The 72,089-nt window shown below is 42.4% G+C and overlaps 1 long non-coding RNA gene across 2 annotated transcripts; it reads right to left on the reverse strand.

The window, feature by feature from the left end:
- Positions 1-1,003: 1,003 nt before the first annotated feature.
- On the reverse strand, positions 1,004-58,502 carry LOC135274237 (uncharacterized). 2 transcript variants are annotated; one of them, XR_010342040.1, is made up of 3 exons: positions 58,273-58,502; positions 26,802-26,926; positions 1,004-1,246 (listed from the first exon to the last, which is right to left on the reverse strand). It is a non-coding gene; the product is annotated as an uncharacterized LOC135274237 (long non-coding RNA). The 2 variants fall into 2 exon arrangements; XR_010342039.1 differs by lacking the exon at positions 58,273-58,502 and adding an exon at positions 35,732-35,827.
- Between the last annotated feature and the right edge of the window lie 13,587 nt (positions 58,503-72,089).

Below are 72,089 nucleotides of genomic sequence, written 5' to 3' on the forward strand. Positions count from 1 at the left end.
GTACTTGATTCTCTGGTTTCTCTTCAGATCCTATACATCTTTCATCTGTTACCAAAATAATTGTGCTTGAAAGGAGTCTATACTTTTAGCATATTTTGTATGCTTTTTGGAATATTTTAAAGACAGACATTTTTGAAATTGACTTTTAACGGTGTTAAAGATGTCTTCTGCCCTAAGTAACAGGCTGGCAAGGAGCACACATTCCTGGTTTCATCTTATCTCTTATCTTTTCTCTCTCCTTTTCCCATTCCCTCTGTGGAGCAACCTACAAAGCCATCTGCTTGGCTTCTGCAGATAGTCCACCCAAATCTGTACCCCTCAGCTGTCAGTGTTTACCCTCAATCAATTGTCAAAGAATTTTTTCAACAAAGAAACTCTATTTCTTAAGAGGATTTTTGGTGACTAAAGCCCTCTGCTTCCCATCATATACTGTACTTCTTGAGAATAATACTTGCAACTTCTTGTACATTGTGCTACACAACTTCTGAGAGCATTGTGGCATAGGTGTGGGTGGATTGGGAGGAGGGAGAGGGTGGGGGATAAGTTGAGATCAGAAGATAAAGCACAATACAGCTGTACTGTATTTTACTTAGGGCAGTTGGACCATCTACAGCTCACAGGCTAGTCCCAGTCGCCTAAAGGATTGCTGGAAATCTCTAAAGCTCCATTGGTGATCATATTTATTGGATTTCTGGGCCTAGTTAGGTATTAGATTGTTCCACACCTGACTCCTGCCCCACTTTTCCACTTCCCATGTGTTGGTTCAAATTCGGTAGCACTGAGATTCCAGAGTTACCTGGAAGCAGGCAGAACTCCCCCCACAGGGTTTTGATCATACTTCTTCATCCTTAGAGTCAAGACCAACCTTTCGACCCCACTGAATAGCCCTCTTGTAACCATCCAAAGGGTTCACCTTGGCCACTGCCCACACAGAGCTTATTTATCAAGACAGGGAAATTGCAGTAGCAAAGAGTTTAATTCACACAGAACTGGTTGTACGGGAAGCCAGAGTTTTATTATTACTCAAATCAGCCTCCCCGAGAATTCGGGGATCAGAGTTTTTAAGGATAATTTGGTTAGCGAGGAGGCAGTGAATCGGGAGTGCTGACTGGTTGGCTCAGAGATGAAATCATAGGGAGTCGAAGATGTCCTCTTATACTCAGTCATTTCGTGGGTGGAGGCCATAAGACCAGATGAGCCAGTTTATTGATCTGGGTGGTGCCAGCTGATCCGTCAAGTGTAGGGTCTGCAAAATATGTCAAGCACAGATAATAGGTTTTACAATAGTGATGCTATCCCAGGAACAATTTGAGGAGGTTCAGAATCTTGCTGCTTCCAGCTGCATGACTCTGAAACCATAATTTCTAATCCTGTAGCTAATTTATTAGTCATAAAAAAAAGCAGTCTAGTCCCCAGGCAGGAAGGGGGTTTATTTTGGGAAAGAGCTGTTATTGTCTTTGTTTCAAAGCTAAACTATAAACTAAGTTCCTCCCACAGTTTGTTGGGTCCACACCCAAGAACAAACAAGGACAACTTGGAGGTTTAAAAGCAAGATGGAGTCGATTAGGTCAGTCATAATTGTCTCAGTTATAATTTTTGCAAAGGTGTTTTCACTCTGACTCTTAAGACAAAGGTCGGAGCCAACCAAGGAGGGTGGGAGGAACTACTATAGTTTTTGCTTACGGAGTCAGGTGACCTTGACATTGTGACCCTCTCCTGTTTCTGGATCTTACTTTCTGGAGGCTGGTGATAGTGTTCTTCTCACAGAGTCTACTGAAAAAAAAAAAATGCCCTTCTTCACAAAAGCCAGCACAGACTAAACATTTCCTTTCTCAGTCCCCATCTACAAGTAGTGTTGTGGGCTTTAAATCTGTCTCCAGTGTCTGCTAGATTCTAGGTGTAAATATGTGAGATGATACTGATCTCTCCTGTGTAAGATCTGGCTTCCCAATTAGGTAAATACTTAGTAGGTATGATTTCTGTTTAAGGTTCTGGGCTTTTTTGTTGTGCTTTCTCACCCAAAGTAAGAACTTACTTATCTTATGATCAAGGGCTTTAGTAGTTAGAAATCTGAACGCAGGTGGCTAAAGGTAATCTTCCTCATTGCCAGCTCTGTATGGCTGGACTGCTGCCTTCACGTCTAACACTGAACTCTTTTTTTTTTCTCCTTTGAGACAAAGTCTCTCTCTGTCACCTAGGCTGCAGTGCAATAGTGTGATCTTGGCTCACTGCAACATCTGCCTCCCGGGTTCAAGCAATTCTCCTGCCTCAGCCTCCCAAATAGCTGGGACTACAGGTACATACCATCATGCCCAGCTAATTTTTGTATTTTTAGTAGAGACCAGGTTTCATCATGTTGGCCAGCTGCTCTTGAACTCCTGACCTCGTGATCCACCCACCTCGGCCTCCCAAAGTGCTTGGATTACAAGCATGAGCCACCGTGCCTGGCCTGAACAGTTCTCTTAATAGTCTCAGTCTTCTCTCTTCCTCCCCTCGAATGACTTCTTTAAGAATAGGAAGTGGGGAGGATATCTCAAGTTTTCATAGGAAGTTTTGAGCTTCTCCTGCAATGCTTTGCCTAAGTTCCTCCCATAGCAACTTGTTCCAACAAGCCTGATTGTTCCAAATGACTTCTCAACAGCAATGTAGAATGATTTGTTTTTAAAGCCTCTTAAATTTTTTTTTTTTTTTTTGAGACGGAGTCTTGCTCTGTTGCCAGGCTGGAGTGCAGTGATGCGATCTCTGCTCACAACAACCTCCGCCTCCTGGGTTCAAGCAATTCTCCTGCCTCAGCCTTATGAGTAGCTGGGATTACAGGCACCACACCCAGCTAATTTTTGTATTTTTAGTAGAGACGGGGTTTCACTATGTTGGCCAGGATGGTCTTGATCTCTTGACCTCGTGATCCGCCTGCCTCTGCCTCCCAAAGTGCTGGGATTACAGGCATAAGCCAATGCGCCTGGCCTTAAATGTTAACACATACGCAGAACAAAGGTTATTTCTCCTTCCAGCTTTTACATTGTCAGAAACTTTACTTACTAATCCAGGCAATTTATCACATTGCCAAGTATTGTTAAGCATTCAGTTACTCAGTGTACCCTAAGGGGTGTACTGACAGGTTTGCAATCAAATAAATTCCGAATTCTGGATCTGGCAAACATTCAATTAATTATTGTTCACACCCTTACTGACACCCCTGTAATATTAATATTTTAGGGGAACATAAAAATCTTCCTTTCTGCATTACCTAAAAATGTCTGTCTTTCTTGTGGCATAAAGCATTCACTAGTAGTCCTAATAGGCAGTTTCAAGTTTAGAGTCTAATCTATAAGGCTTATAGTGTAAGGGACCCTGTCTCAGTAAAAGAAGGAAGCATGATAGAAATCTTTAATCAGCCCTTTAATGAGCTGAAAACTGTCCTGTGTCCCTCAAAAAGATATGTTCTGGTCCTAACCCTGAGTAGCTTTGAATCTGGCTTTATTTGGATAAGAAACTTTGCAGATGTAATTAAGGATTTTCAGTGTGAAATCATCTGGGTTTTAGAATGAACCGTAAATCCAATGACTGGTGTCCTTACGAAGCAGGGTACTTCTCTGACCCCTTCACAGCAGAAACTGGAGTGCACAGGCACTAGAACTAGCCAGCCACTTTAGTACTGGCAGGGGCAGACTTCGCTAACTTGGTCCCTCCATGTTCTACCCCTTGAGGGAGGGAAAGCACAGATGAGGGGATTCAGGAGCTGAGGTGAGCATTTTTGGGCACTGGCAGGAGCAAAACTCCAAGCAGCCCATGTGGCAGTGGCTAGGGGGTTGCCCATGACCTACGAAGCTGCAGAAGGAGTGTTTCAGTGCCCTTTTAGCTTTGCAGTCTGTGGACAGCTTAAGTGTTAACAGCTCAGTGGAGGGTCAGTGTGACAGCCTTTTGCACCTGCACTCGTGGCACCCAAATTCTTGTCTGGCATCGAGAAGGAATGAGGTCACATGAATGACTTGAAGATGGTAGATGTGGAGGATTGTTGTTTTTTTTTTTGATGTGGAGTTTCGCTCTTGTTGCCCAGGCTGGAGTGCAATGGCGTGCTCTTGGCTCACCACAATCCCTGCCTCCTGGGTTCAAGTGATTCCCCCGCCTCAGCCTCCTGAATAGCTGGGATTACAGGCATGCGCCACCACGCCTGGCTAATTTTGTATTTTTAGTAGAGACGGGGTTTCTCCATGATGGTCAGGCTGGTCTTGAACTCCTGACCTCAGGTGATCCACGTACCTTGGCCTCCCAAAGTGCTGGGATTACAGGCGTGAGCCACTGTGCCCAGCCAGATGTGGGGGATTTTACTGCTGGCAAAAGTGGCTCTCAGTGGGAAGGGGAGCTGAAAAAGAGACAGAGCAGGAAGGTAGTCTTCTCCTGGAGTCCACTGTCCCTCGCGGGACTCCTCTCCAAAGCTGTGCCATCAAGCTGTCCCTCTGAAGTCAAGCCACTTCTCTCCATCCAATTGTAATCTCTGACATCCAGCTGCTTCTCCTCTGCCGGCTGAGTTCTGGGGATTTTATAGGCACAGGATGGGAGGTGGGGCAGACCATGGATGATTTTGGAAAAGGCAACATTTGAGTGCGAAAACAAGGATATATGTTCTCACTTTGGGCCATGGTGCCAGGCTTGAGGGTGGGGCCCTTGCTAGGGACCCACCCTCTTCTGTCGAGATTTTCCCTGCCTTCTGTCTCTATCACTTATAAGAACAGGAAAAGGAGACAAACAGGCACACAGAGAAGAAGGCCATGTGAAGACAGAGGCAGAGATTGGAGTTATGCTGCCACAAATCAAAGGAATTCTTGGGGCCACCAGAAGTTGAAGAGTCAATAAAGAATTCTTAGAGACTTCATAGGGAATATGGCCTTGCTAATGCCTAGTTCTAGATTTTAGCTTTCAGAACATGAGAGAATAAATTTGTTACTTTATTTTATTCTTTTCTTAAGACAGAGTCCTGCTCTATCACCCATGCTGGAGTACAGTAGTGCAATCATAGTACTGTAGCCTCAACGTTGGACCACACATAAAATATACTAAAAAAAAATTTGCAAGGCTCGGTGCGGTGGCTTATGTCTGTAATCCTAGCACTTTGGGAGGCTGAGGCAGGCAGATTGCTTGAAGTTAGGAGTTCGAGACCAGCATGGCTGACACAGCCCCATCTCTACTAAAAATACAAAAAATTAGCCGGGTATGGTGGCGAGCGCCTGTAATCCCAGCTACTCAGGAGGCTGAGGCAGGAGAATAGCTTGAACCTGGGAGGCAGAGGTTGCAGTGAGCCAAGGTGGTGCCACTGCACTTCAGCCTAGGTGACAAAACAAGACTCCATCTCAAAAAAAAAAGTAAATAAAAATAAAAATTGCAAAGAAATCTCAGAATGTTTTAAGAAGGTTTACAAATTTGTGTTGGGTCACATTCATAGCTGTTTTGGGGTATGGGTTGGACAAGTTTGTTGTAGATGTTTCTTATTAGACTTAGAAAGGTGTCATGCTCTTAGTTAATTGTCTCCTGGATCAGGGAAAAGACCTAGAAAAAGAAGTGGATTCTCTACAGAATGTAGATTTCCCCCATAAGAGACAGCTTTGTAGGATCATTTCAAAATACATCAAAGAAACATATTTGGGGATAAAATGCTTCTATTCCTTTCAGGGCCTACCATCTGTCATGTTGGCATCTGATTGCTACAGTCTGTTTTGTCAGTCTTAAGGTCTCTGTTTTAATGTTAACGCTGGTCAGCTGTACCTGAATTCCAAAGGGAGGAAAGTATAATGAGGCATGTTCAACTCCTGCTTCCTATCATGGCCTTAGCTAGTTTTGCAGGCTAACTTTGGAATGCTCTTGGCTGAGATGAGGGATCCATGGGAGGCTTAGAATTTTGTTTTTGGTTTATAATTCCCTCAACAAACATTTATTGAGCACTATCATGTGCCAGGCAGAGAAACAAGAAAATTCTTGTTCTTATTGAGCCTATAGTCTGATAGTGATGGTGGTGGGAAAGAGAAAATAAACAAGCAACAAGAAATAAGATAATTTCTGATGGTGAAAAGGACTACTCAGACAGGGTGATGTGAGAGAATACTGAAGTATGGTGGGCTTCTTTAGATTAAGTGGTCAGAGAGGAAGGTCTCTGAGGAGATGATATTTAAGCTGAAATCTGAATAAAAAGAAAAACCTGGTGACCTGAAGATCAATCAATGGGAAGAAAGTTACAGGCAGATGTAACAGCTGGTGCAAAGGCTCTCAGGATGGAATCACCTCAGGGAGGAACAGATAGAAGGCCAATGGGTGGCCAGGCACACCTATAATCCCAGCACTTTGGGAGGCCAAGGTGGGCGGATCACCTGAGGTCAGGAATTCAAAACCAGCCTGGCCAACATGGTGAAACCCCGTCTCTATAAAAATACAAAAAATAAATTAGCTGGGTATGATGGCAGGTGCCTGTAATCCCAACTACTCGGGAGGCTAAGGCAGGAGAATCGCTTGAACCCAGGAGGCAGAGGTTGCAGTGAACCGAGATTGCACCATTGCACTCCAGCCTGGGTGACAAAGCAAAACTCCATCTCAAAAAAAAAAAAAAAAAAAAAAAAAGTGGCCGGGCGCGGTGGCTCACGCCTGTAATCCAAGCACTTTGCAGGCCAAGGCAGGCGGATCACCTGCGGTTGGGAGTTCAAGACCGGCCTGACCAACATGGTGAAACCCCGTCTTTAAAAAAAAAAAAAAAAAAGAAAGAAACGAAAAAGGCCAATGGCTCAGGAATGGTGATCAAGGAGGAAGTAGTACAAAATGCAAAAAGCTCTGAGAAGTGGTAGGGGTCAGATCCTATGCAACCTTGTAAACTACAGTAAAGAGTTTGAATTTTATTCTAGATGCAATGGGAAGGATTTGGAAGACTTTGGGAAAGAAAAGTTGTCTGATTTATGTGTGTGTGTATATATATATATATTTTGTTTTTTTTAGAAACAGGGTCTTGCTCTGTTGTTCAGGCTAGAGTACAGTGGTGTGATTATAGCTCACTGCAGCCTCCAGCTTCTCAGCTCAGGTGATCCTCTTGCCTCTGCCTCTGAGTTTCTAAGACTATAGGCACATGCTGACACACATGGCTAGTTTTGAAATTTTTTGTAGAGATTGGGTTTTGATATGTGGCACAGGCTGGTTTTGAACTGCTGGCCTCAAGTGACCCTCCCGCCTTGGCCTCCCAGAGCTCTGAGATTACAGGCTTGAGTGATCATGTCCAGCCTGATTTGTATTTTTAAATGAATTCTGCTGCCATGTTGGAGTTAGTTGAAGGGGTGTGGAGGATTTGTATTGTGTCAGTTTAGCTAAACTGGGATTTTTTTTTTTTTTCCCCAAGAATTTCCTTTGCTACCTGACTCAGTCCTCATAGGAGGCATTTGCATGGTATTTGAAAAGTAAGAACAAAGCAGTAGCTTGTTTTTACACTTGAAATGTCTGAGCAGGGCGCAGGCACCCATCCCAGCTCACCCATGTTGTTGTAATCTGCTGACTCACCTTGCTGGCCTTGGGCAACATCCAGCCCACAGTTCCTTCAACTCCTGCCAGATGTTCTCCTTCAGCTTCTCTAAGACCTTGGCCAGAAACATAATTAGCTTCATGACTAAGGGCAGGGCATTAGCATATCTGTGGAGGTAGTGAGAGGTCTGTCCTTGCAGGTTCATATTTCTCTTTGCAGATGCTAGTTGATCCTTGTGTTCTCACTTTGCATTCATTATCCCTTCTAAATACCAGCCCCAAGCTCTGGCACCAGGCACATATAGTGTTTAATCAGTCCCCACAGTTGTCTAAGGTTAAAGCCCTATAATAAATGTACATATATCTTAATTTATTTATATTTTATATATTTATATATAATTTACAGTTAAAATTATATCAATATTTATATTTTAAATATATATGTAGAGAAATAGATTTTCTATAAAATGTTACATATTTAAATTTTTATGTATAAAACGTGATTTTTATATATTTGTTATAGATGTATGTATGTGTGTGTGTATGTATATATCTATCTCCATCATTGTGGTTTTCTGCTCTCATTGAACACTATTGAAGAAGAGGCAAAAATGAAAGCAGATGCTGGGAACTTAGTTCAGAACCAGAGATCCAGAGACGCTGTCATGGAGATGTATTGTTTGTTTCCTTTTTTTTTAATTTCTTTTTTCTTTTTTACTCTTTTTCTCTAAGTATGTTTGTTTCTTAAACAAACAATTTATGTTTTGGAGGTTGTATATATATATATGTATTTACAAAGGGAGAGAGAGAGAAGGGAAAGAAAGAGGGAGGGAGGGAGAGAACGGAAAGGAAGGAAGGAAGGGAAGGAAGAAAGGAAAAAAGAGAGGAAGGAAAGAAGGAAAGAAAGAAGTATTGGCCGGGTGCGGTGGCTCACGCCTATAATCCCAGCACTTTGGGAGGCCGAGGCGGGTGGATCACGAGGTCAAGAGATCGAGACCATCCTGGTCAACATTGTGAAACCCCGTCTCTACTAAAAATACAAAAATTAGCTGGGCATGGTGGCGCATGCCTGTAGTCCCAGCTACTCAGGAGGCTAAGGCAGGAGAATTGCTTGAACCCAGGAGGCGGAGGTTGCGGTGAGCCGAGATCGCGCCATTGCACTCCAGCCTGGGTAACAAGAGCGAAACTCCGTCTCAAAAAAAAAAAAAGAAAAAAAAAAAAGAAAGAAGTATTATAAGAAATTGGTCATGCAATTATGGAGGCCAAGAAGGCTGAAGATCTGCAGATCTGCAGTTGGCAAGCTGAAGACCAAGGATAGCTGATAGTGCAGTTCTAGTCTGAGTCGGAAGGCCTGAGAACCAGGACAGACGGTGAAAGTGCCAGTCTGAATGCCACTTGGCTCAATACTCAAGAAGAGCTGCTGTTTCAGTTTAAGTCTGCAAGTAGGAAAAGACTAATGACCTAACTCAGTCAGGCAGAAGGCGTTCCCTCTAATTCCCAGGAAGGTCAGCCTTTTGTTCTACTCAGGCCTTCAAATGATTGGATGGGACCAACGTTAGGGAAGATAATTTGATTTACTTTCTCTCTACCTAGTCCCATGTCAATCTCATCCAGAAACACTTTCACAGACACATCCAGAATATTTGATCAAATGTCTAGGCACATCATGTCCCAGTCAAGTGGACACACAAAATTTACCATCACAGAGGTAGAACTTGCAAGACATATCGGTATTTATTGGATGCAAGACTGCCTTCCTATGCAGTTGTACTGGGCCTCACACTTAGAAGGACCCCACATTTGGTTTAATGCTCTGCTATTGCTATCTCGAAATTCTATTTATTTATTTATTTATTTATTTTTGAGATGGAGTCTCGCTCTTGCCCAGGCTGGAGTGCAGTGGTGTGATCTTGGCTCACTGCAACCTCCGCCTCCCGGGTTTAAGCAACTCTCCTGCCTCAGCCTCCCCAGTAGCTGGGATTACAGGCACGCACCACCACGTCCGGCTAATTTTTGTATTTTTAGTACTGACAGGGTTTCACCATGTTGGCAAGGTTGGTATTAAACTCCTGACCTCAGGTGATTCACCCACCTAGACTTCTCAAAGTGCTGGGATTACAGGTGTAAGCCAGCACGCCTGGCTGTCTTGAAATTCTTAATAATTTTTTAACAAGGATCTCTGTGTTTTCATTTTTCACTGGATCTGCAAATTATGTAACTGGTCCAGATTGGATATGAGGAGCGAAGGAAAAGAGGCTGAAGCATTACACTTAAATTTTTGGCTTAAACAACTGGGTGGTTGGTGGGGCATTTTGAGGTACAATTTGGAAGATAAATGAAGAATTCTGATTTGAACATGTTAACTAAGAGCTGCCTCTTAGACACTGTGATATCTGTTAATGCCTTGCTCAGCATTTGTTTTTCTCTTCCTGATTCCTAACTAGACCTTGTTTTCCAGCCTCATGGCTAGGGTTTAATTGGCTCCAGTTCCAGTCATCCACAAGCTGTCCTGGCATGGCAGGCTCTGCCCTACAGGGGTGATGTATCAACTAAACATAGAAGACTAATTATTTTTGTAATTCTCTTTACCTCTAGATTAAAGAACAAGGAGGGCCAGGTGCAGTGGCTCACACCTGTAATCCCAGCACTTTGGGAGGCCAAGGCAGGCAGATGACCTGAGGTCAGGAGTTCAAGACCAGCCTGACCAATATGGAGAAACCCTGTCTCTACTAAAAATACAAAATTAGCCAGGCACGGTGGCATATGCCTGCAATCCCAGCTATTCAGGAGGCTGAGGCAGGAGAATCACTTGAGCCTGGGAGGCAGAGGTTGCAGTGAACCAATATCGCACCATTGCACTCCAGCCTGGGCAACAAGAGCAAAACTCTGTCTCAAAAAAAAAACAAAAAACAAGGAGAAGGCTGGTTATTTAAGAAGGCAAGGCAAAGGCTGCAGAAGTTAAGCCTAAAGGCTTATCAGATGGGACTGATAATTCTTTACTCTAGGGTTAAAAAAACTACTCATTTCCCCCAATATCCGTCTTTGCCATCTTCCTATCTAAGGAACCTTTTACTTCTTAGCTTTTCTGGTATAAGAACTATACTGCCCAGCCTTCCATTCAGGTAAGCTCTGCCATGTGACTATATTCTGTTTAATGTGCTATCTTAGGAAGTGGAGTATGCAATTTCCTACACATATCCATAAAGGATGGGGAAATTTCATTTATCCTCCCCCTTTCCTTTCAATTGGCTAGATTTGTATGCATTGACGGAAATCCCAGTAGTTTGCAGCAGAAAAGGATCCTGGTCCACTGATGTGGAGCCAGGCCCGTTCTGGACTGCCTATCTCTGGATTTTTACAAGAAAGATAAATACTATTTAATTTAAGCCACCACTATTTTGGATGTCTGTCACATATAGCCAATGCTAATCCTAAATGATACGATAGTCATATAATTAACACCTTTTCTTAAGGACATCTAAATGAGTTTCTACTTGCTAGAACCAAGAATCTAATTATAACATTTTTTTTTCTTATACAGGCCATGTACAATCTAGTTTTCATACAAACCACAGAACCTTACTAACCCATATTTTGCTTTGTCTATTTTTTAAGTCCTAAAAGAAATATAGACACTTTATTAAGATCTATTATTAAAAGACCACTATTTCCTCTAGGGAAGCAACAATTGATCCACGTTTTCCTGGCACCAGCTCACATTTCATAAATCCTTGCTCAAAATTAACCCAGATCATTAAACAACATAAAAGAATTCTTTTTAAATTACACAATAAAAGCTGCCTTCTGAGAGACTTTAAAAAAGTGAGTTTATGTGTAATCTCAGATAAGGTGACCAAATATTCAAAATTGGCTAAGACACTTCCAATTCCCAGGTTGCCAGCTGCTCTGGTTTCTGTCCCAGCACACATCTTATGGTCCCAGCCAGATGTCATCCAACTTTAGGACAGGAATTCCTGCCCCTACTCAGAAGAGCAAGCCACTGAAAATGGGAAGAAACAGTAAGAAAAATGGAAATGGCAAAAAAACTAAGATACATTTAAAATTTTAGTTAACAATTTGGTTCTTTAACAAAGTTTGGGAGCATTTGTCAATGAATATTATTTGGTTTTATGCATTCCACACACACTGCCCATGATGACCCGTATCTAGGGTGTGATTAATATATATATATAAATTTTTTTTTTTTTTGAAACAGAGTCTCACTCTGTCACCCAGGCTGGAGTGCAGTGGCGCCGTCTCAGCTCACTGCAACTTCTGCCTCCCGGGTTCAAGAGATTCTCCTGCCTCACCCTCTCCAGTAGCTGGGATAATAGGCGCCTACCACCTCACCAGGCTAATTTTTGTATTTTTAGTAAAGACGGGTTTCACCGTCTTGGCCAGGCTGGTCTTGAACTCCTGATCTTGTGATCCACCCACCTCGGCCTCCCAAAGTGCTGAGATTACAGGCGTGAGCCACAGTGCCTGGCCTCTCACACAAGTTTTTCAAGGCTGTTCCATTTACACATGCCCAGGACTATTGGATGGTGGGTTGTCTACAGAGGATTGGTCAGTGGTAATTCACCTTTGATGTTCACTGGACAGATGATGTTTAAAGGCTAAATAAAAGTTAGCCAGGTGGACAATAAAAGGAAAAACAATCCAGCTAGAGAGAACAGTGTATGTAAACAGAAGAAAAAGACAGTATAGTGTATGGATTCACATTATCTTATCTTTCATTCTGAAATCCCAAAAGTTCAAAAAGCTGAAAGCTTTTCTTAACCTGTTTGCCAGGAAAACCAGATCCGACTCAATTTGAACTCATGGGCGTACTGCATTTGTCAGGGACCCATCAGAAAACAGTGGCATTCTCAAATTGGGATCACTTGAAGAAGATTTAAGAAAGAGATTATGTATATAGGTGTAGGCGAGGTGCAGAAAAAACACGGGGAGGAGGGAGGGTGCTCATGCCTGTAATCCCAGCACTTTGGGAGGCTGAAGTGGGCAGATCACTTGAGATCAGGAGTTTGAGACCAGTCTGTCCAATGTGGTAAGACCCCCTATCTCTACTAAAAATACAAAAATTAGTTGGGCATGGTGGCGGGTGCCTTGGCTACCTGGGAGGCTGAGGCAGGAGAATCGCGTGAACCAGGGAGGTGGAGGTTGTAATGAGCCAAGATTTCGCCACAGCAGTCCAGCCTGGGTGACAGAGCAAGACTCTGTCTTAAAAAAAGAAGAGAATATTTGTAAAAAAAAATCATAGAGCCGGGCGCAGTGGCTCACGCCTATAATCCCAGCACTTTGGGAGGCCGAGGCAGGTGGATCACGACGTCAAGAGATCGAGACCTTCCTGGTCGACAAGGTGAAACCCCGTCTTTACTAAAAAATACAAAAATTAGCTGGGCATGGTAGCGCAGGCCTGTAGTCCCAGCTACTCAGGAGGCTGAGGCAGGAGAATTGCTTGAACCCAGGAGGCGGAGGTTGCTGTGAGCTAAGATCGCGCCATTGCACTCCAGCCTGGGTAACAAGAGCAAAACTCCGTCTCAAAACAACAACAACAAAAAACATAGAAGAAATTGATTAAGAAATGTAAGTACAGTGAAAATTATCTGGATTCTGGCTGGGCGTGGTGGCTCACGCCAGTAATCCCAGCACTTTGGGAGGCTGAGGTGGGTGGATCACTTGAGGTCAGGAGACCAGACTGACCAACATGGTGAAACCCCATCTCTGCTAAAAATCCAAAATTAGCCAGGCATGGTAGTGCACTCCTGTAATCCCAGCTACTCGGGAGGGTGAGGTAGGAGAATCGCTTGAACCCAAGAGGCACTACAGCCTGGGCATCAAGAGGAAACTCCATCTAAAAAAAAGAAAAAAGAAAAAAGAAATTGATTAAGAAACATAAATTCACGCCTGTAATCTCTCTGCACTTTGGGAGGCTGAGGCAGGCGGATCACGAGGTCAAGAGATCGAGACCATCCTGGCCAACATGGTGCAACCTGTTTCTACTAAAAATACAAAAATTAGCTGGGCATCATGGTGCACGCCTGTCTGTAGTCCCAGCTACTTGGAAGGCTGAGGTAGGAGAATTGCTTGAACCCAGGAGGCGGAGGTTGCAGTGAGCCGAGATCACGCCACTGCACTCCAGCCTGGCACCTGGTGACCAAGCGAGACTGTCTCAAAAAATAAAAAAATAAAAGAAACATAAATATAGTGAAAATTATCTGGATTCTGGCTGAGCGCGGTGGCCACCCCTGTAATCTCAGCACTTTGGGAGGCCAAGGTCAGCAGTTCAAGACCAGCCTAGGCAACATGGTGAAACAGTGTCTCTACTAAAAATACATAAATTAGCTGGGCATGGTGATGGGTGCCCATAATCCCAGCAACTTGGGAGTCTGAGACACGAGGATTCCTTGAACCCAGAAGGCAGAGGTTACAGTGAGCCGAGATCGCACCACTGCACTTCAGTCTGGGTGACAGAATGAGAGACTCCATCTCAAAAAAAACAAAAAAAGAAAGAAAATTATCTGGAATCTCAGGAAATGTTTGACTTTCTGAACATAAAAGGAAATTTTAGGAATTGAAAATAGAAAATTCACTGACAATATATATTTGTATCCTACATTTTCAAATGTTAGTATTATAACTGTCAGAAATAATGTCAAATTTTATTTATTGAAGAGCTGGTTATCCACATCTGAGATTTTACATATCTTTTGTTACTGTTTTCTTCCCACACCATTCCTGCAATCTTCTATATTTTCATCAATTACAAAGCATGTGGAGTCTGGTGTGAAATTTTTTTCTCTCAATATGATTAGACTTTCAAGGCAAACTGTAGGGTTCCTGACTTCCTCTAAAGGAGAATTAATGGATCACCCCTTCTGGGGGGCATCCATATTCTCTAGAGTATTTTGACTATAGCCTTGAATTAAACACATGGTTTGGTTGGCTACATCATGATTTAATTTCACAAGAAACTTGAATGTCTCATTTCCTCATATCATCACTAACAATATTTGAGGGCTTAACACTGGCTTTCAACCTCAGCTTCAGCACAGAATTCAAACTGTAGGACTTAGGGAGTATGTTATGGTCTAAATGTTTGTGCCACCCCCTCCCCCATTCATATGTTGAAATCCCAACCTTCAAGGTGATGGTGTTGGGAAGTGGAGCCTTTGGGAAGCTATTAGGACATGAGGGCAGAGCTTAGTGTCCTTATAAAAGAGGCCCAAGAGAGACAGTCCTTGCCTTTTCTACCTTGTAAAGACTTAGCCAGATGGCACCCTCTATGAATCAGAAAGCAGGCGCTCACCAGAAACAGAACCTGCTGGTACATTGATCTTGGACTTCTCCGCCTCTGGAACTGTGAGAAATACATTTCTTTTGTTTATAAGCCACTGAGTTTATGGTATTTTATTATAGCAGCCCAAACCAACTAAGATGGGGATTTTTGATGCTTAAAGAGGGAAGGAAAATTAGAATGCTGTGGGTAGCCACTGATGTACCCATGGAGAGTTGGCTTTCCAATTTTTAGAATATGATTAATATACTAAGAAAAGACACTACAGCAGATACAACTGTAGCCAACTTACAGTTGGGTATTTTATGTATTTGTTTCTTTTATTTCTCACCTTGTTTCAGAAAGTGAAGCAAAGCTATCTCATGATTTCTCTTCCAGGACAGTATCAGGAAAATATGAAGCTCTTGTTTCTTTTCTTTCTCCTTGGCCTGCAAAGGCTTGTGTTTAACTCCATAATAATTTCTTTTCAAACTTGAGTTGCTCAGGCAACTACACTCTTTGCTCTCTAACTTGACCCCATTTCCTGATGAATGGTCTTTTCATTTCTTTGCTAAGACCTAAAGGTTTTCACATTCTGCAATTTTCTCTGTTAAATAGCTCTAGGCATTACTGCTTATAAAATCATAGACAATCATAAAACCTTAGATTTGGAAGGAAACTTAGAGATCATTTAATCCCACCCCCTCATTTTACAGTTAAAGAAATTGAGTTCTTAAGAGGGTAAATAACTTGTTCAGTGTCATCCAGCTAATTTGTAGACCAGGTAGTATTTTTCCAAGCTAATTTTTGGACTTGAATAAAACTACAACTGAAACCATTTTAAAGGGCATATACTTTTCCATCTTGATCCTTTTGTAATATAATATTATAATTTACAGAATCAAATTTGCAAAATCACCACTGTTAATCCTGAAAAACACTGTGATGTAAGAAATGGCTGAGTGAGGTTTGTGATTTACATGCTTTTTAATAGACCATGTACTCTGGTCTCAGACTTACTAGTTAATTGAAGGTTGGCTAAGTCAGCCTTAAGGGATTGCTTTGCTTTACCTAATGACATTTATGGTGGAGGGCAGGGGCAGTTGAAAGAAAATGGGCCAACAAAGAGAGACATCAATGTCAGCATGGGAATGAGGTTAGGCTCAATAATCTATTGCCATTATTATTACTGTTAATATAACATCACACTTGTGTGCACAATATCATGACTCTAGCTTGGCAGTATGAAGTCCAGACAAGAAATTATAAATTACCTTTGTGGCCAGGTGCGGTGGCTCATGCCTGTAATCCCAGCACTTTGGGAGGCCGAGGCGGGTGGATCACAAGGTCAGGACCAGCCTGGAGTTCAACACCAGCCTGGCCAAGATGGTGAAACCCTGTCTCTACTAAAAATACACAAATGAGCCTAGTGTGGTGTCAGGTGGTTATAATTCCAGCTACATGGGAGACTGAGGCAGAGAACTGTTTGAACCCAGGAAGCAGAGGTTGCAGTGAGGTGAGATTGCGCCAGTGCACTGCAGCCCAGGCAACAAAGACTCTGTCTCAATAAATAAATAAATAAAATAAAATAAAATAAAAAATAAATTACCTTTGTGTCCAGAATTTTAATCTAGCTAGAGCCAAAGGTGAGCCATCCTCTTTTTACTGCCCACTCACTTCCGACAGATGTCCTCCTATATGGCCACAAATAACTCACAGAGTCTTTGAAGAGCCACTTTTCTTGACTGCTCTATGTCGCTCTTTGCAAAATTGTGTATCTCACAAGTAGGCCCATTCCTAACACTTGTGAGCTTAATGTACAAATTGATGTTTCTCACCCTGCTCCAATGGACCACCACCCTTCTGTCCATACTGACCTCACAGAGACTTTTAAGTATGTAGACTCTACCCGACACATCCAAGCTCTATCCACAACTCCAAACACCATACATAGCTGCCCTTTGACCAGACTTTGGGCAGTATAATTCACCCCTAAAAAGAGAAGAGAGGGGCAGAAGCCCAAACAATCCCTGGAAGCAGGTTTAGATTTCACAGCAAGGGAATTATGGGTTTCCTGAGTAATGGAACTTGATTTAGAAGAGGGAAGGAGGTTCCAGGTGGAACAATCCCCTTGGCTACACAGATGTATTACTCTGTGGGGAAGAGTGGGTACCAGGGGATCCAGAGTAAGGTCCTCTAAAGCACAGGATCCAGGAAAGAAGTCACAGTCAAGTTGACTGGATCAAAAGCAATGCTGCTGACGAGAAAATTGTAGGACGAGGCCCTCCTACAGGTGTTGTCTCTTGGGTTGGACCTATATAAGGAATGGAAGCAAAGATATTTGATGGACAGAAAGAAGCCACATTAAACAAGTTATTTTTTAAATTGGGAAGGTTCAGATATGTTCTAAAAGAGCATGTAAGGAACAAGTCTGTTTTAAAGTATTTCATGTCAGAACTAGACAGAATCTTCAAAATCCTCTAAGAAAGATGGAATGTGATCACAGAGACGAGCAAATTGTCCAAGGTCAGACTGAAGTTAGTAACAGAGCTCAGCCCCAAAACTTCAAACTTGGGCTTCTAGGTCCCAGGCCTGGGTCATTTCTTAACCTGGTGCTGTATTCCTTTGAAATATAACTTTAAGCAACATGAAAGAACGATGGTCACACGTTAGCTCTTATTCTGTAAGGTATTTTAGGCTGACTGACTGCGCCATGGACTGCATGGTAACCTCTGTGACCTGCACGTACACTTCCAGCTGAGTTCCTGGAAATAGAAAGTCTGAAGTAACTGGAAAACCACAAAAAGGAGAGAAATGACCAACCCCTGTGGCGCCTAGTTAATTTTGAGACATTCTTCTATTGTTCCTTATTCCTACCTCAATTGATAAGGCAATTGGACTTTGTAACCAATCTTGCTCAACTGATAGGTCAACCTTGTGACTCCAGACCCTATGAACCCCTCCCAGCTTGCAAAAACCACCCTGAACTGTAACTTCTGTAACTTTCCACTGCCTATCCCAAACCTATAAAACCAACTCCTATCCCACCGCCCTCTGCTGACTCTCTTTTCAGACTCAGCCCGCCCGCACCCAGATGAATAAACAGCCATGTTGCTCGCACAAAGTCTGTTTAGGGGGTCTCTTCATTCAGAGCATGCTTAACAGTGATCCACTGGCCTTGGCCTCCCAAAGTGCTGGGATTACAGCACTTTGGTGTGAGCCACTGCACCAAGACTTTAAAAGGAATTTTGATATATGCTTCTATAGACAACCTTTTTCTCAGTAAAGAATGGATGTGTTTGGGAGTGATTCCCTCCCAGTCATTAGCAGAACACAGTGCATGTGCCACCACTACCTCAGAACTATTTCTGCATGCTGAGCCTGGTGTTCAAGAAAAAGTCAAATTGACCTTCATCAGCCTACAACAACTTTATCCGTTCACTGGGAGGGATGACCAGCTCCTTGGGAAGATTTTTGTGCCTGAGGTGTGCCTGAGACAGGGGTGGGAAATGTTTAGACAGACTCCTTTTCCCATGGCTTCAATTTCAGCCCCTCTTCTCAGCAGGGAGTGACCACTATCTCATGGTCATTCTCCACGGAAGCTGCTGGTAAGATGGAAAATGGTTAAAATATAAGTTCTTGGGAAATAAAAGCAGAGGGCCAGTAGGGCTGCAGGTGGAGCTAGTTCCAGAATTGATCTTGGCATCCTGGGAAGGTAAGGTCAGGTAATATAGGGACTACTACTGTTACAGACTACACTGTCAAGTACTAGCTATTAATGATCTCATTTAACCCTTTAATAATATGAGGTTAGCCATGTTATTTCTTCCTCCCCCTCTCCTGCCCCACCCCTCTCCTCCTTCTCCTCCTCTTCCTTTTTAGCTGGGGTAACTGAAGCTCAGCCAAAACAAAACAAAATGAAACAAAAAACCACTTGCCAAGATCTCACAGGTAAATGCTGGAGCCAGAGTTTGAATTGAAGTTTTACTGGCTCTGAAATGTATACTTTTTAAAACAGAGTCCAGTGAGCCCCAGAGTTAATACCAGATTCATCCAGAAAGAACTTTGAAAACACAAATTCCAAAGTCCCATCCCTAGAAATGCTGATTTTAAGTATGTCGGGAATGGGACCAAGGAATATGTATTTTTAAAAGCCTCCTTGATTTTCTAGTGAAGGAGGTTCAAGGACTGCAGCTCTTTTCCACGTGGCTGCTCCCACATCAGCAATTAGTCAAGATGTGTTCTTGTGCATGGGCCTGAAGACTCAGCCCAGTGAGTGAGCTGTGTGAACTTCACACTCTTGGCCCTGACAGTTCTTCAGCCTCATATCTCCCTCTCACCAAGTCAGAATTTGGGAAAGCCAGCCAGTCAAGAAGAGTGCTAATACAAAAAATATAAATGCCACAAGATAGAAATAATGAAGCTTCGGCCGGGCGTGGTGGCTTACGCTTGGAATCCCAGCTCTTTGGGAGGCCGAGGTGGGTGGATCACGAGGTCTGGAGTTTGAGACCAGCCTGGCCAACACACTGAAACCCCGTCTCACTAAAAATACAAAAAAACTATCCAGGCATTGTGGTGGGCGCCTGTAATCCAAGCTACTCAGGAGGCTGAGGCAGGGAATCGCTTGAACTGGAGAGGCAGAGGTTGCAGTGAGCCAAGAGAGCGCCATTGCACTCTATCCTGAGCAACAAGAGTGGAACACTGTCTCAAAAAAAAAGAAAAAGAAAGAAAAAAGAAATAATGAAGCTTCCTAGGGTGGTGAGTGGGAGAAGGGGACAAGCGCCCCGTGGAGTTGCTTCAGTCGAAATCAATGGTCATTAAACTGCTTCTAAGGAGGGCAGGTACTCTTAGGTGCAGGCCTTTTGTTTGGCTGATTTGCTTTGCAGATCTGGGGCCAAGTTATGCCTCTGTTTAGGATCACAAAGGAATCACTGGGGAGCCACCAGCATTCTCCCCACCCCACTACATTTTACTACAGTTTCTCCAGACTTAATAAACCTCTCCTTTAAATAAATATTTTTAAGATATGTCAAAAGATTAGTTTGAAGAGGCACAAAATTATTGACCTGTCTCATGCATCCCTGCATTTTAGTCCTGCTCTGTCTCACACCCTCTTCACATTGCCTCTGTTCTCCTCCAGGCCTCTGCACACCATTCCCACTGCCTGGAACACTCTCCTGCCTGCTCACTCTCTCTCCACGTATCTTATTCTTACTCATTTTTTTTTTTTTTTTTTTTTTGTGATGGAGTTTCGCTCTTGTTACCCAGGCTGGAGTGCCATGGCGCAACCTCTGCCTCCTGGGTTCAGGCAATTCTCCTGCCTCAGCCTCCTGAGTAGCTGGGATTACAGGCACGCGCCACCATGCCCAGCTAATTTTATTTTTTTTTTGTATCTTTAGTAGAGACGGGGTTTCACCATGTTGACCAGGATGGTCTCGATCTCTTGACCTCGTGATCCACCTGCCTCGGCCTCCCAAAGTGCTGGGATTACAGGCGTGAGCCACCGCGCCCGGCCCATCTTTTAAGTGTAGGCTTAAATATGGCTTTTTCAGGGAGCCTTCCTCAACAGAGAGGATAGAGACTCTTAGTGTATGTTCTGACACCTATCACCACACTCATCACATTTCATTGTTATTACATATTCGATTATCTGTTTCCCCCTAAACTGTGAGCTCTCTGAAGACAGGACTTTTTTTTTGTTTTGTCTATTACTGTTTCTTCATAGCTAGTCCAATGTTCATGAAATCTGTATTGAGTGATTGAATGAGCTGAGAGTCTGAGGCTATGTACATAGTGAGCCTCTCACTTAGAAAAACTAAAAGCTGGAACTGGAACTGTGGTCAGTTCATAGGAACTCCAGTGTATAGAGTCTCTAACTTTACCAAAGCTCAACCTTATCCAAATTATGGTGCCAAGAATCCTGGGATGCAAATCAGAAATATAAGATCCACCAAGGTGTGCAATCTTTTGCCAGCTGTTTAACTGCTTCAACCTCTCCGAGCTTTTCTGAGTAGCAAAGTGTAGGAAAGTACAGTGCTTTGAAAACAATACAAATAAGAGTCCCCTTTCGTGGAGACAAAGATGTGTTATCTTTAAAGGGGCCACATTCTGGTTTCCATTTTTCCCACCTCAAGTCATACGTCTGGGAGGGTAAGCACAGTCAGTACAGTGGAGCCTCTCATCAACGCCACTCACCACTGCCATTATCTGGCTGATTAATACAGTTTGTGTTATTGCTAAGGAAAGGGGAGGAGGAGAAAGAACAACGTGGCAGCATTTGTGGTATAAGAATGTGGTAGATCTGTCAAAAACACTTTCCAGATTCCTCATTCTCTAGGGGATAATTTTTCTGCTGGCATTTTGAGATCTCAAAATTAAATACCTGTGCCAGAACTGCCATCTCTAAGGTGACAATACTAGAAATCTCCCTCGGCTTCTTAACATGAAAGGTTTTAAATATTAGCTGCCTTAAGGAAGTACCATATGGGTAACATTTTAGGACAGGCAGTCAAATTTCGATAAAAAACGAAAAATGATTAACTACAAGAAAAAGAATTGGAAGTAGGGTTGCCAGATTTAGCAAATAAAAATATGTGAGACATACTTGCACTAAAAAATTAATCGTTGGCTGGGCACTGTGGCTCTTGCCTGTAATACCAGCAATTTGGGAGGCCGAGGCGAGTGGATCACCTAAGGTCAGGAGTTTGGGACCAGCCTGGCCAACAAGGTGAAACCCCATCTCTACTAAAAATACAAAATTAGCCGGGAGTGGTGGCAGGCGCCTGTAATCCCAGCTACTTGGGAGGCTGAGGCAGGAGAATCACTGGAACATGGGAGGCAGAGGCTGCAGTGAGCTGAGATTGCTCCATTGCATTCCAGCCTGAGTGACAAGAGTGAAACTCTGTCTCAAAAAAAAAAAAAAATTATTAATCATTTATATGAAATTCAAGTGTAACTCAATATCCTGTATTTATCTGACAGCCCTTATAAGACCTTACCTTTCCCTTAGATTGTCCTAATTATTCCATAATTTAAAAAAATATGTATTCTATAGAAATATTTATTCTGTAGTATCATTTCTAAATGAGTTGAATATTATTATTTAGTTTCTTGGTTTTTTTGTTTGTTTGTTTGGGTTTTTTTGAGACAGAGTTTCACTTTTATCTCCTAGGCTATAGTGCAAAAGCATGTTCTCCGCTCACTGCAACCTCCACCTCCCAGGTTCAAGTGATTCTCCTGCTTCAGCATCCCGAGTAGCTGGGATTACAGGCGTCCGTCACCACGCCTGGCTAATTTTTTTGTATTTTTAATAGAGACAGGGTTTCGCCATGTTGGCCACGCTGGTCTCCAACTCCTGACCTCAGGTGATCCACCTGCCTTGGTCTCCCAAAGTGCAGGTGTGAGCCACTGTGCCTGGTCTCCTGAGGTGTATTTCATATGGGAAAGTATCAAAGGTCAGTTTCCTGAACGACAGACTTGGAGATGAAAATTGCATGTCAAAGGTTTAAAGCAGGAAGCTCTAGGGAACACCACCTGTAAAAGTGAGGAAAGTGGAGACAGAGTGGGAAAGAAGTTGAACTGTGATGGAATTTTAAAGAACCCAGACAATCCTACAAGTGAGCTTTAAAGCCTGGATAGCTCATCAAAGTTGAGGCTATGCCTTTGTACCCTCTACCCTGCCCATGCATTGACTAATCCTTGTGGGCTGCCCTTGGGTTGAGAGTGTAATCTTGAGTAAGACAGCTCCCTTTACCCAATAACAATTCCTGGGAGTGGCTCAGCTGAGAAACTTTAGCAGTGGAGGCCTCTGGGGACTCAATGAGCATCTCAGTTGCAAAGGGGGCTATCTGAGTGGTGCACTTAAGTATCAAATACACAGGACAAGTTGTAATCCCAGCACTTTGGGAGGCCTAAACAGATGAATCGCTTGAGGTCAGTAGTTTGAGACCAGCCTGGCCAACAAGGTGAAACCCTGTCTTTACTAAAAATACCAAAACACAAAAAACAAAAACCCAGCCTGGCATGGTGGTACACACCTGTAATCCCAGCTATTTGAGAAGCTGAGGCAGGAGAATCGCTTGAATCCAGGAGGTGGAGGCTGCAGTGAGCCAAGGTCGCGCCACTGCACTCCAGCCTGGGCAACAGAACATAACTTTGTCTCAAAAAAATAAAAAAAAAGAAAAAGTAAAAACTTCAGCACTTATATTTAAGTGTGTTTAATTCATACACTTGTTATTTTGTTTTGTTTTTAAAGATGGTTTTTAATTATTTATTAGGAGCTACAATATGTCATGAACTGTACTATGATTTGTTGGTGGTCTTCTGGCTCATATTCTTAGTCTTCACTAAATAGCCTAACCTGGCTGGGCACGGTGGCTCCTGTAATCCCAGCACTTTGGGAGGCTGAGGCAGGCGGATCACGAGGTCAGGAGTTCAAGACCAGCCTGACCAACATGGTGAAATCCCGTCTTTGCTAAAAATACAAAAATTAGCCAGCGTGGTGGCATGGGCCTGTAATCCCAGCTACTGAGGAGGCCGAGGCAGGAGAATGGCTTGAACCTGGGAGGTCAGGTTGCAGTGAGCTGAGATCGAGCCATTGCACTCCAGCCTGGGCGACAGAGCAAGACTCTGTCTAAAAATAAAAAAAATAGCCTAACCTACCATTGGCAGTAACAATAGAGAAGTGTCTAACCTTTGGGCTATTCTTTTTCCTTAACCCTTATTTGACTGACAGGTATTTCAGAAGTTCGGAGAAGGCATATCTGGACTGCAAAGCTCAACTTATTATTCCTGTATTTTCTGAGAGGGCATAGAATATTCTTTTTTTGTGTGTGTGACCAAGTTTTGCTCTTGTTGCCCAGGCTGCAGTGCAATGGTGCGATCTTGGCTCACTGCAACCTCTGCCTCCCAGATTCAAGCAATTCTCCTGCCTCAGCCTCCTGAGTAGTTGGGATCACAGGCATGTGCCACCACATTCAGCTAATTTCGTATTTTTAGTAGAGATGGGGTTTTACCATTTTGGTAAGGCTGGTCTTGAATTCCTGACCCGCCCTCCTTGGCCTTCCGAAGTGCTGACACTACAGACGTAAGCCACTGTGCCTGGCCAGGGTATTCTTAATTTAATCTTGTATGGGAAAACAGGTTATGGAATAAGTGGATGACATTCAAATAAATCTGTCTGGTTAGTACTGGGAAATACAGGACTGGGACTAAGAAGATAATTCAAGGAAACGCTGCATGGGACAGAAGGCTCGCCAGCTGCTTTCATTTCATCAAACGATAGAAACAAATGCACATGTACTTAAGCTGAAGCCAGAATACCTTAAAAAGAATTTCCTGGAAGACTGAAAAGCTTAATGCAGAAGATAGTGTAATAGCTTTCTTCAGAATTTGTAAAGGTTTGCCTTTATTTGGGCCATAGATTCTTATCGAGGGATGGGTTCAATAGCTAATAGTTTCTTAGTGTACTTTCCAGCCCCAGGAGTCAATAATTTAGTGTACTTAAGTAGGAATCTCCTTGACATTTCCGCATTGAATATCAGAATAAATAGGTAATAGCATATCCATATAACTTGCTAACATGTCATTTAGGCTGCCTGAGGGCTGCAGTAAATTGCTCTGCCACATTTTTAAGTGAATATACAAATGCTCAGCATCAGTGATAAGATGATCCCGTGTTTTATTTTATTATTATTCTTCCCCTCTGGTGCTGAGAAATGAATTTCTTATGAGAGGGAAAGGGGTATGGCTTAATAACTTGTAACCAGATATTCCGTGAAGCAGTGTGAACTTCCCATGTCCCTATTTTTGTCCTCTTTCTTCCCAAGAACAGCAGAATCTCATAATGTGGGAAAGGGTGGCACAGTCACCCTTGAATATAAAATGCCTGTAGGAATTAGGTACAAGTGAGAATAAAACAATAAAATGAACTTGTAATTGGTGACTATCTTATCCTTCTTTCTAAAAATAGTGCTAAGAGACAACTAATAATGATATTAACACAAGGCTTATTACAAGGCAGTCCCTCTTCTAAAGATTTTATTAATATTAACTTAGTGCTTACAACAACTTGTGAGGTAGATATAGTTATTATCTCCTTTTTATGGATGAGAGAACTGAAACAGTGACATTATGTGATTCACCCATGGTCACACAGAGTACTAGCTACTATGGTAAACTGTCTCTAATGAAATACTGATTTCCTGACTGTATTTCAGTTTGTTCAATACTGTGTTTCTAGAGAAGACTTAATCAGTTTTTGAGAAAACATGGCATTCAGTCCAATTCCAAATTAGGAAGATTCTTTGGCTCAATTCCTTTAGTCTCTAAAAGTCCCTCAGAGCCCTTTCTTGGATAATTAGTTGCAAACAATATCAATTATATCTAAGCAGACAAATTTAATTACTACAGAAGACCAATTGATTTTTTAAATTATCATTGATTGCTCAGTAGTTATCTCAGTGTAAAGATTTGTACATTCTAAATCTTTAATTTAATTGGTTTATTAAGTAGCCTAAAGGTTGACACCAACGTAAGAGAGGTAAATTTTCCCCCTGCTCCCTTATCTTCTCAGTGAAAGTAAACACCTTGGAAACCTAGGATAGTCAACAACAAAACAACAACAATTAATATTGAATTACGTGTAGGATTTTGGGATATTTTCTCTTTTTTGATTTTAGGGGGTTTATTAAAGGAGTGATATCCTAGTTTTCCTAATGGTGGGGAATAGAGCTTGCTTTTTTTTTTTTTTTTTTTGAGACCGAGTCTTGCTCTGTCACCAGGCTGGAGTGCAGTGGCGCAATCTTGGCTCACTGCAACCTCCACCTCCTGGGTTCAAGCAATTCTTCTTCCTCAGTCTCCCGAGTAGCTGGGACCACAGGTGTGTGCCACCACGCCTGTATAATTTTTGTATTTTTAGTAGAGACGGGGTTTCACCATGGCCAGGATGGTCTCGATCTCTAGACCTCGTGATCCGCCCGCCTTGGCCTCCCAAAGTGCTGGGATTACAGGCGTGAGCCACCGCACCCGGCGAGAGCTTGCTTTAGTAGCTATTTCACTGTGTACCAGAATGCAGCTATTTTTAATCCTTAAGTCAAATTCACAATGAAGCCACTTAAGATCATAAAGGTAATTGAAAACTGATGTGGATTTAGACAGAGGAGAACTGAAATCTACTTAAAAAAAAAAAAAGAGACCGCGTCGGGGGGTGATGAGGGGGGTGCATCTCACTATGTTGTCCAGGCTGGTCTCGAACTCTTGGGTTCAGGCAATTCTTCCTCCTCAGCCTCCCAAAGGGTTGGAATTACAGGTGTGAGCCACTGCATCCAGCCGATTCTACTCTTTAAATCTATCTCTACCCCTACTCCTTTCCTCAACAGTAGCTGAGTGTGTGACTTAGTTTTTCAGTGTTTCCATTATCTCATCTTTAAAATGAGGATAATCACATCTGTCTTGCCTACAGGCCAAGTCTGTGTCAGTGCATCAAAAAATATTAAATGTATGTAAATTCAAGGATCATTAATATTTACAGATAACTGTGATATTTTCATTATTTTGCTCTAAAAATATTGTCTGTCACTAATTGTATCAGTAATCTATTGTGGCATAAGAAACTACCCTTGGCCGGGTGTCCTAGCTCAGGCCTGTAATCCCAGCACTTTGAGAGGCCGAGGTGGGTGGATCACGAGGTCAAGAGATCAAGACCATCCTGGCCATGCTGAAACCCTGTCTCTACTAAAATACAAAAAATTAGCCGGGCGTGGTGGCACACACCTGTAGTCCCAGCTACTCAGGAGGCTGAGGCAGGGGAATCGCTTGAACCTGGGAGAGGTTGCAGTGAGCAGAGATCATGCTACTGCATTCCAGCCTGGCGACAGAACAAGACTCCATCTCAAAAAAGAATAAAAAAAAAAGAAACTACCCTCTAAACTTATTGACTTAAAGCAACCATTTATTTCTCTCTTGTAAGCCTATGAGTCAGCCAGATGAGCGCACTGGTCTGCACCAGCCTCAAATGTTCTTAGCTGGTCTTGCTTACGTTTTTGTGATCAGCTGGTGGGTCAGCGGGTGGTGCGGTGGTACTGGCTCGTCTAGGATGGCCCCAGCTCGGATGATTTGGCTCTCTCTTATGTGGTCTCGCCTTCTTTAGCAGCTAGCCCAGAGCTGTTCTCATGGCAAAGGAAGAGAAGCAAGTGAGTGAGTGTGCATAACGCCTCTTGAAGCCTTGGCTATGAATGGCATCCCATCATGGCCACCACATTGTAATGATGAAAGCAAGCTACAAGACAGCCTGATTCAAGGGGTGGGCATGCGGACAAATGAATTTAACATCTTGATGGGAGGAGCTGTATATACACATTGTGAGGAGTAGGAAAAATTGGAGCAATTTTGACATGATCTATTACACTAATTGAGTCACTTATATTCAATTTAAACCCTTGATTTTTTAAAAAAGCTATTTACTATGCAGTGATTTTTTTTTGGGAAATTTACAATTTTTAGGTCACTGAGTTATATCTTTTAACATATATGCACATATTGATGTCCATGGCTTACTGCTTATATATAAACCTAAAATAAAACATTTGAATATATTTGCAATTATTGTGACCAACTCTTACCTGGAAACTCTATTAGATGTATTCTCATTTATGTATTAACTCTCATTTGCTATATTTGTATTTACATAGGGAAATAAAACAAGCAAGAGGTCCAATCAAAATAAGTGTTGGAGGCTGGGCATGGTGGCTCATGCCTGTAATCCTAGCACTTTAGGAGGCTGAGGCAGGTGGATCACAAGGTCAGGAGTCCAACACCAGCCTGGACAACATGGTGAAACCCTGTCTCTATTAAAAATACAAAAATTAGCCAGGTGTGATGGTGGGTGCTTGTAATCCCAGCTACTCAGGAGGCTGAGGCAAGGAATTGTGTGAACCTGGGAGATGGAGGTTGCAGTGAACTGAGCTCATGCCACTGCACTCCAGCCTGGGCCACAGAGGGAGACTCTGTCTCAAAAAAACAGAAGCAAAAAAACAGAACACCAACAAAAAAATAAGTATTGGAATTCTGAGGGCTAATGTGTTTTCCACTAGTGAATTCAATGTTGCACTGAAATAATTAGTGCACTTTATTACTGATCCTAAAAGCGGTCAGATTAAATAGAGAGTTGAAACAATATAAACAGAAAATCCAGGTTTTCAGCCCTGCCCTTGAAAATGAAAAGAAGAATTTTGGCTTTGTTTTATTTTGTTTGAGCTAGAATGAACCCAATTGGATGACTGCATTGATTACATTCTATGGCTGTGTGTTTAACTCATGATTTCCCTTGGATTTAGGTATTTGGTTATATAACGCCAAACATCTGGATGTTTTTTCTCTAGTGCCAAATATATAACTGTGTGGAGGAATGTTCCAGCTATGGCATTTACTTGGCATCCTCATATATACTCTTCAACTGGATGTACCATATCACATGAGGAACTCCAGAAATTTGGGTCAAAAAAGATGTGTATTTCTTATTAGGTTTAATTCTAAAAACTGTAAATATAAGCTATCTGAATTACACATAAGCACTTGGAAATATTCTGTAGATTCTAAAAATCCCTCTCTCTATGTTGGCATCATGTTCAGAAACATTTAAAATATACTATCATAACATTTTTTAAATGACTGTATTGTAATTTAATGTTATATTTGGCAAACACAACCTAAAATACAGTAGCTAATAGTGCAAGCTCATTTTACTTGCATATCATTGTTAATCACTTTCATGTAGTACTTACCAACTGAGTCAGATTATTACAATCTATTTAATGACTTAATAGGTAAGACACATTGTTCTTAAATTCAATTATACCTTTTGCACCTCTGGAATTAAGGTCATATCAGCATTTCTATTATATAAGTGTTTGGGTTTAGCAGCTTTTACTGTATTCTAAAAGTTGACTTCCAAATCAAGTCTTAGTAATAAAGGTCACTGCTGAAGGAATTTCCCTCCTCTCCAAATTTAGTGTATATAATGTTTTGGTGCAACTCCTGCTTTCTAAAATAATTTTTCAGGAAAAATTTCATTATAGTCTTCATATGGCAGAAAGGAAGCTCCTTTATTTTCTTTTTGCTTGATAAGACTAAGCTTTTCTTCCTTGCAGAGTGACAATCATCTCTCAGATGATCTGGCCTTTTTTTTTTTTTTTTTTTTTGAGACAAGTCTCACCCCATCACACAGGATGGAGTGCAATGTTGCAGTCTCGGCTCACTGCAACCTCTGCCTCCGAGGTTCAAGTCATTCTCCTGCCTCAGCCTCCCAAGTAGCTGGGACTACAGGCGTCTGCCACCACGCCTGGCTAATTTTTTTGTATCTTTAGTACAGATGGGGTTTCACCATGTTGGCCAGGCTGGTCTCAAACTCCTGACCTTGTGATCCGCCCACCTTGGCCTCCCAAAGTACTGAGATTACAGGTGTGAGCCACCGCACCTGGCGTGATCTGGCTTTTAATATGTTCTCGATCTCCATTTTTTTTATTGGTTTCTGAAGGTGTCATTTAGCCACTCTGTATCTCAATCTACTCATCTGTACAATGAACTACTGACAGTACCTACTATAAGCTCTTTTAGGCTGACTGACTGCACCATGGACTGCATGGTAACCTCTGTGACCTACACGTACACCTCCAGATGAGTTCCTGGAAACAGAAAGTCTGAAGTAACTGTAAAACCACAAAAGTAGAAGAATGACCAACCCCTGCAGCACATAATTAACTTTGAGACATTCTTCTATTGTTCCTTATTCCTGCCTCAACTGATAAGCAACTGGACTTTGTAACCAATCTTACTCAACCGATAGGTCAACCTTGTAACTCCAGACATTATGAACCCATCCCAGCTTGCAAAAACCACTCTGAACTGTAACTTCTGTAACTTTCCACTGCCTATCCCAAATCTATAAAATTAACTCCTATCCCACCTCCCTCTGCTGACTCTCTTTTCAGACTCAGCCCACCCACACCTGGGTAAATAAACAGCCATGTTGCTCACACAAAGCCTGTTTAGGTGGTCTCTTCATTCAGAGCGTGTGTTTAACACCTACCTCACAGAGTTGTAGTGAGGATTAGATGAGATAGTATACACTTGTGTTTGGGAAAGTGCCTATTAATTGCTTAAAAAAAGTTAGGTTTTATTATTATTAGGTAAGAGATTTAGTATGAGTCTATTCCATGTCAGAAAAACATTTGAAAACAACAGGCTACTGAGGTAAGAGTTGGCATTTACTGAGATGTATGGAAGAAGCTATGGCTATCAGACAATCATTACCCTAATGTCAATAGTTTTTTATTTTAGAAATTAATATCAATATTTTTATTATTCATCTTCAGATTAGCAAGAAAACAAGATTTTCTTGAAGCAGTTGAATTAGATAGGTAATTAGCCTTGTGGTGTTGAAACATTACTGTATGTGTTTCTAATGAAACACTCTAGGCAATTCCACTCAGCTGCATGTTAATCACAAGAAGAGGGACACATTTTTCTGGGTGCAGGAAAAAGCCACTCCTTTACTGACTCATTCTTTTTTTAAAAAATATAATTCACTGATAGATTCAGTTTTGCATTGACCAAATGCCTAATTTGTTCCTGAATAACCTGCAGAGAAATTCTCCTCCAAAAGTTGGAAAGAGACAAATCCATTAACAACAAAATTTGTTTTCCTCTGCCTGAACTAACAATAGAATCTCTGCTTTCTGAGTTGTCATGACCTTCTGTTTCAACAGGGAACAGATCACTGTGTAAGGGACCCCACAAAGAAGCATCACAGTAGTGTGATTAGACATGACTGCACAGATGCTCCAGCACTGATGTCGTGCCACACTACAAAAGAGTCCAAGAAATAAAATGCATGTGACAGAATCCAACAGCCCTTAGAAGGATTTTAATCAATATTTTCCAGAAACTTCTTTTCAATATATACTACCTAAACACTGAAAATTATAATTTCCAATTCAATTCATTGACTTTTTCACCTCTGTTAAAATTCTTTGGAGTTTTCTGTTTGACCTTATTCAGGATAAATTTGATGTTTCTTACCTTTTTTTTTTTTTTTTTTTTTTTTTTTTTTTTTGAGACGGAGTTTCACTCGTTACCCAGGCTGGAGTGCAATGGCGCAATCTCGGCTCACCGCAACCTCCGCCTCCTGGGTTCAGGCAATTCTCCTGCCTCAGCCTCCTGAGTAGCTGGGATTACAGGCACGCGCCACCATGCCCAGCTAATTTTTTGTATTAGTAGAGACGGGGTTTCACCATGTTGACCAGGATGGTCTCGATCTCTTGACCTGGTGATCCACCCGCCTCGGCCTCCCAAAGTGCTGGGATTACAGGCGTGAGCCGCTGCGCCCGGCACTTTTTTTTTTTTTAAGAGATGGGGTTTCACCATGTTGGCCAGGCTGGTCTCGAACTCTCGACCTTGTGATCTGCCTGCCTTGGCCTCCCAAAGTGCTGGGATTACAGGCGTGAGCCACTGCGCCCAGCCAATTTGATGTTTCTTTCTCTGACATAATACAGATAACATTTACACAACTACAATCTCTTGTTTCCACCTTGCCATTACACAAATAGAATCCTAGAACAGGAAAGTCGGCAGAATTCATTTTTACAAGTGAGTATCAAATGTTATAACTACTCTGTTCACAAGATTTCCTTTCCTAAGAGAGAAAAAGTTCATAGCCTGTGATGGACAAAAGTCTACATCAGGGAAAATGACAGTGTTTAAAGCCCTTACCAGGCAGACACATCAAAGTTAAAGGAACATCCTGATACGGAGAATATCCAGAATAAAACTTTGTGAAAGAAAATAAGGCTATACAGAAAAACCACTAAGTATTGGTCTGTTATTATTATTTTCGAGAAAGAGTTTTGCTCTGTTGTCCAGGGTAGAGTGCAATGGCATAATCATATCTCATGGCATAACCTCCAACCACTGGTCTCAGGCGATCCTCTCACCTCAGCCTCCTGCTTAGTTGGGACTACTGGCATGCACTACCACACTCAGCTTGGTCTATTATTTATTTGATTCAATTATGTAAGAAAATTCAAGCATAGCTCAAAATAACCTGAAATATTTACTAGCAAAGCATAAGCAAGATAGATGCCAATCAGGATTCTAGACAACAGGCCACTTATGACTTGCTTGACCATCAAAAATAAGTTAGAGTAATATAAAATTCCTTTTCAAAATTTAATTAATGTTTAAAAGAGAACACACAATGTAATTGATTGGGAACCTCTAAGTTGATATGATTTCTGAATAAATCACATATATCAATTGACCATAAATCATCACTATCAACTATAAAATGGAGATTATGTTGTTCAGTTATACATATTACATCATACCAGTAAGAGAGTAAGACAGGGTGATGATACAGTATCTTAGAAAGACATTACTACCATTTGGCTGGGCCTGGCGGCTCAAACCTGTAATCTCAGCACTTTGGGAGGCTGAGGTGGGTGGATCACGAGGTCAGGAGCTCAAGACCAGTCTGGCCAATATGGTGAAACACCATCTCTACTAAAAATACAAAAACTAGTTGGGCATGGTGCTGTGCACCTGTAGTCCCAGCTACTCAGGAGGATGAGGCAGAATAATTGCTTGAATCCAGGAGGTGGAGGTTGCAGTGAGCCCAGATCACACCATTGCACTCCAGCCTGGAAAACAGAGCAAGACTCTGCCTCAAAAAGAAACAAAAAACAAAAAACAAACAAAAAAAAAACTACTAAAATTCAACGATAGTTCTTGAACTATAGTTCCACTGGAAAGGAAAACGTAGTAGTTATAATAGGACAGGGTACAAGACAGTTGGAGATAAATGCCTCAAATGAAACAGATTTGCAGAAAACTGCCCAGGGTCCCTATGGATGGTTCCATGAGACTGGCTCACCCTGCAGCTGAGCATCCTGACACTACCAATGCAGGGGTAAATTAATCCAGGAGCTTAATAATTAAGCTTAATGTTTATTGATTAACAATGCATTGTTACCAATCCACTCAATGGCAGGTAGAGTGGAAGATGATAGTTTGGCCAACTTAAAAAGAATGTTGACTCTATGAAAGGATGATGAACTGACTATGAAATCTAAAGAGGTTTTCAATATTATATTCAGAGCATCTGATATTATGTGTCTCCATACTATTAACTGAAGAAAAATAACTAATCTTAAAGCAAGTGACAAAGTAAAAAATGTGTATACACCTTCCCATCCCTTTCCTTGTGAAGTGTTTTCATCGTTTGAGTTTGAACTCAAATAATTCTTCCACTGTGGAGGTATCTCTTATTTATCAAGAGAAAAATAACTTCTGTGACCCCAGATTATGTACATATATTTCTAGTATTGTATTCATCCCACTGCATTCTAAAAATTTGTGTATGTGTTAATTTCTCTGGTTATTAATATGATGAGAGTTCCTTAGGAGCACATCAATTTTTGTAGTACACGGCATGTGGCAGGTCCATAATAAATGTGTATTGAATGCATGTGGTTAGTCAATATATGAGAATAAGAAATGTTCATGATGTCTATGATGCTTGTAATTTCAAAAATAAATTGGCTGACAGGCAAAACAAATCTCAAGAGACCAGATTTCTGTACCAAAACCACCTGCTTGTCAGATCAAATCATTTGCATATCATCCAAAGACAAAACTCTAAGAGATCTTACAAAGTTGCAGAAATCATGTGTTGCAACTCAAGATATTTAATAAAAATAATAGCCAATACCAACTTCTTAATCTTTGATCAGATGTGTCCGAAAATAATTAAGCAAAGAAAACTTGGCAAGCAACAGAAAATCTACATTTAAAACATCCATTTTTATTCTAACATTTAATTTGAAAACATGTAACTTTTCTTTTTGTATCTTTTTTTTTTTTTTTTTTTGAGATGGAGTTTTGCTCTTGTTCCCCAGGCTGGAGTGCAATGGCATGATCTTGGCTCACTGCAACCTCCACCTCCCGGGTTCAAACGATTCTCCTGCCTCAGCCTCCCAAGTAGCTGGGATGGGATTATAGGCGTGCACCACCATGCCTGGCTAATTTTGTATTTTTAGTAGAGATGGGGTTTCTCCTGTTGGTTAGGCTGGTCTTGAACTCCCTATCTCAGGTGATCCGCCCACCTTGGCCTCCCAAAATGCTGGGATTACAGGTGTGAGCCACTGTGCCTGGCCTCTTTTTGTATCTTTTGTTTTCTTTTTTTCTTTTTCTTTTTTTTTGAGATGGAGTTTTGCTCTTGTTACCCAGGCTGGAGTGCAATGGCGCGATCTCGGCTCACTGCAACCTCCGCCTCCTGGGTTCAGGCAATTCTCCTGCCTCAGCCTCCTGAGTAGCTGGGATTACAGGCACGCACCACCACGCCCAGCTAATTTTTTGTATTTCTAGTAGAGACGGGGTTTCACCATGTTGACCAGGATGGTCTCGATCTCTTGACCTCGTGATCCACCCGCCTCAGCCTCCCAAAGTGCTGGGATTACAGGCGTGAGCCACCGCGCCCGGCCTCTTTTTGTATCTTAATGGGATAAGTGGTTGTGAAAGGATTTTTTAATGTTTAGAGACTGACAATTCTAAATTATTAGAAGTTTCCTCAGTTTCTCACACTATACCTTGCCTGGCTGTGCTGATAACATCCCGTATGTCCCCCTTTAGGATGGTAAATGTGTTACAGAGGGAGATTTAAAAAAAATTAAACTAGTATCTGAAAGTGTAACAAACACAAAATAAGGATGCAAACAAGTGGGGTATTGTGTATATTAGTAAAACTAATACGTTATTAAACTATTTAAAGCCGCTACTAAATAAGTAGTAGATATTCTTTTTATTCTTTTCTTGTTTTTTTTTTTTGAGACAAAGTCTCATTTTGTCACCTAGGCTGGAGTGCAGTGGTGCAATCTCAGCTCACTACAAGCTCCATCTCCTGGGTTCAAGGGTTCAATCGATTCTCCTGCCTCAGCCTCCTGAGTAGCTGGGATCACAGGTGCCCGCCACCATGCCCGGCTAATTTTTGTATTTTTTTTTTTCTTAGTAGAGATGGGGTTTCACCATGTTGGCCAGACTGGTCTTGAACTTCTGACCTCAGGTGATCAGCCCACTTCAGCCTCCCAAAGTGCTGGGATTATAGGTGTGAGCCACTGTACCCAGCCATAAGTAGGGTTTCTAAGCTAAAGATTTTCTTTAAACACAATTTAAATATATTTGCCCTTGTCAGTTTATGTACCAAACATTTGACTTTTCGAGTGAAAACATCTGATGGTTTTGCCAGCATAGGAGCTTCACTGCTGAATTGGTAGTATATTTCATAGAAGATGGTTGTGGCAAGAGTTAGGGCCCTGGAATGACGTCTTGCTTCTACTCTTTGGCAGCTATAGCACCTTGGGAAGTTATGTGACCTTAGTCTCAAGAGTTCTCATATACAAAGTGAAGATAATTAACTATTTCACAAGGTTATTATGTCAATGATATTATGTGTACAAAAGTACTTGTAAACTGTAATGTGCCATATAAATGTTAATTATGATTATGGCTTCATCTACTGTAGCATCACGTCATCATGGAATACGGGCAGCCTATTTCTTCTTTCTTTTTTTTGGCCTGAGGGATTAAAATCAATTTCTTCTTTCTAAATGTGCTCCTCTGCAACACATATAGTGAAGCCTTTTTCCATTTACTTTCTCATTTTTCCTGTTCCCCATTTTTTTTATTGTGGTGAAATACACGTAACATAAAATTTACTATCTTAAACATTTTTAAGTATACAGTTCATTGGTATTGAGTACATTCATATTGTTGTGCAACCATTACCACCATCCACCTCCAGAACTCCCTTTATCTTGCAAAACGAAAACTTTATACCCATTAAACAGTAACTCCCCATTTCCTCCTCCCTACTTCCTTTTATTTTGAGGTAATTTATAATTTGAATGCTGCTCCTACCTTAGCTGTTACACAAAATTCACTGCCAACCAGAAATGTAATAGTGATAATCTCAATTCCATCTGCTACTTCTGTTGTTTTTTAGTCTTGGCAAGATAAATAGAAGATATAGTGAAGAAATACTCTCATGTAGAACTTGCATAAGAGAAATGTGCAATTCAGCTACAAGTAGAAGCCTGATTATTTTGCAAACTTTGGGGTACAGTGACTCATCTGGAAATATATCCTAAATAGGTAGGGATGTTTACAAACAGTTATCTGATAATGGTTTTTAAAAAATTTAAGGGCCGGGTGTGGTGGCTCACACCTGTAATCCTAGGACTTTGGGAGGCCGAGGTGGGTGGATCACCTAAGGCCAGGAGTTCAAGACCAGCCTGGCCATCATGGTGAAACCCCATCTTTAAAAAAAAAAAAAAAAAATTTAAGTAGGCTGGGCATGGTGGCTCATGCCTGTAATCCCAGCATTTTGGGAGGCTGAGGCGGGTGGATCACGAGGTCAGGAGTTCAAGACCAGCCTGGTCAAGATGGTGAGACCCTGTCCCTACTAAAAATAAGAAAATTAGCCGGCTGTGGTGGCGGGCACCTGTAATCCCAGCTATTTGGGAGTCTGAAGCAAGAGAATTGCTTGAACCCGGAGAATCAGAGATTGCAGTGAGTTGAGATGGCAACACTCGCCTGGGCAACAGAGTGAGACTCTGTCTCAAAAAAAAAAAAAAAAATGTACCCAAGCACAATGACTCACGCTTGTATTCCAGCACTTTGGGAGGCCGAGGCAAGTGGATCACGAGTTCAGGAGTTCGAGACTAGCCTGGCCAAGATGGTGAAACCCTGTCTCTACTAAAAATATAAAAATTAGGTGCCGGGTGCGGTGGATCACGCCTGTAATCCCAGCACTTTGGGAGGCCGAGGTGGGTGGATCACGAGGTCAAGAGATCGAGACCATCCTGGTCAACATGGTGAAACCCCGTCTCTACTAAAAATACAAAAAATTAGCTGGGCACGGTGGCGCGTGCCTGTGATCCCAGCTACTCAGGAGATTGAGGCAGGGGAACTGCCTGAACCCAGGAGGCAGAGGTTGCGGTGAGCTGAGATTGTGCCATTGCACTCCAGCCTGGGTAACAAGAGCGAAACTCCGTCTCAAAAAAAAAAAAAAATTAGCTGGGTGTGGTGGCAGGCACCTGTAATCCCAGCTACTCAGGAGGCTAAGGCAGGAGAATCACTTGAATCCAGGAGGCTGAGATTGCAGTGAGCCAAGACTGCGCCACTGCATTCCAGCCTGAGTGACATAAGACTCCATCTCCAAAATAATAATAATAATAAAAAATAAATAAAAAGTTGATGTTACATATACACAATGAACTAAATATCTCATTATAGAATAATACCTAAATGTATGGGAATATGGTCTGTTATAGTGTTAGGGTAAAAAAAATTATAAAACACTATATATTACTGTTTTGGTATTACTTTTTTGATATTACTTAATTGATATTATGCCCAATTAAATAATAAAAATAATACAGCTACACCTGTATGTGTGTGTGTGTATGTATATGTGTGCGTATTGCATATATACACATATATGAAAAGGCTAGAAGGTATACAGCAAAATATTAGTGGCAATCTCTGGGTGGCAGAATTATTAGTGATTTTTAATTTCTTCTTTTTTTTTTTTGAGATGGGGTCTCACTATGTTGCCCAGGCTGGAGTGCAGTGGCTCTTCACAGGCGTGATCCCATTACTGATCAGCACAGGAGTTTTGACCTGCTCCCTTTCCGACCTGGGTCAGTTCACCACTCCTTAGGCAACCTGGTGGTTCCCCACTCTCGGGTGGTTATCATATTGATGCCGAACTTAGTGCGGACACCCGATAGGCATAGCACATACAGCTCAGAACTCCTGGGCTCAAGCGATCCTCCCACCTCAGCCTCCTAGCAGCTGGGACTACAGGCACGCACCTTCGCACCTGCCTGTCAATTTTTAATTTCTTCTTTGCAATTTTTTGCTTTGCAACTTTTTCAATGACCATTTATTACCTTTATAATCAGCACCAAAATTTAATTAAATAAAAACTCAGGCATAGGCTACCTTCAAAGCAAACCCAGCAATGAACTCTGAAGTATTTCAGCTATGACCACTTAAGTAATTGGAAATTGGGAGGACCATAAAAAGTAGTCACTTGGGGCTAGTATTTGAATGAAATACCCAAAGAGCTTGTTTCGAGTCCTGTCAGCTTTCACATTACTAATATAATTAAAGCAAGTAAATCAGTTGGCCAACATGCCACTCACCCTTCAGACACACGTCACAGCTGTCTGCATGCTCACTATCTCCACCTTGCTCAATTTTTACAGTTTTAATATGAATATCAATTCCCTTTTTCATAAACCTAACCTATAAATGCCACAACCCTCTGAGGGATTTCTCCAGGCTTCATTTTAGGCTCCACAAGAAAGGATGTAAAAGAGACTTTTCTTTTGTAAAGTGATTCTATAATTCTGTCCAATATCCATCATTTTCAAGGCCAAATAATCATATTTAATACATCCTAAATTACATTCTGTCAGGCAAAGATTCCCTTGATGATATTAACCAGAGCAGAGGACTGACAGTCAGAGGCCTGAAAGTAAGATATTATTCTACAAAGGGCTTACAAGCTTCGCTTTGTAGAGGTCAACCCCACGAAGTCTGGAGTGGTGTAGGATCTGTGCCTTTATCACAATCCTCAGTCTTCCTAGAGTTACCCACAAACATCCCCCTGATTTCCTGTCCTAAAATCACTTTTAAAATTAAATTACTTGGCCCACTTTTGAACCCTTTCCTTTGAGGAAATTGCCATCGTGAATTTGTTTTTACAACACTACTTTAGGAAGACAGTTAGATGTATAAGAATCTACCTATGCTATGTCCATTGTAGTCCCTTGTGGGAAAACTGAAAAGAGAAAAAGCTGAATGAGATGAGGAAGCTGGAGCGATGCTATCATGGCTTGTACTGTTTATATGAATGGTACAAGGTATCAGGTTGGAAATGTTTTCTTGACGGGAAAGACTGTAAGGTCAAGATGCCAGAAAAGGAGTAGAAGCACAGGGTTTCCTTTGCAAAAAGAGGACATCTTGTGCTAGATTTTCATTAGGAGGAAAGTTCTTGTCATTCCTTCTTTAAGCACCTCTATTGAAGTGGCTTTTATTTTGTGGATTTTACATCTCAAATGTATTAAAGAATAAGAATAAGGGCCAGGCTAGGTGGCTCAGGCCTGTAATCCCAGCACTTTGGGTGGGCGAAGTGGGAGGAACACTTGTGAGACCAGCCTGACCAACATAGTGAACCCCTGTCTCTACTAAAAATACAAAAAAATTAGCTGGGTGTGGTGGTGCACACCTGTAGTCCCAGCTACTCGGGAAGCTGAGGCGGGAGAATTGCTTGAACCTGGGAGGCCGACGTTGCAGTGAGTCGAGATGGTGCCACTGCACTCCAGCCTGGGTGACAGACTCCAACTCAAAAAAAAAAAAAGAAGAGGATATTAAAAATAGCATGTTTAAGTTTTTTATGCTTTAGTTATTAAAATAACTGAAGCACGAATATTTTAATCTGAATCTTCATTTAAAATCCAACTATTAAGCTCTTGCTATGTGCCTCACCCTTGTTGCTTTATATACATGAACTCATTTCCGTCTTACAAAGACTCTGTAACCTATAGATAGAGTCATCCCCATCTTAGAGATAATGTTTACAATACAGCCATTTATTTCCTTCTCATTTCTAAAGTTTTAGGATGGCTTGGAGTCTGACAGTTTGTACCACTATTAATGTTTTGATGATCTATCTATCCACTGATAATTAGTTTTTATTGTTTTGGAAAAAATAATCTCAATGCAGTTGCTCCAGACTTCAAGATATATGGATCTTGAAATTCTTGCCTAAAGAAAAACTGTCAAAATACTGAAGCGTAGAGTAAGAAACAGGGGCTACTTATCATCAGTGTTTAACAATCTAGAACAAGCAGAAGGATGATAAGCCTTAAACTGCAGCAGCAGAAGAAAATAAATATTAAGGCAGGGCATGGTGACTCTCGCCTGTAATCCCAGCACTTTGGGAAGCCGAGGTGGAAGAATCATGAGGTCAAGAGATCGAGACCACTCTGGCCAACGTGGTGAAACCCTGTCTCTACTAAAAATACAAAAATTAGCTGGGCATGGTGGCACACACCTGTAGTCCTAGCTACTCAGGAGGCTGAGGCAGGAGAATTGCTTGAACCCAGGAGGCGGAGGTGGCAGTGAGCTGAGATTGTGCCACTGTACTCCAGCCCTGGCAAAAGATTGAGACTCTGTCTAAAAAAAAAAAAAATTAAAATTAAAAATAAATATTAAACCATTATCAAAATACTTGTTTTATAATTTTGAGTGATAAAAACGTTTTACACAAAGGGACCAATGCTTCCCATGTTCTGCCCAATTTTCTTACTTCTCTTCCTCCTATTTTTTCTTGGGTTTCCATGTCTTTCCTTTGCTCTTTTATACCAGCTATTTTATTTTTACTCACACCTCTGCCTTCTCATTTCTACTTTACCATAGTTCTTTCTCTTATCCTTTCATTTTTTTCTTATGCCTAAAAAACAGAAAAAATAAAATTAATCCAACTTTGATGCTTTTCCTTTAAATGTAATAAAACACAGGTGCAATAACTGAAGGAATTGGCCGCTTTTATGATCATGTCTTCCATCTTTCATCATTAACTCCTTTTGCTACTCTCTTCTTACTTCCTCCTTTCCAATAAGTCACTTCCTTCTTTTCAATAAATCACCAAGGCTAAGATTTAAAAGCACTTTGCTGTATTCCAATACACTATAGTAGTTTAATTTTCATATCAGTCTAACCCAAACTGATTTCTCATTGACAGAGCTCAACTGCCACCTCCTTGCCTGCTGAGTTCACCAAATGGAAAATATCAGTAAAACATGTATTATCATTTATTTTCACTGTGGAAATATTAAGCAAACTAGAATGTGGTGATTTCTTTAAATTTTTAAAACCATAACACAATTTATTAGAGTAATGAAAAATTCCCAGTTTCCCTGGGAATGAGTTAGGATTGCACATAGAGTGTTCATGTAAAATCTGACCATCAGGTCTCCAGTAAACTTTGGTGATTCATTTTGCCTGCACATGTCAATATACTACTTACCCTCTTCTCAGTGCTATTACTTTTTTTTTAAGAGTCAGCACACTTTTATCTTTTAATGAGTTTATTTTAAAATAGATTTCTTTATTTTAAACTTTATTGAATAAACAAAGACAGCTGCCTGTATTTGTGTCACATTTTATAATTTTATTCTTTTTTTTTTTTTTGGAGATGGAGTTTCACTCTTGTTACCCAGGCTGGAGTGCAATGGCGCGATCTCGGCTCACCGCAACCTCCGCCTCCTGGGTTCAGGCAATTCTCCTGCCTCAGCCTCCTGAGTAGCTGGGATTACAGGCATGTGCCACCATGCCCAGCTAATTTTTTGTATTTTTAGTAGAGACGGGGTTTCACCATGTTGACCAGGATGATCTCGATCTCTTGACCTCGTGATCCACCCACCTCGGCCTCCCAAAGTGCTGGGATTACAGGCATGAGCCACCGCGCCCGGCACCTAATTTTATTCATTTATTATTATTTTTTTGAGATGGAGTCTCGCTCTGTAGCCCAGGCTGGAGTGCAGTGGCATGATCTTGGGTCACTGCAACCTCTGCCTTCAGGTGATTCTCCTGTCTCAGCCTCCCAAGTAGCTAGGACTACAGGTATGTGCCACCACGCCCACCTAACTTTTGTATTTTTAGTAGGGATGGGGTTTCACCATGTTGGCCAGGATGGTTTTAATCTCTTGACCTTGTGATCCACCTGCCTCAGCCTCCCAAAGTGTTGGGATTACAGGCGTAAGCCACTGTGCCTGGCCTTAACCTGGTCTAATTTCCAACATTCATTTTTTCTTTTGCTCTTTTATATATCATATTTGGAGAAATGCTGGACTTACGCAGGTTTACTTACATAAACTCTTATGCAGGTTTACTTACATAAACTCTGTCATCTAGCAAGATGACATACTGTTCTTTTTTGTGATGACTCTGCCTAAAAACTCTTTTGTGGTACAGCCTTTTTCCCAGGCAGGTTAGAAGGGCTTTCAGTGCTAACGCCAATGTCTTTATCTGACACATCCATTTAGATCCATGGTCTGTTTTGTGTCTATTCCTCTGGTTCCAGCAGCGGGGCTCCTTACCCAACCTATGGGCCATCCTTTTTCAGGAATGAGGATCTAATGTGAGCCCTGAACATTAGATCTAATGTGAGCCTTAAACATTAGAAGTCCATGAGGAGCCCCAAGCCATCTCTGAGTTGGACTTCTTCTTGACTCCACTAAGATGAGCTGTAGTCCTTTTTCTCTTATTTTTGAGGTGCTGGATTTTCTGTGGGGAAACTGACATCTGCTGCTGATCTTCCCTGCTGCTGGCTGTGTGCCTACACTGACCCCACTGGTTCCTTTAGCAAAGACCTTTGCTAGCTGCCTCTTCCAGGTGTGCCTGGATAGACACCTGCTCTTTTGTCCTCAAGAATCTGCACTGTCTTCCTTGTCCTTTTTCCTTTGGCTGATGTTTTGCTTCAGCCCTACTTCCTACACTGGCAGGTCCTTTCTTAAAACAACCATCCTCTGGCTATGATCTGCATGGATCTCTGACTCTACCCATGCTCTGAAAGGTTCGATTCTCCCCAGAAAGGTTCGATTCTCCCTAGGCTTCTCAGTTTTTTTGGTTGCCCCACTCAATCCTGCATGACAGCCAGAGAAACCTAAATGCTCTCCTCTATTGAAAAAAAAGAGAGGGTTAACTAGCTTTTTCAGGGCCAACAAAATAATGATTTAAGAATCCTTTTTTTTTTTTTGAGATGGAGTCTCACTCTGTCGCCCAGGCTGAAGTGCAGTGGTGCGATCTTGGCTCACTGCAACCTCTGCCCCCCCGGGTTCAAGTGATTCGTCTGCCTCAGCCTCCCAAGTAGCTGGGATTACAGATGCCTGCCATAGCACCTCGCTATTTTTTTTTTTTTTTTTGAGATGGAGTTTCCCTCTTGTTGCCCAGGCTGGAGTGCAGTGGCACTATCCTGGCTCACTGCAACCTCTGCCTCCCCAGTTCAAGTGATTCTCCTGCTTCAGCCTCCCAAGTAGCTAGGATTACAGGCACCCACCACCACACCCAGCTAATTTTTGTATTTTTAGTAGAGTCAAGGTTTCTCCATGTTGGTCAGGCTGGTCTTGAACTCCCTACCTCAGGTGATCCACCAGCCTCGGCCTCCCAGTGTTGGGATTACAGGCATGAGCCACTGCAGCTGGCCTGGTGTCCAGCTAATTTTTGTATTTTTAGTAGAGACGGGGTTTCACCATCTTGGCCAGGCTGGTCTTGAACTCCTGACCTCGTGATCCACCTGCTTCAGCCTCTGAAAGTGCTGGTATTACAGATGTGAGCCAGTGCCCCCGGCCAAAACCTTTTAACTATATTCTGAAATGTGGAGAAGCCCCTCTGGATCATTCCATCCTGAAGCCAAAAGGGACAGGAATGTGAGATCCTAGGATAAAATTTTAAAAGGTTTCTCTACAGCCCTTATTTATTACTAACTTTCCCTGCCTTGGCTGATTGGTGAACTTGGGAAAGGAGGGGAAGGCAGTCATAGCTTACCTGTGTGTTGTCTCTTGCTTGTTCATCATCGGCCATTGTACTTTACTGCACTGCCCCATGCAGACGTGTGCCACCCATGATATACTGAGGGCATCAGTCAAAGTCCCAACAGGAAATAAAAAGCACACTCAAGAGGGATTGCTCAGGAGAGTTTAACAAAGAGGCAGTTTATAAGGGTGTAAGCAGGTTTACAGGAAAGGAACAAAGGATGATGCAGTACCCTCGGGCTAGCAACAGCTGGAAGTCTTCATCAGCCCTAGGTTTGAAGGGGCACTAGGAAGGAAAAGCTACCAGGAACCTAAGAAATAGCTGTAGTTTTTGGAGAACACAGCATGGTAGGGGCTGTGACCTTTTCCAGAGAAAGACAGCCACTGCTAACCCTTGGTCCTACTGCAAGGAACCTCTGACCTCACTCTGTCTCCTCTTCCCACCTTCACATCTCCTGCATATCTCTTCCAAGTGCTTCTCCTTGGCTGAATCCAACCAGAAAACAGAAGGGAAGGGAGCTGGGATGATGCAGTGAGCAGAGGTCACACAGGATGAAGAGTGCCATTGCACTCCAGCTTGGGTGACAAGAGCAAAATTCCGTCTCAAAAAGAAAAAAGAAAAATAATAAATATTGTCAGTGAAATCCTACATAGCCATTTTTCTCCTGTAAATAGCCATTTTTCTAAAACAGTCAAGTGATGTATTAGGTAGAAGATTCCCTACAGCCTTAGGGTTTTCCTGGGACTTTGGCTTGCAAATTTGTCCCATAGCCTTTCAGCTTCCAGCATCTTCGTCTTATAAAAGTTGTTCTGGGGCCGGGCGTGGTGGCTCACACCTGTAATCCCAGCACTTTGGGAGGCCGAGGCAGGTGGATCACGAGGTCAAGAGATCGAGACCATCCTGGTCAACATGGTGAAACCCCGTCTCTACTAAAAATACAAAAAATTAGCTGGGCATGGTGGTGCGTGCCTGTAATCCCAGCTACTCAGGAGGCTGAGGCAGGAGAATTGCCTGAACCCAGGAGGTGGAGGTTGTGGTGAGCCGAGATCGCACCATTGCACTCCAGCCTGGGTAACAAGAGTGAAACTCCATCTCAAAAAAAAAAAAAAAAAAAGTTGTTCTGTCATAGAGGTTTTGATGACAAAACTCCAGTTTTCTTTGATGCTCCGTTTTGTTGTATTCCTATCAGCTGTTGATATCAAACCACAAACCAACTTCCTCTTCTCCACACTCTTTCACTGGAGAGCAATCCTTTGAGACACATCTAGTAATTATTGGAAGACTTAGAAGAATTTCTCTCTCCCTTCCCATTCCAACACACGCACACGCGCACACACACACACACACACACATGCACACACACACACACCCCTTGTGGAGAATTTGAAAACAGGGCCTTTTAATTGTGGGAGAAACAGACTCTCCAGATGAGAAACTGAGATATTGCTCAGTTGAATGGCAGGAGATTCACCTAGATGTAGCCTCTTCTAAGCTTGTGCAGCTTTGTGGTGATTCAGCATTTCTTCTGGAGAAAATTCAGTGAATTCCATACATGCTAGCTCCAAAAGGGGCAGAGAAATGTACTCTAAGCTCCAATTACAAGCTCTCAAACTAATACTGGGAGCACAGCATTGAAAGCAAAGGATGTCACTGTGTTTTTATGCATCAAGTTCTATGTCAAATGGCATTTTTAGATTTATCTAAAGGAGAGACTTGGCGACGGGGCCCTCCCGTTTACACCTCACACTGTGACAGTTTCTTGCCACAGCTGCTCTAAAGGCGCTGCAGCAGGGTTGCCTGGCCCTCCTGCAGACATCTGTTTCTGTGAGGGGAAACCTGAGCTGAGCAGTCGCCAGTCCATGCTGGGACACACATGCTGAGCCTCAGAAAGAGCATGACAAAACTGCGGAGGGAGATTAACACCAACCCTGGCCCCTGGATCCAGGCATAGTGCCATGTGCTTTGCAACCTGCTCCCACCCTCCCTTGGAGAGCTGAGAGCTTTGAAAGGCCTCCTGCCTGGGCTGAGCCACATGTAAGACTCACACCCTCAAACTGCGGAGCTCTACACTCTGTGCTAAGCAGCATGTTTCCTATGGCTCTGAAAGCTAATGATTTGTGCCTTCTCGGTTTATGGGATATGGGATCCATTTCTCCTGGAATTAAGGTGACTGTCTCATTCTTCACCACGTTCCCCGGGGTCTGCAAACTGGGCACCTTTACTTCTTGTTCCGCTGAGTACTTTGGATGGTTGTGGGTCAGCTGAGGTTTAAGTGCAATAATGCATCTTAAAACTTTTTGTAGGGCCAGGCATGATGGCTCACACCTGTAATCCCAGCACTTTGGGAGGCCAAGGCGGGTAGACCACCCGAAGTCTGGAGTTCGAGAGCAGCCTGGCCAATATGGTGAAACCTGTCTCTACTAAAAATACAAAAAATTAGTCAGGTGTGGTGACAGACGCCTGTAATCCTAGTGGACGCCTGTAATCCCAGCAACTCGGGGGTGTGAGGCAAGAGAATCACTTGAACCTGGGAGGCGGAGGTTGCAGTGAGCCAAGATCACACCACTGTACTCCAGCCTGGGCAACAAGAGGGAAACTCCATCTCAAAAACAAAAAACTCACAGCTTTTTGAAGAGTATTAAGCACTACACAAACATAATTATTTTAGTTACGTCGGGCTTTCTTTATTAACAACCCCTGACCTTCAGCATGTGTGGATCTCTTGACTTTGGGAAAAAGAAGGACCTTAAAAATATTATTAATTTAATATATCCTGGCTCGCATGTGTAATCCCAACACTTTGGGAGGCCAGGGCAGACAGATCACTTGAGGTCAGGAGTTCAAGACCAGCCTGGCCAATCTGGTAAAATCCTGTCTCTACTAAAAATACCAAAATTAGCTAGGCATGGTGGCATGCACCTGTAATCCCAGCTACTTGGGAGGCTGAGACAGAAGAATTGCTTGAACCTGGGAGGCAGAAGTTTCAGTGAGTCGAGATGGCCCCATTGCACTCCAGCCTGGGAGACAGATCAAGACTCCATCTCAAAAAAAAAAAAAAAACATGGGGCTAAGTGTGGTGGCTCACCCCTGTAATCCCAGCACTTTGGGAGGCCAAGGCAGGTGGATCACAAGGATCACGAGGTCAGGAGATCTAGACCATCCTGGCTAACATGGTGAAACTCCATCTCTACTGAAATTACAAAAAATTAGCCGGGTGTGGTGGCATGTGCCTGTAGTCCCAGCTACTCAGGAGGCTGAGGCAGGAGAATCGCTTGAACCTAGGAGACTGAGGTTGCAGTGAGCCGAGATTGCACCACTGCACTCCAGCCTGGGTGACGGAGGGAAACTCCGTCTCAAAATAAGAAAAAATTAATATATCTTAATATCTAAATAATATGTTATATATTATCTACAAATAGTATATTAAATAATAATATATTAAAATAAGTATCTTATGTATACAATGAACACTGTGCTTTGTGCTTTATATATAGCACTTCTAATCCTTCGAAAAAGCCTGTGAAATCATATTATTTCCAGTTATCCCTAGATTCTATTTTCTTAATTTGAGAGTCCTGTTCTCTTTTGGCATAGACGGATGAAAACAGATGAGTCAGTATGAATTACCTGAGCTGGTTTTCCAGAATGGGCCTGCTCTTTTGCATATCAACATAAATGCTGTGTGAAAATTTTAGCTGGCTAACCATTTGCGATAGAGTGAGGGGCTTCAAAATTATTTAGTCAAGGCCGGAAACTGGGTTTTTTGTTTGTTTGTTTGTTTGTTTTGAGACAGAGTCTCACTCTGTCACCCACGCTGGAGTGCAGAGGCACAATCTCAGCTCACTGCAACCTCTGACTGCTGGGCTCAAGTCATCATTCCACCTCAGTTTCTCAAGTAGCTGGAACTACAGATGCATGCCCCCATGCCTGGCTAATTTTTTTTTGTTTTTTTTGTATAGGCGCGGTTTTGCCATGTTGCCCAGGCTGGCCTTGAACTCCTAAACTCAAGTGATCTGTCTGCCTTGGCCTCCCCAAATGCTGGGATTACAGGTGTGAGCCACTGCACATGGCCAATTTTTATTTCTTTATGATCAAGTTGAAAATGTTTTCCCAATTACTCATCTGTTACTTACTACTGAGTTAAATGTATTTTTAAAAATGCAGAGTAAAGTTCACTTCTTACCAACTCAATCTCACCTATTAGATTAATTAAATCCCATAGATTATCCATTAGGCATTTGATAAAATTAAATCATGATTTAATTTTCACTTATCAAGTGAGGCTCTCTCAAAGCATTCAAAGCTTATGTCCAAGGCACAATTTGCTTACAGAAAGAATCTGAAGGGGCTGGGCACGTGCCTATAATCTCAGCACTTTGGGAGGCCGAGGTGGGCAGATCACCTGAGGTCGGGAGTTCAAGGCCAGCTTGACTAACATGGAGAAACCCCATCTCTACTAAACATACAAAATTAGTCGGGCATGGTGGTGTATGCCTGTAATTCCAGCTACTCGGGAGACTCAGGCAGGAGAATCACTTGAACCCGGGGTGGGCAGAGGTTGCAGTGAGCCGAGAACACGCCACTGCACTCCATCCTGGGCAACAAGAGTGAAACTTTGTCTCAAAAAAAAAAAAAGAATCTGAAGGAAGACCTTTTACTCCATGATAGCTGCTAAGTATGAATTATATTAGCTAAAGAAGAAAAATTTATTTCCATTAGTCAAATGAAAGTGCTGAGAGAATTCAAATAAACCAATTTTCCATATACTTAAGGGCTCCACCATATATATTTAATACCTTTCATTGATATTTCTTAGCTACTTAAAGTAGTAAAAAAATACAGTATTTCTTCCTAAATGTTGTTAAAACAACTTCTTAGACAAATGGATTATAAACCCGGGTCAAAGCTTTATTTCTAGCTAGCCACAAGGGGTAAAACCTTTAAATGTACCAATTTAAGATTCCCTTTAGGAATTGCATAGGAAAAGTGAACGGTCAATCATTGTTAAACTGGATACAAGAAAAAATAATGTCTGGTTAAAGATTATTAGGCTAGCCAGTCAGCTGGGTGGATAACCCTGGCTTCCCAGAAGTCCTTAATCTCATTTAGGTCTATCAGAAAAGTGCTCAAGCATTTTAACAGCAATGCCATTTACTTCCCAGAGGAGGCTGTGAATTATATCACATAAAAAAGTTTTGCTTCCAGACAAGGTTTAGGACGATTTTTGTTCTCAATGTGACTAAAACTTTTGTGCCAAAAAGTTATTATTGAATTTTTATTCTAAAATAATATTTTTTCCCTAACATTTGGTTTAAGGTGGCTAGCCCTTTTGGAATAAGCCTATGAAATGTTTCTTAGCTTAAAAGAATGTTGCAAGATTTGAGACGTTGATAGACAAATGCAACACTTCTGAGAAATTGTAAGATGACATAATGGAAATAGTACTGAAGTAAGTGGCAAATGTGATTTTAAAACAAGCCAGCAGTGTCTGGATTTGTCTACCGATTTATAGGAAATACATGATAAATTATACCACAGATGGGCAGTGAGGAATAAAAAGACTATGGAAAATTCTACAGGACCCAAAATCTGTTTTTTTCAAGAAAAAAACTGCAAGGAAGGGGTGGGGGGACCTATATAAAATACATAAAAATTTACCAATCAATTACATGTGGACTTCATTTGGATCCCTAGTGAAACAAACACATTATAAAATAAAATTATGCCATTCCTGAAGCAATTGAGAATTTGAACTCTCTTACTGAATATTTAATATTAATGAATTGTTGTTGATTTTAAAATTGTGATAATGGTATTGAGTTTATATGTTAAAAAATCCACCTTATTCTTTAGAGGTAACAGTGAAAAATCTGCAGACAAAATGATATGATGTCTGGAATTTACTTCAAAATAATACAAGAGAAAGAGAAGAGGGCATGGATATAGATTAAATACAACTAGCTTGGATTGATAATGGTTGAAGCTGAGTGATGGGGGTTAGAAAGTTTTTTGTACAAGTCTGCCTTTTTGCATATATTAGAAACTCTCTCTTTTTTTTTTTTTTTTTTTTTTTGAGATGGAGTTTAGCTCTTGTTACCCAGGCTGGAGTGCAATGGCGCGATCTCGGCTCACCGCAACCTCCGCCTCCTGGGTTCAAGCAATTCTCCTGCCTCAGCCTCCCAAGTAGCTGGGACTACAGGCCTGCGCCACCATGCCCAGCTAATTTCTGTATTTTTTAGTAGAGACGTTGACCAGGATGGTCTCGATCTCTTGACCTCGTGATCCACCCGCCTCGGCCCCCCAAAGTGCTGGGATTATAGGCATGAGCCACCGCGCCCAGCCAGAAACTCTCTTTAATAGAAAGTTTAAGTTAAATTATGTCAGCAAGATTGGTCCTATGAGCTGTTGGTATTTTTGTTGCTTTCCTGGCTAAACTCCTTTTCTAGAGCCCACCACCAGTAGAGTCCTGTGCACAAAAAACAGGTGGAGGTCAGGAATGCCAATTACAGCACATGTGCAGAAGTCAGACCACAGTATGATGTAAGAGAAGCCTTTCCTTTAGAGCATAATATTATGGGTGAAAAAAATCCTGGCGAGACACAAGGAATGGCTATCACTTTGAAGCATTGTGGTGAAGGGGTAGTACTCATCTCTCTTTGGAAAATAGAAAACTTGGTGGGGTTTACCGGCTTTGGATAGAGAGGACGAAAACAATGAGAAAGAATATGGTCCCAAGTTTGGCAAGGGGCAGAACTATTCTTCCACAGTTTAAAAGGTGCTGGGCCTCTTCTGGGAAGTAATTAGCATTTCTAATCAAAGACTTGATAGATGTCACTGAGATGAGGACCTCTCCTGGAAACCTGGTTGGCCACAATCTTCATCCATCCTTTATTCATCTTCTTTGTCTTCTTTCTTATAACATTTCCTCTTTCTTTCTCTTTTACATTCTACTCTTCCTCTAGTCTTCTTTTTTCCCTTTCTACTTCTTTTTTTTTTTTTTTTTTTGAGACGGAGTTTCGTTCTTGTTACCCAGGCAGGAGTGCCATGGCGCGATCTCGGCTCACCGCAACCTCCGCCTCCTGGGTTCAGGCAATTCTCCTGCCTCAGCCTCCTGAGTAGCTGGGATTACAGGCACGCGCCACCATGCCCAGCTAATTTTTTGTATTTTTAATAGAGACGGGGTTTCACCATGTTCACCAGGATGGTCTCGATCTCTTGACCTCGTGATCCACCCGCCTCGGCCTCCCAAAGTGCTGGGATTACAGGCTTGAGCCACCGCGCCCGGCCCCCTTTCTACTTCTTAATAGATGTTTCTTTCAAGAATTACTTAGGGGTGTATGACTTGCTCAGAGGGCTCTGTCCTTGCAGCAAACTTGAAATGAGACTCTTGACATTTCTGGTAATCAGTTTGTCTGAGAACTTGCTTTCTTCAGTTTTTTCATCGCATAGACTAGATTGTTCATTGGCACATAATAAATAACAAAAATCTTGGAGCTTCTAGTCCAGTAAGTAGCTCAAAGGTGGCTGGAAGCCTGGAAAAGGTGGCAGAGAAAAAAGGATATGGAGAGAGAGGAGGACAGCAATAAGACCAGAGGCTGGGGGCAAGGCACGATGGCTCATGCCTGTAGTCCCAGCACTCTGGGCGTCTGAGGTAGGTGGATCATCTGAGGTTAGGAGCTCAAGACCAGCCTGGCCAACAGCGTGAAACCCTGTCTCTACTAAAAATACAAAAATTAGTTGGGCATGGTAGTGCATGCCTGTAGTTCCAGCTACTCGGGGTTCTGAGGCAGGAGAATTGCTTGAACCTGGGAGGCAGAGGTTGCAGTGAGCTGAGACTGCACCATTGCACTCCATCCTGGGTGACAAAGCAAGATCCTGTCTCAAAAAAAGAAAAAAAAAAAAGACCAGAGGTTAGAACTCTGCCCAGAGAAACTGCTGTGCCTGACATTCAACTTGACCTGTGTTGACTGTTCTTTCCTGACCTGTGTTGTTATTGTTCCTTTTCTCTCCCATCTTAGTAGATGACAACCCCATCCCTAGGTTGAAACCTAGTGCAAAAACCTAAGTTTCATCCTTGCTTCTTCTCATTCTTTCACATCTACACTGGATTCACATGCAAGTCCTGTTGGCAGACCTTCAACATGTATCATAACCCAACCACTCCTCCCCAGTGCCATTGCTGGAACACTGGTTCCAGTCACCAGCTCTAGCCTGGGTTACTGTAATGGCTACCGAAGTCATCTTCCAGCTTCCATCTTTGCCTGTTTCATTCGCCTCTCAACTCAGGAGCCAGATGATCCTTCTAAAATGTAAATTAGATCGTATCACTTCTCTACTCCAGAGGGTGCAATAATCATGCAAAAGCTAATGGTCACACTGGTCTTCTGGTCCGTGCAAGCCACTTCCCACCTATCCTTGGCCTGTTAGCCCTATGACCACATCTTGGCTGTGCCCTCACTTGTTCCCACTGCCGTCACACTGGCCTCCTGATTTTGTCCCTAGGGACTGCACCTGCTGCTCTCTCTACCTGGGTCGTCCTTCCCCCAGATGTGGGTATGGCTCTCTCCAGTGCTTCCTTCATGACTTTATCTAATGTTAAGCCTCCTCATTGAAGGCTTTTTGACTCATCTGTTTAAACAATTAAACTCTTATGTAGATAGTAAAACCAAAAAGAAAAAAAAGTGGAATCTGAGTCATGGCACCAAAAATAAAACAACAACCACTACAACAACAACAGAAAAGGAAAAAAAAAAAAAAAAGAAAATAATCAACCTTTCCTCCCAGCACTCTGCAACCCATCTACTTTGTTTTTCTCTGTATACGTATTATTACCAAACATACTATCAGCATTTCATTTGTTGTATTTATTTTATTTTGTATTTTTTGAGACGGGAGTCTTGCTCTGTCACCAAGGCTGGAGTGCAGTGGCATGATCTCGGCTCACTGCATCCTCTGCCTCCTGGGTTCAAACAGTTCTTCTGCCTCAGGCTCACGAGTAGCTGGAATTACAGGCATGTGCCACCACACCTGGCTAATTTTTGTATTTATAATAGAGACAGGGTTTTACCATGTGGGCCAGGCTGGTCTCAAACTCCTAACCTCAGATGATCCACCTGCCTCAGCCTCCCAAAGTGCTGGGATTACAGGCGTAAGCCACCATGCCTGGTATTTGTTTTTTGAGACAGAGCCTAGCTCTGTTGTCCAGGCTGGAGTGCAATAGCACTATCTCACCTCACTGCAACCTCTGTCTCCTGCCTCAGCCTCCTAAGTAGCTGGGACTATAGGTGTGTGCCACCATACCCAGTTAAGTCTTTTTTTTTTTTTTTTTTTTTTTTTTTAAGATGGGATTTCACCATGTCGGTCAGGCTGGTCTTGAGCTCCCGACCTCAGGTGATCTACCCATCTTGACCTCCCAAAGTGCTGGGATTACAGGCATGAGTCACCACCCTTGGCCATTTTATTTGAGTATTAAAACAAGGGCAATCATAGAAGATTGGAAATACATGGGAATGTTTGGTTACTTTAAAAGAATTTAAAGTTACATTTTGAGAAAAGACATTTTCTAAATCTGGACATTTATACATCTGGTGTTTTGTTATTTCTCAGAAAAAGGTTTCAATATTTGAAATTAGACATCTGACAACCCTAGTAACTAGCTTAAAGAGGGCAGAGACAATCAACACTCTATTCCAGATCTGCCCAACTGGAAATACAACCTCCAATGTTGAAGCTTTGAGAGTAAGGGTGGGAGTGAGCAGTGTGGGTGTTTGCCCTATACATTGGCGACTTCTTTGGGAGCTCTGAGAGTGGATGGAGCAGGTGAGGAGATGCTGATGAGGAAGGTAGAGGAGGCTGTGGTGGGAGGATCAGGTCATCCCTGGAATAAGGCCCATTTTTACGTTGGCCCAGTTGGCCTGCAGTGACCAGTCTACAGCAAGACTCACAAAAATAAGTGGCTAGTTTAGTTGGCACTAAGACAAAGACAAAAACTAATTAGGAAAGAAAAGCAGCTCTAATGTGTAAGTAGAAATAATCCACATTCCTGCCCTGCCTCCAGCCCCTTTTGTTAATCTCCCCATGGTCAAGGTGAAATCAGCAGGCTCCTCTCTCTCCTCTTCCAGTAATCTTTCAGTTCACAGATTATATGTTCGAGGCTGTTCCTACTCTCACTCCCCAAGCTACCTTTTAAGGTTTTTCTTGATATTCATATTTTTGTCTTGTGTAAAAATAGAGGCCCACATTTGCTAGGCATAGTTGTGTTGCTGAATAAACCTAAAAGTGGGTGCATAAGACCAAAGAATTGATTGATACTCTATGCTAATGTTGGAGAAGTTACACAGCCTGGGTAGGAAGAGAGTTCAGGCCTCCAGGGGTTTTGCCCAGCTTCCACGATACCCTGAAGGTATCCAGGAGGAACACTGACCATGCTGAGGGTGTTGGTGGGAAAGCTTGCCCGAGGGACAAATGAGGTCTGTGTACGTGCGTGTTTGTGGTGTCAGTGTATGTGTCTAAGGAAGGCAGGATGAACAAAGAAGAAAAATCATACTTTAGCTGACAGCAGTGCTGATCTGCAGCCCAAATGAGATTTGCAGGTAGACTTCCTCAGACACTCCAGCAAGAATCCCAACAAGAGTGGAAATGAGGCTGTGAAGTAGCCAGGAGGCACCACTGGGCTCTGGCCAAACCTAAAGGAATCAGAGGATGACTGGGCATGATGGCTCACACCTGTAATCCCAGCACTTTGGGAGGCTGAGGCAGGTGGATCACCTGAGGTTGGGGTTCGAGACCAGCCTGACCAACATGGAGAAACCCTCTCTCTACTGAAAATACAAAAATTAGCCAGATGTGGTAGCAGGCGCCTGTAATCCCAGCTACTTGGGAGGCTGAGGCAGGAGAATTGCTTAAATCCAGGAGGTAGAGGTTGCAGTGAGCCAAGATCGCACAACTGCACTCACAAGAGCAAAACTTCATCTCAAGAAAAAAAAGAAAGAAAGAAAGAAATCAGAGGACAAGGTACAAACAACAGAAGCAGCAGACCTTAGCAGGGCAGCAGCGCCCGGGTGGACGTGACAAGAACGTGCAGATCGGGGAGCTACAGGACCTCATGCTTGAGGTCTCTGACCCCATCCATCATGAAATCGCAGTTTCTGGACACACAATCCAACTGTCTATATATTCATGTATTCTGATGCCATCTTAGAGAGGAGCTGGCAGAAGACTGAGAAATCACCACTTTTATCCAGAGAGATGGAACATTAAACAAAGGGATCCTAAATGGTTACACTGGACCAAGGTTTAACCAGATTGGACCTTTAGTTATTTATCTCCTTGCTGCTTACTTAGTGATTAGGTGTCCACAAGGATATTTGTCCTATTTGTGTAAAAATACCAATTTTTTTTTTTTTTTTTTTTTTTTTGGAGACGGAGTTTCGCTCTTGTTACCCAGGCTGGAGTGCAATGGCGCGATCTCGGCTCACCGCAACCTCCACCTCCTGGGTTCAGGCAATTCTCCTGCCTCAGCCTCCTGAGTAGCTGGGATTACAGGCGTGAGCCACCGCGCCCGGCCAAAATACCAACTTTTAATTTTTACCTATCTGATAAAATTGCAACCACATAATATGTACGTAATTGTGTACATTTTCTGAGTATATGGTACCCCTGGGTATAATCAGCTCAGATATTTAAAGACCCTGGCTGTCTTGGTACAGGGGAAATAGGGTAGGCACTAGTCTCAAAAAGACCTAGACTTGAACCCAGCTCCTCTACTCTACTTCCTCCCTGTGGGAACCTGGGCAAGTTACTTAACACCTCTGAGTCATGGTTGTCTGTAAATGGATTTAACATGGCTCATCTCAGAGGGCTGTCCTGAAACTCAAAGGTATCCTTGGCTGGGCACGGTGGCTCCCGCCTATAATCCCAGCACTTTGGGAGGCCAAGGTGGGTGAATCACTTAGGCCCAGGAGTTTGAGACCAGTCTGGGCAACATGGCAAAACCCTGTCTTTGCCAAAAGTACAAAAATTAGCTGAGCGTGGTGGTACATATCTGCAGTCCCAGCTACTCAGGTGGCTGAGGCATGATAATCTCTTGAACCTGGTTGCAGTGAGACCAGATGGCCCTATTGTACTCCCGCCTGGGTGACAGAGTGAGACCCTGTCTCAAAAAAAAAAAAAAAAAGAAGAAATGAATGTTGAGTGCCCCGTTCAGGACTTGTCCCTCGGTAAATGCTCCACAAATGTCACTTTTTTCCCTTCCCACTCTAATTAACTTGTACATCAAAAAACAAATGACAAATTGTTTCTTAGCTAACTTAATTCAGTTAACTTTTTTTTTTTTTTTTTTTTGAGACGGAGTTTTGCTCGTTACCCAGGCTGGAGTGCAATGGTGCGATCTCGGCCCACTGCAACCTCCGCCTCCTGGGTTCAGGCAATTCTCCTGCCTTAGCCTCCTGAGTAGCTGGGATTACAGGCACGCGCCACCATGCCCAGCTAATTTTTTGTATTTTTAGTAGAGACGGGGTTTCACCATGTTGACCAGGATGGTCTCGATCTCTTGACCTCGTGATCCACCCGCCTCGGCCTCCCAAAGTGCTGGGATTACAGGCGTGAGCCACCGCGCCCGGCTCAGTTAACTTTCAATAAATTGTCTTAGGTATTTGGTGGGATAATCCAAATTAAAGTATTGGCACATTAAGAAGACACCATTTTTTCTTTTATGCCGGTTTCAACTGTAACCTGTAGATGTCTTTGTGAATCTTCCTCTGTATCCAATTATGGCTAAAGGTACAGAAAACAGCTCAGCCATTGGTGTTAATGATTAGTCATAAAAGAGTCTGTATGTGAGAAGAGAGCTGAATTCACTCTGCCCATCCATGTAGCCATCTCCATCCCCCACCACAGGATGAGGAAAGATTGTCCTTGAATTTGACCCTTTAGACTGCATCTACTCTTGGCCTCAGAGAGGGGGTATAACTCCCATGCAAGGGACTCTGCAGGTGGGGCATACAAGTCTGCAGGGTCTTTCTGATACCCTTGAGGCCTCAGCCAGGATGGCAGCTCAGGGCAAACTCCTGTTTGGAGCTGTGCTGTGGGGCATTTTCCACAAGAAGCTGGTTTTTTTCCATGGGACATGATTTGACTTGCATGACTGAGCTGGGTAAGAATTAGCCGAGTAAGGGAGGGTTTCTGCCAGATGCATTGGGACAAAATATTGAGCATTTGTTTCAATTAACCCCAACAGCTGAAAGCAGAATAAATGGCCATTGAAAAGGTGAGGGAAATGAATTTAATAAATCGTGGGGGTTGGTTTGTTTGTTTCAGAGAGTGTTTTGCTCTTGTTACTCAGGTTACTAGAGTGCAGTAATGTGATCTCTGCTCACTGTAACCTCCCCTCCTGGGTTCAAGTGATTCTCCTGCCTCAGCCTCCCGAGTAGCTAGAATTACAGGCACTATGCCTGGCTAATTTTTGTATTTTTTTTTGTTTTTGAGACAGAGTTTCGCTCTTGTTACCCAGGCTGGAGTGCAATGGCGCGACCTCGGCTCACTGAAACCTCCGCCTCCTGGGTTCAGGCAATTCTCCTGCCTCAGCCTCCTGAGTAGCTGGGATTACAGGCACGCGCCACCGTGCCCAACTAATTTTTTGTATTTTTAGTAGAGACGGGATTTCACCATGTTGACCAGGATGGTCTCGATCTCTTGAACTCGTGATCCACCTGCCTTGGCCTCCCAAAGTGCTGGGATTACAGGCGTGAGCCACCGCGCCCGGCCCTAATTTTTGTATTTTTAGTAGACAGGTTTTTGTAGACAGTGGCTCACTCTGTCACCAGGTTGGAGTGCAGTGGTGCGATCTTGGCTCACTGCAACCTCCGCCTCCTGGGTTTAAGCAGTTCTCCTGCCTCAGCCTCCCGAGTAGCTGGGATTACAGGTACCCACCACCATGTCTGGCTAATTTTTGTATTTTTAATAGAGATGGGGGTTTCACTATGTTGGCCAGGCTGATCTCAAACTCTTGACCTCATGATCTGCCTGCCTCAGCCTTCCAAAGTGCTGGGATTATATGTGTGAGCCACCATGCCTGGAGAGATGGGGTTTTGCCATGCTGGCTAGGCTGGTCTCAAACTCCTGACCTCAGGTGATCCACGTGCCTCAGCCTCCTAAAGTGTTGGGATTATAGGCGTAAGCCACCGTGCCTGGCCTGTATGATATTTTTAAACAACATTTTCTACACCATGAAAATAGGATTCTTTTGAACTCCATAAAACAGATACAAATGTATGTCCATGAATTGATGGGTCTGGCCTCTCCTGGGCCTATACTTTATGTGGCATAAAAGGCTTCTGGTGAATAACGTGATATGGGGTGGCAGTGGGTGAGCAAGGACTGGAGAAGAAGAATCTCCCACCTGCAGTCCATTTCTTTCTTTTTTTTTTTTAAAGACAGAGTCTCACTCTGTCACCCAGGCTGGAGTGCAGTGGCACAATCTTGGCTCATTGCAAGCTTTGCCTCCCGGGTTGAAGTGATTCTCCTGCCTCAGCCCCCTGAGTACCTGGGATTACAGATGTGTGCCACTACACCTGGCAACTTTTTTATTCTTAGTAGAGACAGGGTTTCACCATGTTGGCCAGGCTGGTCTCCAACTCCTGACCTCAACTGATCTGCCCGCCTCAGCCTCCCAAAGTGCTGGGATTACAGGCGGGAGCCACTGCACCTGGCTTGCAGTTCATTTCGTTTTGAAGAGGACAAAACAAGGATCTGCTTTATTTTGGGGTCAGGGGTCTCTACTTTTTTCCTAACAAATGACTGAGACAATTTGAGTGGAATATAGTTTGACATTCTACTTTCTGGATTTCCTTTACCTCTTTTTGTCTTTCCTTCGGTCCACTGGAGCTTAGACTGCCCAGTCTCCTTGAGCAACCCTGAGTAGATGGTGATCAAGGCTGCTTCTCTTCATGGAGTTCCCATGCATCTGTTTTGTTCTGCCCTGCTGCTGGTCTTTGGCAGATGGCAGCCATCATGCAGCAGTTCATCGAGGATGAGAGTGAGACAGTGTCTGTGCATTCTATTATCCTCGGCGGAGGACGATCTCTTTCCCTTGGAGACATGAGTGGAGACAACTCAGGGAGTCTGTTGAGGCAGAGGTACCTGAAGTCAGTCAGAGGATAAGCAGGAAAAAGACATGACACTTGAAAGCACAGATAAAGTCACAGGATATTAGATCAGGAAGGAGCCCTGGAGCCAAGGGAGGGCCAAACCTGGATCTGAGTCACAGCTGTATTTGGGATAGTATGAAGCTTGCTCTCTGTAGGGTCTCCTATTAATAGGCAACCACATGTCCTGGTTTGCTCAGGATGCTATTGGTTTATGCCTGTTGCCTGGGGCAATTAACAATAGCACCCCATTCATTCTTAGAAGTGTTCTCGCTGGGTGCGGTGGCTCATGCCTGTAATCCCAGCACTTTGGGAGGCCAAGGCGGGCGGATCATGAGGTCAAGAGATCAAGATCATCCTGGCCAACATGGTGAAACCCCATCTCTACTAAAAATATAAAAATTAGCTGGGCATGGTGGCAGGTGCCTGTAATCCTAGCTATTCTGTAGGCTGAGGCAGAAGAATTGCTTGAACCCGGGAGGCAGAGGTTGCAGTGAGCTGAGATCACACCACTGAACTCCAGCCTGGTGACAGAGCAAGACTCCGTCTCAAAAAAAAAAAAAAGTGTTCTGATTTGGATGATAGATTATATTGTCACCCTACCTAGTCACTGCACTAGATAGTCTATCAATATCCCAAAAGGATGCTATGCTTGACAGTCCAGTAAACATACACTTAAAGCAGGACAAAGAAATTAGTCTAAATGAGTCAGGGATTTTATTTGAGAAGCTGTGGGTTTCCTAGTTCTTATTTTGTGCTAAATTTTAATAATATCCATTTTCTTTTGATCCTTACTTCTCTTCTTTCCTTCTAGCTAAGAAAGGTTTGTTTTTTTTTTTAATTAACATTATACTATAAATTGCTTTTTTTTTTTTTTTTTTTTGAGATGGAGTTTCAATCTTGTTGCCTAGGCTGGAATGCAAGGGCACAATCTTGGCTCACTACAACCTTTGCCTCCTAGGTTCAAGCAATTCTCCCGCCTAAGCCTGCCAAGTAGCTGGGATTACAGGCATGCACCACCACGCCCAGCTAATTTTGTATTTTTAGTAGAGATGGGGTTTCACCATGTTGGTCAGGCTGGTCTCGAACTCCCGACCTCAGGTGATCCACCCACCTCAGCTTCCCAGTGTTGGGATTACAGGCTTGAGCCACTGCACCCTACCCACATTTCTTTTTTGTTTTTTCTTCTTTTTTTGGTCGGGGGGAGCTGGAGTCTTGCTCTGTCATCCAGGCTGGAGTGCAGTGGTGCGATCTCTGCTCACTGAAACCTCCGTCTCCTAGGTTCAAGTGATTCTCCTGCCTCAGCCTCCAGAGTAGCTGAGATTACAGGTGCATGCCACAATGCCTGGCTAATTTTTTTGTATTTTTTAGTACAGATGGGGTTTTACCATGTTGGCCAGGCTGTTCTAGAACTCCTGTCCTACCTGCCTCAGCCTCTCAAAGTGCTGGGACTATAGGGGTGAGCTACAGTGCCCAGCCTTGTAAATTACTTTTTTTTTTTTTAACTAAAAAATGTATTTAAGTATTCCTCTGTTAACAGGTTAACAATGTCTGGCCGGTACAAATCATGCATATACATATTTGCTTCTAATATACTGCATTTATATCTGTTTTCTTATCTGCCAATGAAGAAATCACAGGTAGAAAAATCATAAGATTGGTGGGATGATTAAATGAGATAATGCTTACAAAAGCACATAATACAGCACCTGGTAGAGTAAACATTCAATCAAATAAGCCCTTATTATTATTATTACTTAAACATTACTGGTTCCATAAATGACTTTTTCTTGTCTTAGAAAGCCCTCACCTTAGGGCCTTCTGACTAGTGGAAATGGAGCCCTATGCCCTTTCAGGGTCATGGGCAAGGACAGGGGATGTCTATATAAAATGCCTTCCTGACCGGGCGCAGTGGCTCATGCCTGTAATCCCAACACTTTGGGAGGCCAAGGTAGGCAGATCATCTGAGGTCAGGAGTTCAAGACCAGCCTGACCAACATGGTGAAACCCCAAAAAACCCATCTCTACTAAAAATACAAAAATTAGCTGGGTGTGGTGGTGGGTGCCTGTAATCCCAGCTACTCGGGAGGCTGAGGCAAAAGAATTGCTTGAACCCGGGAGGGTGGAGGTTGCAGTGAGCCGAGATTATGCCATTGTATTCCAGCTTGGGTGACAAGAGTGAAATTCCATCTCAAAAAAAAAAAAAAAAAAAAAAAAAAGCCTTCCTAAAGCATCACTCAGGACTTCAATGAGGGTTCCAAATGAGAAACCCAAAGATCTTGTGGTCTATAATCCCTTTCAGCTCCCAGTTATAAAGTGAATATGATTATTTTTTCATTTCTGTAGGGGCTAAAATGCCATTTGAAGTTGTCATTGAGGTATTAAATTTTTTCTCATCTCCAAAGCATAAGGTTCCAAAGAGGTGAGGCTGCGAGAGATGGGAGGATGAGAGAGGTCATTCAAAGGAGAATGAGATGGAAGAAGTGGGCCTGCCACTCTTGGAACATGAGGTTTGTTTGGAGATCTCCTGTAGAGACTGGAGTGGGAAGTGGCAAGGTAAAGAGCTGCCTCCACTTTTATGTTTTATAATATGTTTTTTAGATGTTTCTTCGCAGCCAGAAATTGTCAATATGATTAAGAATCAGCTGTCTGACCTCAAAAGAAGGTGACCAGCTGCCCTTTAAATAAACTGTCTCTGCAGTTGAGGGCATCTAAAAAAAGCCATCTTTACATGAAAAATCAATTTTTCTCTTTGCTGTTTATTTTTTTCTTAAAAAGCTTTGAACAATATAGCAAAAAGTAAGAAAGGAGGGCTGTGCTCCAGATGTGCAAGGTTTCCTAGAAGAAAAAAGATCTAAAAAGCTTCTTCACCACCCATCCTGGTGAGACAAAGAGAGAACTTCACGAGAAAGATAATCAAAGAAAAAACTCCACTTGTCAGAATTCTTCTCTCTAGTTTTCATTTTAAAGAGGCACATCCTGACAAGCTGTAGAGTCTCTCCACTGACCAAAACCAAAAAACAACAAGACAAAGTAACTTAAAATAGGGCTGAGTAGAACTGAAGGTTTAAGAAACTATTACAAACAAAGGAAACACGCTAATTCTACCCAACAAAGATACAGGAAACATGTCAGGAGACAGAGGGAAATAAATAAGATCCACCACCCATGTTTACTCTTTGTCTGCTTTCAGAAGATTCACAGAATTTCAAAGAAGTAAAAATGAAAATACAGAACACACTTTAACAAAACAGATCAGTAGGTGGTTACCATGTGCCTACTTAGAGCGGCCCTTATTTCTCAGGGCCATGAGAGTGACAGCACAGATGAATTAAGCCCAGAAGCCAGAAGCAAAAATTTCATTTTGGTCTTTAGTCTTATTCTTTTCTCAACCAGAGACTAATGAAAGCAAACCACTTTGAGTTGCAGCAGCTTTCCGTCCTATCTCTGTACCAAAGAGTTGTGAAAGTGCCTATTGGCAAATATGAGGAAAAGGAAAAGCAACAAGGCTCATGTGACCACAATGAGGATGTCTGTGGAAAGACTCTTCAGCGGTGGGGGTGTCAGTGCAAGAGAGGAACAGCACATAGGACTCTTAGCCTTGCCACTTTATTTGAAAGGCTATGGAAACTGACTGGTAGGTGCCAGGCATTGTGATAGTTGCCATATATATATTCCTTACAGTAGCCCAATGAAGTAGAAATTTGTATTTCTGTTTCACACAAGAAGAACCCAGAGTTCCAGGTATCACGATAAAAGTCTCATATATATATATATATATATATATATTTTTTTTTTTTTTTCCTCAAAATGGAGTCTTGCTTTGTCTCCCAGGCTGGAGGGCAGTGGCGCAATCTTGGCTCACTGCAACCTTCGCCTCCCAGGTTTAAGTGATTCTCCTGCCTCAGCCTAGGGAGTAGCTGGGATTACAGGCATGCACGAACCACACCTGGCTAATTTTTGTATTCTTAGTAGAGACAGGGTTTCAACATGTTGGCCAGGCTGTTCTCAAACTCCTGACCTTGTGATCTGACCGTCTTGGCCTCCCAAAGTGCTGGGATTACAAGTGTGAGCCACCGCTCCCAGCAAAGTCATATATTCTAAATAGGGGTGGGCCGATACTTGAACAAAGATTGGAGAAGAACCAATGTATTTGCTGTGCTGTGAGCAAGCATATTTGCTCTGAAATTTGAACTGAGAGGCAGTTCTGAAATGTTCTGCAGACTGGGGGCCAGAATCGGTACCCTGGCAAACCAGAGCCACAGGCATGATGGTATAGTAGCCAAGGAATCAGCTCCCTGTGGCAGGAATGAAGCACATGCAGAGAGAAGAGATCAGGAGTCATTGAGGACTGGTGTTTGTGCAACATTTAAAGCTACAGATAGGCCAGGTGCAGTGGCTCACGCCTATAATCCCAGCACTCTGGGAGGCCGAGGCACGTGGATCTCTTGATCTCAAGAGTCAGAGACCAGCTGGGCAATATGGCCAAATCCTGTCTCTACAAAAAATACAAAAATTACCTGGGTGTGTTGGTGTGTGCCTCTATATCCAGTTACTTGGGAAGCTGAGGTGGGATGATTGCTTGAGCTGGGGAGATGGATGCTGCAGTGAGCCAAGATGACACCACTGTACTCCTGCCTGAGGCACAGAGGAAGGCTCTGTCTCAAAAAAATTAAAAAGCTAAAATAAAAAAATAAGCTGCAGATGATGCCTGGACCTCTCCCAGGCCCACTGGTTGGAAATCACCAGGAACTCAGACCAGAGCTAAGAACACTGAGCTAACTTGAGTAGATTGTGTTCCTTGAAATCTTAAAGTGTCTTTGACCTACCCCAGACCTCTTGTCCTTTCTACTATAGCTCATTGCCTTATCTAAGCATAGAAATACAGTAATTAATTCAGGAAAAAGGTAACAAAAAGAAGTAAAATACAAAGAAGAAATGTGATCTGATGGCTAAAAGCATCCCCTCAGTTCAGCTAATCACCACTTTTGTGGTTATTTTTGTTTAACACTGTCAGAGTTTGCTGAAAAAAATATGGAATCTCATTTCTTGAATATTTGCAAAAAAGACATGCAAAGAAGACCTACCAGAATGATTCCAGTGCCAATGCTTCTGCCTGAAAAATCAATGAGTGTGTCTTTCTTTCTTTCTTTTTTTTGAGACAGTCTTGCTCTATTGCCCAGGCTGGAGTACAGTGGCATGATCTTGGCTCACTGTAACCTCTGACTCCTGGTTCAAGTAATTCTCCTGCCTTAGCCTTCTGAGTAGCTGGAATTACAGGCATGCACCACCACGCCAGGCTAATTTTTGTATTCTTAGCAGAGATGGGGTTTCACCATTTTGGCCAGGCTGGTCTTGAACCCTTGACCTTGTGATCCTCCCGCCTTAGCCTCCCAAAGTGCCGGGATTACAGGCATGAGCCACTGTGCAGGCTGAGTGTCTTTCAAGTCCCAGTCCAAGGATGTTACTAAAACTGCCTTTGCAAAAATTATAAATGAGAAAATCATGACTAACCTAACTGACTCCATTTTGCTTCTAACCTCCAAGCTGACTTCGTTCATTCCTGGGTGTGGCCCCAATTAACTTTGGGAGAAATTTAGTTTACAGTTTAGCTTTGAAACCAAGACAATAACAGCCCTTTTGCAAAACAAACCCCCTTCCTGCATGGGGACTAGACTGCTTTTTTGGAACTAGCAAATTAGCTACAGCAATTATGGTATAGGAGTCATGCAGCTGGAAGCTGCAAGATTCTGAACCTCCTCAAATTGTTCCTGGGGATAGCATCACTATTGTAAAACCTAAGATCAGTGCTTGACATACTTTGCAGACCCTACACTTGATAGATCAGCTGGCACCACCCAGATGGATAAACTGGCTCATCCTGTCTTGTGGCCTCCACCCAGGAACTGACTCAGCGCAAGAGAACAGTTTTGACTCCCTATGATTTCATCTCTGACCTGACCAATCAGCAGCTCCCCACTCTCCAACCCTCTACCCACCAAATTATCCTCAAAAACCCTGATTCTCAAGTTTTCAGGGAGACTGATTTGAGTACTAATAAAACTCCAGTCTCCCATACAGCCGGCTCTGCGTGAATTAAACTCTTTTCTTTATTGCAATTTCCCTGTCTTGATAAATTGGCTCTGTCTCGGCAGTGGGCAAGGTGAACCCGTTGGGCAGCTATGTTATTTGTTAAATGCCATACCAAGTTCCTTGCTGGACGTGCAAGTTCGGCCTCCTGGCTCCGATAAAAGGAGACATATACCTGGCTTATTCTAAAAGATACTAATTCCACACATCACCAGAAGAAAATTATTTGTAATGGTGAAACTTTTTTACTTACCTGTAACCTTCTAAGGAGGATGTACCTTAATGAGAAATGTTGTTTTGCTGAGTGAGGTAAAGGGGAGGAGGAGCAAGGAGATACCTAAATTGTTTTGCACAAGAAAAGAGATGGGGAGGAGGAGAAAGGCTAGAGTGGTTTTCAACCTTAATTTCCCATTAGAATCTCCTGGGGAGTTTTTAAAACGGGGAAACCTGAGTTTCACTTTCAGCAATTCAGATTCTATTAGTCTGGGTGGGCCCCACCTGGGTACTTTGAGAACCTGTGGTAAACAGAGAGGAGGACTTGGTGGTTGGTGTTTTCTAGTGAAACTGCTGTGCCATATAACATCTGTCTTTCTGGAATACTCCTCAGAAATCTAGACTAATCATTAACACTTTGGAAATTTTCTTTCATTCTTTCTTATTGTTTTCTTTTCTTTTTTTTTTTTTAATAAAGACGGGGTTTCACCATGTTGGTTAGGCTGGTCTTGAACTCCCGACCTCAGGTGATCCACCCGCCTTGGCCTCCAAAGTGCTTGGATTACAGGTGTGAGATCTTTCTTTCTTTTTTAAATGTATGTTTGGCCTCAAAGTGGCTGTGGAGGGTAAAGTGTGCTCATGGTCTTGGTTGCTCTGGGGCAAAACATTTTATAACTGCAAAGAAGCAAAGGCTGGAGCAGGATTAGAAGCTCATGAGTGAATATATTAGCAATTTTGTCCCTTTTATTGCTTCTATCAAATAAAAAAACCTTTTGAGGTACAGATGGTTTTTTCTTGGTGGGATACAAGTATAGCACTCATATTCTAAACAAGGTATTCTAAATAAAATGAAATAAAATAAAACACAGCAAAGCCAACATCAACAGAAGATTACCCTTTCTCTTTGACCCATACTTTGTCTTAGACATGATACAATTCAAGGGATGAACGTGTGGTTTGTAAATTTCCCAGACCTTTGTTTCTCTGGCCTTGAGATATGTCACTGCCCTTCTGCAGAAAGTGGAGATGAAGTGACAAGCAGTGGAACAAAAAAGGATGACTAGACTAGTATAAGACAGCCCTCCTCTACTCCCATTGGTCTCACAGGTGAGGGATCCTTCAGCTTTTTTTTTTGAGATGGAGTTTCTCTCTTGTTGCCCAGGCTGGAGTGTAGTGGCATGATCTCGGCTCACTGCAACCTCTGTCTCCCAAGTTCAAGCGATTCTCCTGCCTCAGCCTCCTGAGTAGCTGCGACTACAGGTATCTGCCACCACACCCGCCTAATTTTTTGTATTTTTAGTAGAGACGGGGTTTCACCATGGTGGTCAGGCTGGTCTGGAACTCCTGACCACAGGTGATCCGCCCACCTCGGCATCCCAAAGTGCTGGGATTACAGGTGTGAGCCACCATGCCCTGCCATCTTTCGGCTTTTAAAGATAAAGAGGCCAGGCCATAGGAAGGGTAAGTCAGTTCATTCTGCCATCCTCCTGGAATGCTGACAAAGTATTGTTAGTAGGGCAAGTTGAAAACCTCGAATATAGTGGTGATTGATCTCAATCAATTTTTGGTGTTTTGTTAGATGCTTGATAATTATACTAATGGAGGATAGTGGCACATCCACTCATTAAAAATATTATTTATACGACACTTTTTCTATGCCAGGCACTGTACTAACCACTGAAGGGAAAATAGTTCTCACCCTTCTGGTCTATTTGATTGTTCCCAGGCTTCATTCCTTAAGAAAATATTCAGTTGTAGTTTTCAGAACAAACCATTTACAACTGAGTTTGTTCTGTTACTTAAGAACTGGAATAGAGATGCTGATCTAGAGGAATAGCTGCATTCAAGACCCTTCCTCCTCTCTGCCACCCCCTTCTCTCCCCTTATGGGTCCAGGAATATAGCATTTCACTGAGTATGCAAAATAAAGCTAAAGTTTTCCTGTTTGGAATACTGAATCTAGGGTTCATAATATAATTTATTTATCTTAAAGAAGAGTTTAAGTCATAATCCGTTCTCCTTAGCAGTCAAAACGAACTTAAAATCACCCCATAGAGTTAACAAAGTTCATACTAATATTATTATAGACTGTAAAATTTGTATTAGTCACATTACTGTTCTCACTTGTGGCCTATGATGATATATGTAAATAATAATAAAAAAAAAAAAAAGAAAAACAGATTCTACTGCTTAAAGCAAAGGAATAGTAACAAATCAAAGCAAGGCATATCCAGAAAATCCAATTTGGGAATTCCTAGGCTCCACAACTAACACTGAGTCAAAGAGGTCAACGTCATAACTCAACATGCTACAAAGGTAGCCGCATTGATCTCTGGGAAGGGTCCATAGGTGTGGGTGCCAGGAAAAGAGGGCCTGAGGTTAGACAGAACAGCAATCATAATCCTTTATCGAAGCAAACAGAATCCAGGTCCGCTTTTCCAACCTCAACCTATCAACTTAAGTCAGATTTGTCCTGTCATTTTTTTTCAAGAACATTGTTTAGGATGGCGGCTTGTTTATTTACGTCTTAGATTCGTGGGTTGACTTTCCTTCAGAAGGCCTCTACTAAAATTTAAACATGGTTTTTAAATCTCTTCTCCCTGTCATTGTCACCCAGCTCAAAAGAGAGAGTAAGAGAGCTGTGTGGTCCTGCTGTGCAATAATAATTGAGTGTTTGCAAACAAACGCATTTGACACATGCATTTATTCTTACATATTAAAACATCTTTTTTGGGGGGAGGGGAGAGCAAAGATTGACAACAATTTTCTGTTAGACATAACGTGCTCTTATTCTGTATTGTCTTTTTCTGTTTGCTCCCTACTCAGCCTGGGGGTAGATTATTTTCCTTTCTTGTCACCTGTGTTTCTTCCTGAGCCTTTCCAGCTTCTCACCTGGGCTGCTTTTCATTTCTTTAAACAACTCATAAATTTAACCTTCTCTGGTCACAATTTTGAAGTCACAATCTAAATGTTTTTGTCAGCTCAATAAGCTCTCTTCATTTACATAATAAAATAAAGAGGATTAACAGACACTGGGAAGACAGTGCTGTATCTTGGCAAGACAGATCGGGCTTTTCTCAAAGGTATCAAGAAATTCAGAAAGGAAAAGACACTACAGAAACTGCCCTTTTTTTTTTTTTTTTAATATTGATAATAGGATGGCTAAGGGTATTCTACTTATGTGTGTGTGTCTATGCATGGTTGTGAGCCCAGAGAGAGCCAGCAGTAAGGGGCCCTATATGGCGGTGATAGGATTCTTTCCTACCCTGTGGAATTGCAGCCAATAGGACTCTTCCTCTGACAATTTCCTACTCCTCTTTACAGAGGTCAGACTTAGACTTCAGAATGTTCTGTTGTTGGGTCACCCAGCCACAGATTAAACAGTATGCTATGTGTGCTCATGATTGGGAAAGAATTGGTCACTACACTGCCTGATGATGAGCTCCTCCTGTCATTACTAATGCAGCATGAGATGATTCTAAGGGTGATGGGAAACTCCAGCATGGAGACACCTGCCTTGTGAAAATGTCACATCTTACTGAGCCTAGATTGGAAGCCTGGGCCATCCAGGCTCTGCAAGCCTTTTTGCACAGAGCCTTAAATGGCTCTCCTGGCAGGAGATACATTCAGGGTGAATCTGAAAGTGGGCAAAATTGGCAATAGATAGAACAAATAGAGTCACCAGAAGCTGATTGATTTTTTTTTTCTGAGTCAGAGTTTTGCTCTTGTTGCCCAGGCTGGAGTGCCAAGGCACGATCTAACCTCCGCCTGCCGAGTTCAAGTATTTTCCTGCCTCAGCCTCCAGAGCAGCTGAGATTACTGGCATGCACCACCATGCCTGGCTAATTTTGCATTTTTAGTAGAGACGGGGTTTTTCCATGTTGGTCAGGCTGGTCTCAAACTCCTGACCTCAGGTGATCCTCCTGCCTCGGCCTCCCAAAGTGATGGGGTTACAGGCATAAGCCACCATGCCTGGTGCTGATTCTTCAATGAAAGGGTTATTGGACCTCTGGAATATGTTTTGTCTTCATATCCCTAGGGCCTAGCATAATGCCTGTATGTAACAGATACTTAAGAAATGTTGTCTGAATGATTAAATGAATTTGACTGGATGTATTAAATGGCATTCCCAGTGAAGATAGGTGGCTCGAATGCCTCATTGTACAAAGATGGAATCCGAAGTCCATCGGATTAAGAGAGAATCCGAAGTCTCACTTATCCGTCCATCCATTTGACAAATGTCACTAAGCATCTCCTATGTGTTCCTTAGCACTCTCTCTGAAATTATCTGGTTCATTTAGACTTCTTACCCCCACCCAGCTGGGCCCTAGAATGTAAGCTCCTTGAGGGCAGTGAGCTTCCTGTCCTTATTGCTATATCTTTAGCACATAGAGCAGAGTTTTAGGAACGGGGAGAGGTCCTCAAAAGGTGATAGACTAAATTTTCTGCCAGCTAGTATTGTCTTATTTGTAAATGGCTCCAAATTGTTCCTTGTATTAAAATCCACTGGTGGCTGGGGGATGTGGCTCTTGTGTTGGGCTTGATCTTCCCCTGTCAAGGGTCACTTGCTCACCTACTGTTCAGCCTCTGCTGTTACCCCAGACCATGTCCCTGCATCTTTCCCCAGCTCATTTGATTAGAGCTGATATACAAACTCCAGAGTTTTTCCATATTTTCTGAAAGTTCAGTTTTTTAAGAATAGTGTTTGCTATTCCTTTGTTTTGGTCATTTCTATTCTCAATGTATTTCATAAAATCCAAAGAATGCTGGAGGTTAAAAGTGCAACTTTCCTCTGGCAGGAAAATGTTTAATGCCTTTGGCAAAACTGTTTTCTCTGTGCTGCTGGGATAGGATGGGTCTCGTAAACCTCCCAGACTTCAGGCTAGAAAAGAGTAACTCCTAGACTAAAGACAGCCTACTAGAATTTCCCCAGCTTCCTGGAGCATCCTTTATTCTGCGTTTGCATCTTGAGTCCCTATTCTGAAACCTACTTTCTGCTACAGAGGGGAAGAAGCCAAGAGGAAGAAAGATATTTGCATAGAACTCCACAGTTTACAAAGCTTTTTCATATGTTATCTTTTAAAAATCCTTGCCATTAAACTGTGAAATGTGTGCTATCTGTGTTTAGAGATGAGGAAATCGAGGCTTAGAGAGGTTAAATAACACGCTAACAACGAATTGAAGTGTCATTCCAACCCAAATCTCCCAAATATGAACCTTACATGTTTTTCCACTCCCAAACCATGTCACAAATGAGCCTCTTATGTTTGCTGGGTTTTTGTTTCCCTGTTGCTTCTCTGTGGATGCTGTGGTTCCCCAAACTTGCCCTCTCCTCTGTATGTTTGCTGTCACTTATATTCATCCCTATTCACATCTGAGCTCATACAAGATAGTGGAAGACAGTGGTAAGAGTGGGATCTGAAGACACACTGTCTGGGTCTAAATCTTGGTTCTGCCGTTTACTCTCTGTCAGACCTTGGATGGTTGTTTAACCTCTCAGTTCTTATTTATCTTATCTGTATGATGGGATAATTACAACACTTATCTTCAAGGGCTGGCAAAGAAAGAATGTAAATATCTAATTCCTTAAAGAGTATTCGGTTTGTTGTGATTCCCTCCCAATTTAGCACCTTACCCATCTCCCCTTTCACCCAAAAATCACCTATTGATCATCCTAGGGATTCCAACCATCCATTCCTCCCCAGAGAGAGGACAATGAAAGGAAGAAAAAAAAGAGAGGAGAAAAAAGGAAAATCATGGGGCAAATGAAGAAAAGTGTCAGATGTAGAGAAAACATAAGACAGCCAGCTGAAAGGAAAGAAGAAGGAATATTAAAATAAATGTACAAATGTTGTTCTGTGGAAGGTTGGGGAGAAGAGAAGAGAGAAATAGCTAAAAATGGCACTGCCTGTCCTGGCAGACATGTCCTGGCTCAGAAGGATCTGCTCTGAATCCAGGAACCGGCAGAGAAGCGTGGAACCCAACTCAGCAGCCCTGCGGGAGGAGAGGAAACGATGAGAAGAGCTGGCTTGGGAAGGAAGGAGGAAGGATGACAGGAATTGTCTCTGTATAAATCCAAGTGGCAGTTGGGATGTATTTACGTTTTAAGAAATTATTTTTTTTTTTTTAAAAGGACAACAAGCTTTTTATACGCTTTTTGCTTAGCAACAAGAGCCACCAAAGGCATGTGTTCAGTCAAGATGTCAGTTGCTCAGCTCATTAAAATATTAAGTGAAACACTGATGACAATTACATAGCACTGAGCCTTTTTGTCTGCCAAAGTGTGCCTTTCAATGCACAACAAAGTGGGTCAAAAGTTTGTTTTGTTATTTTATCATTTCTTTTTATCTTAGACTTTTGATGTTTTCTTTTCAGTAGGTAAAATGGTTGCCAAGTTTGGCAAGGACGATTTGAGGACAGGGAACTTCAATAACTCAGACATCGATTTCTGGATGGCCAAGGAAAAGAAAGACTCCCCTGAATTTCTTTCTATCATAGAAATTCACTCACTCAACAAATGTTTTCTAAGCTTCTACTATGCGCTAGACCTTTTGATAGATGTCAGGAATAAAGTTGTGAGCAAGACAAATACTGACCATGTTCTTATGATGAGATTCTTGGCCCCTACTCAAGTCTGTTTACCTGGACAACATCTCCTGTTCAAAATCTCTCTTCCAATCACAGAAAAGGTGCACCTCCTAAGACTTCCCCTGCCAGGCTCTGCTATGAGAAATGAACATTGATTACCAGTGGATGTTGATAGATTATGAGGTATTCATGGCAAAGAACAGCTATGTAAGTAATCTCCCTGTGGGTCCTTGTACCCGGAATATATAAAAGTATGCACGTGGAAATATAAACCTTAACCTACAGGACCAAATTCCTGCTTGTGGGATTTCAAGTGGACACACGCTTTTATTTACGTGGCCCTCCCAGGGAATACCTATATTTTGATGGTTATAAAGTAAGTTGAGTGAGCATTTATTGAATGTTTACCAAGTACCAAGGATTGTGCTAAGCATTTTAAATGAATAAACTCATTTAATCTTTAAATCGTATAAGGTTTGAAGACCTGTAATGGATCTGAGATTTTGCTCTATTTCTAAGCCTCTGGATACTGGCAGAAGACATTAGACTCCTGGGTCAGAGGCAAAGACATTATTACTCATGCCTCAGCATGAGTATCAGTCCATTTGTACAGGTTCCTCTGGCCTGAACTTTCAA

The sequence above is a fragment of the Aotus nancymaae genome, unplaced genomic scaffold (assembly GCF_030222135.1).
Source record: "Aotus nancymaae isolate 86718 unplaced genomic scaffold, 86718_ANA_hifiasm-v0.15.2.pri h1tg000011l, whole genome shotgun sequence".
Classification (NCBI taxonomy): Eukaryota; Metazoa; Chordata; class Mammalia; order Primates; family Aotidae; genus Aotus; species Aotus nancymaae.